Source organism: Carassius carassius, chromosome 21 (assembly GCF_963082965.1).
Source record: "Carassius carassius chromosome 21, fCarCar2.1, whole genome shotgun sequence".
NCBI lineage: Eukaryota > Metazoa > Chordata > Actinopteri > Cypriniformes > Cyprinidae > Carassius > Carassius carassius.
In genome coordinates, this window is record NC_081775.1 from 11,573,947 (window position 1) to 11,634,894 (window position 60,948).

Below are 60,948 nucleotides of genomic sequence, written 5' to 3' on the forward strand. Positions count from 1 at the left end.
ATGTCTTTGCCATTAATTTACAGGAGGGGCGGACTGGGAAAAAAATTCAGACTGGAAAATTCTAACTTATACAAACAAATTCATGGACAAAACTATTTTTTGTATGGACCTGACATAAAAAAGGTTTAAATCTTTAATTTGGGGACATGCAAAATAATTAAAAGTTCTCTCCTGAACTGCACCTTCGCTTCCATTTTTCACTTCAGTCTCTTTATTTTGCCCTGTTATCCATCTCTCTCATGACTTTAATACTCAAGATTGAACAAAACTATACTTTACAATACAATACTCTACAATACTACAATATCTTTATAGAAAAATCCTAATACTGTACACTAGTCATGTTTTTCCCTTACAAAAAATTACCTTGCTTTTATTAGTCTATATAAAAGTAAAATAACCTAGTTTTTTTGCAAATGGATTTGTATTTATTTTTAAATAAATAAATTTGTAAAATAATTTAACATTTTTGGTTATCACAGTTAAACAATAGTAACCATTTTCTCTAGATTTATAGTTAAATATTAAAATGTTAATTTTCGTAAGGGTTGTGTTGTTGTCTGTCGTAGCTCCCCCTAAACCTATAAAAAAATAATCTGAATTTTTTTTTTTCAGCTAAATTCCTACTGTAACATTACAACAGATAATAATGATGTCCTTTATATAGTATTTTGAGTGATGACTGATGAGCAACGTGCTGCTGCTTGATTAAATAAATAAAAAAACAAAGACAAAAAAGCATCTTTACAGATGAAACTGACCTGAAACCCTGAACAGGAGTCCTGCTTCTCTGCTCCAGCTGTCCTCTCTCTCTCTCTCTCTCTCTCTCTCTCTCTCTCTCTCTCTCTCTCTCTCTCTCTCTCTCTCTCTCTCTCTCTCTCTCTCTCTCGCATTGATTACTCTGAGTCTGATCCAAACCGTTTGGCGGAGGCGCGGAGAGCGCGCGAGTCATGACTAACAATTCATGACTTATTAGAGATTTAATTATCAAATGGCGGATTCGCAAATGATCGCTTTAGTACATTCGGCAGGCAATTATACAATAATGATATTAAATAGTGGGGCAAAATCGGCTGCCAGGCCACCGGGAATTGTCCCGGTTCTCCCGGTGTCCAGTCCGCGCCTGATTTCCACACAGACACGCAGAATGTGCAAGTCATATATTGCATTTTTGGGGCTTTATATTCACAGACACTAGTCCATGTCATGTTTTGATTCAAGTGTACTGACCTACTTTTGATTTAGTCATCCAAAATGTGGCATATTCCGTCCTGTTAGGCATTTCGTTTTTATGACTGGATTCTACGAACCAGACTGTATTTCCGCATCCCGGAAATTATTAGGGCGGTATGTCTCAGAATAGTCAGTGCAATTTGGGAAAGAAATCAGTTAAATCTGTATGTGGATGTGTGTAAATATTCAAATGTAATCCCCTTTGTAATCGTCAAAAATTTCATAAGTAACTGTAATTTAATTACTCATTTTTTCTTAGTAACTGTAACTAATTACAGTTACAATAATTTTGTAATTAAATTACGTAACGCCGTTACATGTAACTAGTTACTCCCCAACACTAATAACTTGACTGCGCTCTTACCCACCTCTTCCAACCAAGCCAGGGACTGCTAAACATCTAACATTTAACAAAAACCCACAAATACCCAAAAATCTCAACAAATTAGTATACTTCATAAGACCAATAAAAAAAATTAAAACAAAAACATTTTTAGTGAATTGTTGGCCTTCTGGAAAGTATGATAATTAACTGTACATGTACTCAATATTTGGTAGGGGCTTCTTTTGCTTTAATTACTGCCTCAATTCGGCATGGCATGGAGGTGATCAGGTTTCTTTGACAGTGGCCTTCAGCTCATCTGCATTTGTTTGGTCTCTTGTTTCTTATTTTCCTCTTCCTAATTTTCCTCTTTCAGGTCTGGTGAGTTTGCTGGCCAGTCAAGCACACAAACACCATGGTCATTTAACCAACTTTTGGTGCTTTTGGCAGTGTGGCCAGGTTCCAAAGCCTGCTCGAAAATGAAATCAGAATCTTCAAAAAGCTGGTCAGCAGAAGGAAGCATAAAGTGATCCAAAATTTCTTGGTAAATGGGTGCAGTGACTTTAGTTTTCAAACAACACAATAGTCCTACACCAGCAGATGAAATTGCACCCCAAATCATGACAGACTGTGGGAACTTAACATTAGACTTCAAGCAACTTGGGCTATGAGCTTCTCCACCCTTCCTCTAGACTCTAGGACCTTGGTTTCCAAATGAAATACAAAACTTGCTCTTGTTTAAACTCTTGTATAACAGTCCAGTTCTTCTTCTCCTAGCCCAGGTAAAATGCCTCTGATGTTTTCTGTGGTTCAGGAGGAATACGACAACTGTGGCAAAATTCCTTGACACGTCTGTATGCCTTGACCCCAGCCTCAGTGCATTCCTTGTGAAGTTCACTCAAATTCTTAAATCGATTTTACTTGACAATCCTCATAAGGCTGCGGTTCTCTCGGTTGGTTGTGCATCTTTTTCCTTTTTCCTTTCCCTCAACTCTCTGATAACATGCTTGGATCCAGCACTCTATGATTGTGTAGACTAGAGAAACCTAACTGAGAGACCATATTGAAGGCTCAGGAAACCTTTGTAGGTGTTTTGAGTTGATTAGCTGACTGCCATGTCACCATATTCTAATCTGTTGAGATGATGAATTGGTGGGTTTTTGTTAAATGTGAGCCAAAATCATCACAATTAAAATATCCAAAAACTTAAACTACTTCAGTCTGTGTGCACTGAATTTATTTAAAACACAAGTTTCACAATTTGACTTGAATTACTGAAATAAATTAACTTTTCCACGACATTCTAATTTATTTAGATGCACCTGTATTCTCCTGCATCCCGCCCACACAAGTCTCTACCCGCCCATCAAGTGTTGTCCCGCGCCGCACTCTGCTGCGATGGGTCCCGCGATCGTGCAGGTCTCTAATAGGAAGGTGCCTTTTATAATGTTATGATGGAGGCTCTGGACTCTGAGCATAACTAGTTTTTCTATAATAAACTATAAAATATTTCCTATAAAAACGTTAATGTCTTGGCAGTGACAAATAGCTTGTTCTATATTTAATTTAATTACATTAATGTTATAAGTTGAGATTTAGCCTACAATAAATATTTTAACTGCTACTATGTAAAAGGAACACTGCTGTAAAAGGCACCTTATATGTTTGAAGTGGTTGCAAACCAGATGTTATTAAACTTTTTTCATATAGCAGTAGGCCTACTTTAAAATGAAAAAGGTGCACAATACACTACTTTTGAATGCATTATAATGTTTTTTTTTTTTTGCATAACAGTGTGACTAATTGGGATTAATTGCAGACAATAATGTGATTAACCACAATTAAAATAATTTAATGTTTGCCTAGCTCTTATATATATATACATAGGATGAATAACATCACATGTATGCATGCCCCATCTTCCTCCAGTAATTTACAACAAAATTTGACATTTTAAAATTGGCATTTTACAGTAATATGAGGATGAAGTTAACCAACAACCAAATGTGATTTTCCAGCACACTCACTCATCCTCTGTAATTATGTCTGCTATGACTGATTTTTCATTCGAGGATTGAAAGGTAGGGTAGGTGAAAGGTAGGTCTTTTACACTTACTTAACTGTGGGACATAGTATTTGTTATAACTGTTTAACCCTATGAAGTGTGTAGGGTTTAGGCACCATAAAAGGGATCAGCTAAGTTTAAGATGTTCACCTCAAGTACAATCAAGGAAAATTATTACATAAATAAAAATGTAATTTCAGCGTTAGAACATTATATTTTCCTATGCATAATTCACATACAATTTATATATATAATGCATAATTTAAAATAATTTTAGATTAACCTAGACCTAACCTAGACTGAACACAGTACAAAGATGAGTGCAAAAAGTTCATCTTTCACCCATTCATTCATGTAGGTAGGTTTGTATACATTGATTATGTGTCACTAACAGCACTCATTTTATGTTCATTTTACAAGTGTGTGAAGATCTGTGATTCCATTGTGGCTTCAAGCCACATGGCAAAGCTTGTTTTTCCTCATTCCATCATTCACACTCTGGGAAAGAAATCAGGAATAGAAAAGCAGTTCCTGTTTTGGGGATCTCAATGTTTGTTCTTCAATACAGGTTTGTCAACTTGAATGAAAAAGGCATATGTTTGTTTTCCACAGAAACCTGTTCCAATTGCAATTCATTTTCCACACATGGCTTTTTCCACAACAAAAATGTATTTAATCATATTTGATTCAAAGCAACCATGCTTAGTGTGAGTATACCCTAAAAGTTCTCATAAATAGCAGAAGAAATTATGCTAAGAGTTTCCTCTTAAACCCATTCACAAAGCTGTTCAGGGAACTCAAAGCACTTTACATAGAAGGGGGAATCAGATTGATGAAGCCAATCAGTAGACATTCGGAAGCCATGATGGTCAGAAGTCAATGGCCGAATTTGGCCAGGATGCCAGGGTTACACCCCTACTCTTTTTCGAATGACATTCTGGGATTTTTAATGACCACAGAGAGTCAGGACCTTGGTTTCGTGTCTCATCCAAAAGACAGAATGTACATTATGTGAAAAAAAAATAATAATAATAAAAAAAAAAAAATGTGTATGTGGCAAGGCATACAGACTATCACAGATTACAAACCACCTAACTCTGTGTCCCCCTCCAGCTCTGCTCTGGATCAGTTTTGATCAAAATAATAAGGAGATCTCACTCAAAGCTGAGCATCAACCCAGTGAACTGCCTCTCACACTCTCCACATCAGATGTTTATCGTACTCTGCGTAAGGTGAATGCATGGAAAGCAGCTGTCCCTGATGGAATACCTGGTCGTGTGCTTAAAGCCTGTGTGGAGCAGCTGACTGAGGTCTTCACGGACATTTTCAATCTGTCTCTGGCCAAAACAGCTGTGCCCACTAGATTCAAAACCTCCACCATCATGCCAGTACCGAAGTACTCTACTGCCTCGGTCCCTAATGACTTCCGTCCTGTTGCACTCACCCCCATCATTGCCAAGTGCTTTGAGAAACTGGTTGCATCCCACGTAAAATTCTGTATCCCTACTACATTAGACCCATTCCAATTTGCCTATCGCCGCAATAGGTCAACCGAGGACGCCATCTCAACGGCACTTCACTGTGCCCTCACCCACCTGGACAATCAAAACAGTGTGAGAAGGCTGTTCATTGATTTCAGTTCTGGATTTAATACTGTAATCCCCTCCAAGCTGATCTCCAAGCTCAGCCAGCTTGGAATCAGCCCACCCATCTGCAATTGGTTCTGTACATCTGTACATGGTAAATGTACATCCAAGCTTAGCTGCGAGAATCTGCGAGGGCGATGGACAAGAACATTGGTGTACCCAGGGCAGGCTTAGTAACAATTACCCTTGTGTGGTTGTCTATTTACAATAAACAGTAGTGCTGTCAAAATGAATGATTAATCCAAGTGATTAATCAAAAACTAAAAATGAAAAATAACTCATAATCCTGATACCTTCTTGATTGATAGCTTCCTGTATTCGCTACATACGTCTGCTATGTCCACTGTGTGTGTGTGGGGGGGGGGGGGGGGGGGGGGGGTAACGAGTTACAAAGTTGGTATAGCCTACTTATTACAACATTGTCAATCGCAAATGATAATTTATCAAAACGTCTCGCTACCGAACTACCTACAGTTGTTACGATCCAGATGGGGATCGAACTCGGGTATGTGGTGTGTATAACCTTGGCACTAACCACTGCCCCACTGAAGCAGGTCACACCCAGATGCAGAGGAAATAACCAAGAGGCTCAGAGTCTGACTCCTAAAGTTCTTTACTCAAAACAAAAAAACTCTGTCCTTAAATGTCAGGCAAGAGATAAATCCAAAGCAACACTCAACAGAAGACAGCTAATTTCTCCAACCAAAAATCCTTGGCAGCATCATACTCAAAAAGACTTTAGGACTGAACAAGAACAATAGTCAGTGAGGCATTTAAATAGGGTGGGCAATTAGGAAACATTCAATACAGGTGTGCTACAAGTCTCTAATAAAGAGGTGATCTGGGGTTGAAAGTACGCCATCCAGTGGTGAAACCAGGGAAACTCAGGCAGAACATTACAGAACCCCCTCTTTTAGGAAAGGCTCCTGACGTTCCCAACAGCTGGGGTCGGGTGGAGCCGAATGAAGTCCTTAATAAGACTCTTATCCAGTATGTGGCGAGCAGTGACCCAGGACCGCTCCTCTGGCCCAAATCCCTCCCAGTCCACAGGTATTGACGTCTTCCACGAACCAGCCGAGAGTCCAGTAGCCGCCGGACAGTGTATGCCGGCTGGCCATCGATGATGCGTGGTGCTGGGGGTGGCCTGGTGGCAGGAAACAGAGGGCTGTATTTAACAGGCTTTAAACGTGAAACATGAAAGGTGGGATGAACACGTAAGGACTTGGGTAGCAGAAGACTTTCCTTATAACCTTGAATGGTCCTATGAACCTTGGAGCCAATTTGTATGACTCAACTTTGAGGGGAAGGTCCTTGCTTGAAAGCCAGACTTTCTGCCCTGGACGCAGAGTTGGTGCTGGTCTGTGCCGACGGTTGGCCCGTTGCTGTTGTAGCTGTGAAGTCTTAAGAAGCGCAGCCCTGGCCCTCCTCCATACCCTGCAACACCGTTGAACCAGATGTTGGGCAGCTGGGACTCCCACCTCAGACTCCTGCTCAGAAAACAGAGGAGGTTGAAACCCATATTGACACTCAAAAGGTGACATACCCGTTGAGGAATGGCGAAGAGTATTGTGTGCGAATTCCGCCCAAATTAGGTGTTTACTCCAGGACGTTGGGTTGGATGAGACCAGGCATCTCAAAGTTGTTTCAATCTGTTGATTAGTTCGTTCTGTCTGTCCATTAGACTGGGGATGAAACCCTGATGACAGACTGGCTGTAGCTCCAATCAGCTGGCAGAAGGCTGGGAACTGGGGACCACGGTCTGACACAACATCTTGGGGAAAACCATGCAACCTAAACACATGCTGCAAAACAATCTCAGCAGTTTGTGGAGCTGAAGGAAGTTTTGGGAGTGGTACAAAGTGGCAAGCCTTTGAAAATCTATCCACCACTACCAGGATCACCTTGTTACCTTGTGAAGGAGGTAGGCCCGTTACAAAGTCCATAGAAATATGTGACCATGGCCGAGCAGGAACAGGGAGGGGTAGCAGGAGACCTTGTGGGCGGGATCTGGAATCCTTATGCTGAGCACAAACAGAGCAGGCAGCCACATAGGCTCTGATGTCTTCAGCCATCCTAGGCCACCAGAAACGTCTGCCAATGAATTCTAGGGTCCTACTAGATCCTGGGTGGCATGCAATTGATGAGGAATGTCCCCACTCCAAAACATCAGACCGCACTGCTTTAGGTACAAAGAGACGGCCTGGAAGCCCATTACCTGGGTCAGCCTCCTGCTGCTGTGCCTCTCTGACGATGGACTCTATTCCCCATCTGACTGGTGCAACAATCTCGGTGGGGGGAATGATCCTTACTGGGCTTGAGATCATGTTGGGTGGGTCAAACTGCCTGGAAAGAGCATCAGGCTTCTGATTCTTTGAACCTGGTCGATAGGAGAGAACAAAATCAAAACGTTTAAAGAATAAAGCCCATCGGGCCTGGCGAGAGTTAAGTCTCTTAGCTTCTTGGATATAGGCTAGATTCTTGTGATCTGTCCATACAACAAAGGAGTGTTTAGCTCCCTCCAACCAGTGCCTCCATTCCTCCAATGCTAGTTTGACCGCTAACAACTTCCTGTTACCAATATCATAATTTCTTTCAGCAGATGAGAGCTTGTGTAAAAAGAAAGCACATGGATGTAACCTGTTGTCTCTTATGGCTCGCTGGGAAAGTACAGCTCCTACTCCTACCTCTGAAGCATCCACCTCCACTATGAAGGGTAACTCAGGGTCTGGGATGCTAAGTTTGGGTGCTGAGGTGAATCTGTCTTTCAGTTTGCAGAAAGCCTTTTCGGCCTCATCTGTACACTGGAAACCCTTAACACTCTTCCTAGTAAGAGCCATAAGTGGAGCAGCAAATGCACTGAAATTTCGAATGAACTTTCGATAAAAATTCGAAAAGCCAAGAAAACGTTGTACCTGCTTGGCGGAGGTGGGCTGAGGCCAATCTCTAACTGCTTGGGTCTTTGCAGGGTCCATCTGGATATGACCTTTAGACACAATGAAACCCAAAAAGGAAACCTTTTGAACATGAAACTCACTCTTCTCCAGTTTGACAAAGAGATGGTTTCTCAGGAGTTGCTGGAGGACCAGGCGAACATGCTGCACGTGTTCCTGGGGGTTCTTGGAAAAGATAAGAATGTCATCCAAGTATACAAATACAAATCGGTTTAGCATGTCTCTTAGCACATCATTAATCAAATTCTGAAATACCGCAGGAGCATTTACCAAACCAAAAGGCATAACTTGATACTCATAATGGCCAGTGGGTGTATTAAAAGCAGTCTTCCATTCATCACCAGTACGGATGCGGACCAGATGATATGCGTTGCGAAGGTCCAGTTTAGTAAATATAGTAGCCCCCTGGAGCAACTCAAAGGCAGTAGACATCAATGGAAGAGGATAACGGTTCTTTATGGTAATCTTATTAAGGCCACTGTAATCTATACAAGGTCGGAGCCCACCATCCTTCTTAGAAACAAAAAAGAATCCAGCTCCAGCTGGTGATGTTGAGGAGCGAATAAAGGCAGATGCCAGAGACTCCTGTATGTAATCCTCCATGGCCTTCCTCTCTGGTGCCGAAAGGGAAAACAATCTCCCTGTTGGGGGGCATGTACCAGGCAACAAGTCGATGGAAGAATCATACGGTCTGTGTGGTGGCAAGGACAAAGCCTTCTCTTTACTGAATACCTCTAACAGGTCCGCATAGTCTAGGGGAACACATGAAAAGTCCTGGGTAACTGTAGGGCAGTCATTAACCGGCTGGGGGTAGCCTGAAGTAACTCGGGAGAAACAGAAATTCCAAGAGATGAGGCATAGAGACACTTATCACAGTCAGACCCCCATTTGAGAATGTTACTGGAGGGCCAGTCTATCTGGGGATTATGAAGGACTAGTCAAGGGAACCCCAGGATTAAAGGGAATTCGGGTGACTTGATTACATAAAACTGTATAGTCTCTAGGTGACCCCCAATCCGGAGATATAAAGGAATAGAGCGCAGACTCACCTGTCCAGACCCCAGAGGCCTCCCATCTAGTGCAGTGATAGTCAGGGGGTCATCGAGGTTGGTGAGAGGCATTTTAAGACGTCTGGCGACTTCCAAATCCATAAAGTTACCAGCTGCCCCAGAGTCTATGAAGGCCTTTAGAGGATGTGACTGATCTTTCCATAAAAGATGAGTATTCACGAGAGCTCCAGAAGAAATTGAGTGGGGAGAGGTTGCTTCTCTCGTCACAGTCCTCCCTTCCCTGGACGAGAGTTGGCTTTTCCCGAAAGAATTGGGCAGGAAGCTAGAAAGTGGCCAGACTTACCACAATACAGGCAGCACCTCTCTTTCATCCTGCGGTCCCGCTCGGAACGGGTGAGCCGTGACCGGCCCAGCTGCATGGGTTCCTCAGTGCATGTTACATACGAGGCAGGGAGGTCAGGAGACATGAGGGGTGCCAAGGATTTTTGACTGGTAACATTTCTAGAAGTTTCAGTGCGCTCTCTACGCCTCTCTCTAAGGCGATTGTCAAGTATAATGGCCATATCAATCAGGGATTCTAGGTCTGTCACAGGGTCCCGGGCTGCCAAGTCCTCCTTAATTTCATCAGCCAGTGTCCGAGTGAATGCCACAGTTAGTGCCTCCTGGTTCCAGCCACTCTCCATAGCTAGAGTTCGAAATTCCACAGCTAGTTCAGCAACACTTTGAGAACCCTGGGTCAACTGAAGTAGGCGGCTAGCAGCCTCACGTCCACACACAGGATGATCAAACACTCGCCTCATCTCCTCATTAAAGCGCCTGTAATCTGAACAAACTACTGGTTGTGGAGACTGCTCCCACAAAGCAGTTGCCCAGGCAAGGGCTTTCCCAGATAAAAGAGTAATAATATAAGCCACTTTACTACGTGCTGTTGGGAATCTATTTGACTGCAATTCAAAGTTCAAGGAGCACTGTGTGAGGAAGCCCTTACATCTGCGAGGCCTTCCATCATACCTTTCAGGATGGGGAAGGTGGACATCTGAAACTTGCACTGCAGTGATAGGAGGTGCTGGTGGGACCTGGGGTTGAGACTCAGCCTCCTGCTGTGGGTTTGAAAGAGACTGAAGATGTTGTAGGATTTCTGTGATCGCCTGACCCAGCTTTGAAACCGCCACCTCTTGTTGTGCAAGTACTTGTTCATGTCGTTCCATGGTGGCTGCCTGGCTTGAAACAGCAGCAAGGATGCGCTCTGCATTTGATAAAGGTTGAGCCTCCTCTGCTGGGCTTGTATCCATGGTTCAGTCCTACTGTTACGATCCAGATGGGGATCGAACTCGGGTATGTGGTGTGTATAACCTTGGCACTAACCACTGCTCCACTGAAGCAGGTCAAACCCAGATGCAGAGGAAATAACCAAGAGGCTCAGAGTCTGACTCCTAAAGTTCTTTACTCAAAACAAAAAAACTCTGTCCTTAAATGTCAGGCAAGAGAGAAATCCAAAGCAACACTCAACAGAAGACAGCTAAATTCACTAACCAAAAATCCTTGGCAGCATCATACTCAAAAAGACTTTAGGACTGAACAAGATTATAGTCAGTGAGGCATTTAAATAGGGTGGGCAATTAGGAAACATTCAATACAGGTGTGCTACAAGTCTCTAATAAAGAGGTGATCTGGGGTTGAAAGTACACAATCCAGTGGTGAAACCAGGGAAACTCAGGCAGAACATTACAACAGTAGCTTAATTTGTGGAGGACGAAGAGAAAGCTCCCATTTGGTAAATGAGCCAGTGAGAAATAATAACTTTTAAGTAGATGAGAAACTGACTGCTCCCTTGTGACCTTTTGTAAACTGTATTTATGACAAAGAACTGCATAGATACAGATATTCTAACAATCTATCGCTAAACACACACCTTGTGTCCTCTGTTTGTGTTTAAGTGCGCTTGCGCTGCTCCGCTGTGGTCCGCGAACTGAAGAGCACGCTGAAAGACGGAGAGGAGACCGGTCTGATGCCGGTTTCATATGAAATTTAAGGGGACTGACTCTGAGGTGATCGGATACCGGTTCCATACCCAACCCTACTTTTAAGAAATATATTTTTTGATAAACGAACCCAAAACTGGCTATGTCCTTGCTGGAGTGTGATGTGATTTGTGTCATTTGCAGGTGCGATGGATCACGGTCAAACCAATAGGGGGTCGGAATGGTATATGTTATATGTTCTCATATGTTATGTGTTCTCATCCAACCACAATCAAATTCAGTCCATCCAGATGGCGCGATTGATCTGGATAGGTTTTTTTTTTTTTTGAATGATGACAAGCCAGAATGAAAACAAGCCGAAATGAAATAGCAGTAATGAAGCTATTTTTAAATTTAAGGAGTAGAAAGTACAGATACTTGTGTGACAATGTAAGGAGTAGAAGTAACAAGTCGGATGAATCTGACCAATCACTCCTGCAGTCACTGTGGAGAAACTGCGACAGCTGAGTCAGCCAGCTGTTCTCGAAACGCTCCTGCAGTACTTTAAAGCCACACATGATAGTCATGTGGTGTCAGCTCCATCTCAAGTCGGACAAAATTTCTAACTGGCATGCACTGCTTCAAGTCAGAATGAGATTGGTTTGCGCGGTGCTGCATTAAGTTGAACACACCTAAGAAGTTAGTTGCTAGTCACTGGCAGGTTTAACAATGAACATGGCGAGGAAAAGCAAGGACATCTTTGTGTGGACAGATGATGAGGTGGAATTGTTACTCAAAGTAACTGATGATTACAAGTCGGCCATGGCGACCGGAAATGTTGATTGGGAGTCATGCCAAAACAAATACAGCGACATACTCGATAGAGACATGATACGGTTACACGGTTATAAAGGATACGCAGAGATCCTGTGTGCAGCCACGCCTTTGTTTCCAAAAGTCTCTGTTTTGGACCGTTTAAACAACCCTGGAGTTTCCAAACTAAAACAGGGTCAGCAGCGTTCCCTTTCCATACTACACTTGTACTGTGTCATAAGCCGTTTAGGCTAAGATGCTATGGGGAAAAGTTATAGCTTCTTCTCCCTGCACACCGCTTCAAGCAGCCAGTCGCCCTCTCAGCGCTTCGCTTCAGCTCAATTAACAAGTAACACTCGTTAGTCGGCTGCAGTGTCGATAGTGCTTCAGTGCTTCCACCTGCTTTTGCTGAGGTTTCTAAAAGAGCTAATTTCCTAGAGCAAATTTCCCGGCATTGTTGTAAATGTTGCGCCACAGCTGATGACGGGCACGATGAGTGTGTATGATGCATCGGGAAGTCCCACACTGAAGCCAGACTCATCGACACAACCTATCCACATTGCGTGGATATGAGTCTGGCCTCTCTGCACTCACGGATAACTTTCTTTTCAGGAAATGACTCCTCCCCTCGTGTCCTCTCGTTTCTTTCCTCCCAGGAGCTTGTTAGGAAGAAGCAGCAAGGAAATGGATTCCAGCACTCAGATGAGATTGAGCTCACTTCAGCTCAAGGCGTGCACCGCGTGCATCGGTATCTCCTGAGACAGATGGGAGTCTGCATACCGAATTCCCTCAATGACTGGCTAATTTTGGCCAAGTCAGAGTCGGAGCTGGTGGCTCACAGATCCCTCCTCCTCAACCACATAGAGTGTTTTGGGCTCAGGATCAATTTTTCCAAGAGCTCGTTGTCACCCAGCCTGCGTATCATGTTCCTGGGGACAATTATCGACTTGACCTGTATGAGGGCCATAGTCTTGCCGGAGTACACTCTGGCCATTCAGTAGCTTGCGGAAACCTTTACACCCGGAACGGTTCTGCCACTCAATAGGTTTCAAGAGATGCTAGATCTCATGAGCTCAGCATCGCCACCTCTGCAGCTGGGCCTGCTCTACATGCGGCCACTAGAGTTCTGGCTAAAACCTGGTGGCAAGGACATGATCAAGGTGAGCCAGGCGTGCAGTGCCACCCGGATGAGCCCTGGCTGGTACGAGCAGGGGGCAGCTCTGGGGATAGTTGGCAGGCGGAAAGTCATCTTCAAGATGCTTCCAAGACATCCTGGAGAGCCCTGTGTGAAGGCAATCTGACCTTTTGCATCTGGACGAGTGCAGAAAGCAAGCTCCATATCAAACTCCTGGAAATGCTGGCTGTATGTCAAGCTCTCCACGCTTTCTTACCACTCCTGGCAGGGAACCACATCCTAGTCCAGTCAGACAGCCTAACAGTGGTGTCTTTCATAAATCGCCACGGACGGGCTCTCCTAAAAAAGCCCCTATTCACTTTAGTGAAAAGCGTCTTAGAGTGGGCCCAGCACCACCTGCTCTTGTTGAGGGCAGCGCATTCAAATAAAGGATGATCAGGAGTTGAACTTACTCTGCCCTGTCAGGGCCTTAAGAGCCTACATTAGCCGCATTTCCACTGTGGGGGCCAGTGCGAGCCAGGGCTTAAAGCGGGCCGGGCGGGGCTCACAATCTTAGGCCAGTAGCACCGAGGCCAGAATAGCGCAGGGTTTCCACAGTGGAGCCTGAAGCTCCGCTGCACGTCACTAAAACACGCCCTTTACACACCTCTCAGAACAACGTCATGCAACCTCATCATTTCACCAACAAAGAGAAGTTATCAGAAAACTAAGAAATAAGTCACTGGAACATGCGCGATCACACAGGAACATGATAAAATCGGCCGTTTGTTTGCATGCTTTGTTATATATTCAAATTCAAAAGCATCAATGTTTTAACTATAGAATAAGTGATACATCGATCATATTGATTTAATTTATCAGGACTCAAGATTAATCACACATAAATACACTTATTTCTATTTTATTTATTTATTTTTAACGCTTATGAAAATAGCCTGCTTATTCAGTCGAGTCTGTTTCTGTTTATTGGTAGCCACAGTAGCCATCACATTTAGAAAGAATAATAATGTCTCTATTTTTATAAAAGCTCCCGAACAAAAACATTATTATATTTTTTCATGATAGGCAACGTGGAGCTAAACTCTCGAGACGAGGCCTATGACAGATAATATAAGTTACTAAATAAATTCACGATTGTGATAGAGAATAAGAAGCTGACGTCTGATTTCTTCGAGCGGTCATATTTACCATATTTACTATGGTAATGTTAATGCCCAGCGTGCACAGTCTTTTGCATCGTTTATAAATATTTCTGCCTTGTATGGTGATTATAATCCACATTGGATCAAGTTATTTCAAACACTCGCTGCTGACTGAAAGTGAGTTTTGAGCTTGACTTATTTAAAAAAGTGTTTAATGCTGGGGTTGTAGCTGTTATATTTCTGAAATGATCCGCAGCGCAGACTCTCTATTTTTATAAAAGCTCCCGAACAAAAATCATTATTATATTTTGATGATATGCAACGTGGAGCTAAACTCTTGAAAGGAGACGACAGATAAAATGTTACTTAATAAAAACACAAGTGTGATAGAGAATAAGAAGCTGACGTCTGATTTATCCAAGCGGTCATATTTACCATGTTTACTATGGTAACGTTAATGTTTAGCGTGCATAGTATTTTACATCACTTATAAATATTTCTGCCTTGTTTAGTGATTATATTCCACATCGGATCAAGTTATTTAAAACACTCGCTGCTAACTAAGAGTGAGTTTTGAGCTCAACTTATTTTAAAAAGTCTTTAATACCGGTGTTAAAGCTGTTATCTCTCTGAAATGGTCCACAGCGCTGAGCTCTCTAGACGCGGAGAAACTCCGCCTTTGTTCATAACCCCTCCTCTAGCCCCAGCTGGCCTGCTTTGGCCCAAGGTTTTCGTCGGGCCAAAAAACCCTGGCCGTTGGCCCCGAGGAAGCCCCGGCGAGGCACGATCAAGCCCCGGAAGTGACAGTGGAAAACGCAACTGGCCCTGGCACACACTAGCACGCCCAGTTTAAGCTCGATAGTGGAAACTCGGCTAGTGATCATTCTGCCTCATTTCGACAGTCGTTACAGCTCTTTGTGTGCTTTGGAGGCCGCACCAAAGCTCATTCGGTCTCAAAGCCTAGGCTATCCGAATGGATAGTGGATGCGATAGCTCTCGCCTACTCGTCCTCCAGGCTCCAATGTCTGATAGGGGTTAGAGCACACTCCACAAGGGGCATGGCCTCCTCATGGGCATGGTCTAGTGGCTTGTCTATTGCAGAAATCTGTGCGGCAGCCGGCTGGGCCTCGCTATCCACATTTGTCAGATTCTACAACCTGAATATTCCTGAACTCCAAACGCAGGTCCTGTCAGCATAAGCCCACCGTCATGGTCAGTTTTTGCTTGTCCAGCCTAGGACTCTGACTATGTCCGGGTCCTTGGTGTTTGTTTAAGTCCCCTACACGTTCTCAGGCCCCTTGGCGCCTGAACTGTAGGAGGTCAGCAAGATGACTGATGTAACTACATCCCTGGTTGGTCTGGGATATTTTACGTATTAATTACAAGCCCTTCTCAGTGCTCTGGGCGGATACCCAGTCATCCTTCCTGATAGCACGGCGTGATTGTATTATCCCCATAGCATCTTAACCTAAACGGCTTACGACGCAGTATGAGTGTTGTATCGAAAGGGAACGTACTCGGTTACTAACGTAAATTCGGTTCCCTTAGATAAGGAATGAGGACAGCGTACTTTGTTGTAGTATACGCAAGGACACCTCATGTTGTCACTTCAGTCGAATTTAATCAGTTTGCCTGGGTGAGACAGCCACTTATATAGCCCGATGCCCTGCCCCTTTTGGCATGTATGTTTTCAAAAGTCTCCGTTTTCGAACTTGATAAATGCCGGAGTAGTGTAAACGATAGACATAATTATAGCAAATGTTATGCGTTTTAAATGAAAACGCACTAGTGTAAACGGGGCCATAGGCAACAAAATACAAGAACTATGAACTCAGAAACAATAGAACCAGAACAGAAACCAAACCTGAAACAAGCAGTCAGAATTACGTTGGTGGTACATATCAAAGTAACATTCAAAAGATTGCCATGACACAACAATGCTGCAGCCATCTCTTCTCCAGGTAAATGATGCACCCACCTGCCATTCACAACTTAGAGGCACTGCGTGTTCCGACACTTTTCTATCATGGCAGTAGCTCTTTTTTCTGATGGTACCAGACAGTGGTCTTCACTCCCCACATGCCTCAGTGAGCATGGGACACCCATGACCATAACATTGTTTACATTGTTCTTGCCTGCTGCAGCTCTTTTGATAAGTACTTACCACTGCATACCAGCATGTCCCACAAGACTTGGTGTTTTTGAGATGTTCTGACTCTGTCTAGCCATGAATCATTGACTGCTCATTAATAAGATAATTGTTGGTTTACTCTATTTTCTCTTTATTTTTTTTATTATATGAATGGCTATTTTATGCCTTTATTGGGACAAAAGAGTGGAGAGCTAACAATGAAAGCATTGGGCGGAGAGAGGGGGTGGGAATCAGCAAAGGACCTCAAGACAGTTATTGAACTCAGATTGCTACAAGTGCAGTTGTGCTGTATAAACCCAATGTAAATGTATCATGTTTATTTAGAATCAATTGACTTTTCCTCAGTGCCAACAGGGCTGCTTAATAAGACAGCAATTTTGAAGTAAAAAAAACAATAAAGCATTTTCTATCAGGAGTTAAAACTAATGTATATGATACATTGTTATTTAACAATGATAAACAATTTGTAAACCTAAACCTAGTGTGTAAATAAACTATACTGTATACAGTAATTTTCTAATGCTGCATGAATTGAATGTCTAGAATATTATTCTTTAATTAAATATCTGCTGTCTGAAATCTCTGAAATTTAGCAGAAAAATATTCTGATATTCTGTAAAAAATCTGAAAAATATTATGAAGACAAAGACAACTTTATGTAATAGTATTTATTGATTCTTCATGGTCAAAGAATAATGTCAGTATGAAGAGGTATTCAAATACATGAAACAATCTTTAGTACAACTCATTATAAAGGTCATATTTGCTAATTGCAAACCTATTTATTACAAAGTAACTTACAACCTACAAACTCCAATGACAGCAACCACGATGCACCTCAAAAACTCACTAGGGAACAGAGCAATACAGGGTATTGACCACTCTCTTCAATCCGAAATGTTACTGAACCTGTAACCTTTGCATTAACAGCCCAAATCCTTAATCAGACAATAATAACATACAAAAGCATATGAAGAGATTACAATAGCATAAATATAGTATGCAGTATGTTAATACATACAACAGTATATTTGCATACCAAATTCAATCAAAATGAAACAAAAATACAACTTCATTATTAAATTACAATTCCTCCACAGTTGCAGTGCTTAAAAATGTTTAAAAAACCCAAGCCAATGCCTCTTTTGTCCCCAGCCGTGAAGCAGAGCAGTCTTCTCATACAAAAGAAAATACCAAAAAATACTGTTATTAGCATGCTGTTTTACCTGTACCATGATATTCTTGAAAAACTATCCTAGAAGGAATGATTTTCAGTACCATAGTTTATATCAAAGTACCCTGGTATTACCTTGTGACACCGTTACTGTACTGCAGTATTTTTTCATAAAGGTTTTCTTCTGTACATACCTCTGCTATTGATTATAGCACAAATAAATCTGAGCTTCAAATTATTCTGTTGACAGAAGAAGAATGTGTTTAGACCACAAGGTCCTTTCAGATGAATATCGTCCCCTTGGAATTATAAGGTTCTATCTGCATTCCGAGTAGTTTTGAGATATTGAGCTTCAAAGTTTTTGTGTTCCATTCGACTGTGTAGATAGAACCTTATTGTTTTTTAAATAAAAAGTCCCATAATGTAGACAATATTAAAAAACCTATCACATAATGTAAATACGTTGACACAGAATGAGAATATGTGAATAACACAAAAATGTCAGATAGAACCTTATAATTCCAAGGGGATGATATGATACTTCATTGCAGCCCTTTTGATTTTTATGCAAAGCTATAGAAGAAATGGCCTTTTAAGTGAATACTATATTCACCGTATCCTCATGTGGAAAAATGAGGATATGCCACAAAGGCTGTTTTTTGCGAAATTTGCCCTTTAACATCAATGAGTTTCCGATTGTTGGACCACACCTTGAGTCTGTCCCCAGATTTGAGAGAAAAAATACCCTCAGAGAAAAGAGTTTTCGTCCAGTATTTGAGGTTGACTGTTTCCCAGTGGACGAGCAGTGTCAGGGGTCCATCATATGCCTCAGTACAATGACGAATATCATGTTGCAGAAATATTTCACTTGTGTTTTCGCTGAATTTTTTTTTGTACGTAATCTGAAGAGAAACCTTGTATGTTCCATCGCGAAGGACTTTCAGAGATTCATTATCGTCATCCAGGATGAAGTATCTGCTATTGTTTGGTGTCGGATACTCTGGTGTATCCATCCACGGCACATATCCTTCTTTTTCAGTGAAGTCGACATTGTCTTGAACTACAGAGAAGGGAAATGTGTGAAGACACTTGGCCAAAAAATGTTTTACATTAATAAGTATCTCTGAGAATTAAAATGGCATTGCACTTTTTTTTAAGAGTGTAGACATAAGTTCTCACAACTCATGCTTACAGTTCATCTTACCTTAATGATAATAGTTTTTATTCACTTCTACTTGTGCATTATGTCTTACTGCAATCAGTGTATAGGATATACTTTGTACCTGTCAAACGAGTGAAAGATGTGATTCTTTGTGTCTGGATTGTTTTTTCTCTGCTATGCGATTCAGCACCTTGATACTGCATTCCTATATGGATAAAAAATGCAAGATTTGTATTACTGTGAATTTACTTACCAACATAAAGTAGAATTCAGCTGTATTTGTAAATAATGAACTTACCAAATGTAGGTGTCTCCTTGGTTCCATTTTCCTACAAAAAGAGACCAATTGTTTAATACACACACAATGAATCCTTAACTGATCAAGGTATTGATTTTATAACTGTGCATTTCAGTTGTTTCAGAATTATTAGTAAAATTTTATTTTATTTTATTTTTTATTTTTTTGACAGCACACAAAAACATTACAGCAAAGGAGAGAAAACATATTTAATAAACCACTACCCACCCCATGGCACCCCAGGACCCAGACAAACACAAAAGTAAAACAATATAAAATCAAATAAATATATAAAAATATATAAAAACAGATTAGGTAAAAATATTAACAACAGAATGACAAAATAGATAGAGTAGCAGGTTTTGCGTGATTAGTCCATGCAGATGACCGTTCCAGATATAGTATTTCCAATATGGAATTAATCAATTTAACTTAAATTTTACTTTTAAGTAATCTTCTAGTGAGCAGCATATTTTTCCATTACACTAGTAACTACACTCATAAAAATAAAGGTGCGTAAAAGGTTCTTCACATCGATGCAAATAAAATAAAAGTTTCAATCAAACCATTCAGTCAAAGGTCTTTTATCTGACCTTTGTGTAATCTGAAGAAACTTCTTTCGCCACAAAGAACCTTTTGTGAAACAGACAAAAAGGTTCTTCTACAGTATCGTGAAGCACCTTTATTTTTAAGAGTGTTTGTATTATTACATATCTTAAATGCTAGCACTTATTCCTTTTTTATTAGTGATTATCCAACAAGTCGTTATCATATGCCATTAATACTGGTATAACACTTTAAAAAAATGTGCCATTGGATTCTCTTCATCAGTTCATTCACTTTTGACCAGTGTGCAATTTACTCCTGGCTACTTGTCTTAGTTTTACATGTAACTTATTTATTTCTTCTAGTGACAATGGTTATTAGTATCTATTTCAGGCTCATGAATTATAATTCAATCAACACATTCTCAATAAATAAATCAATCTGTAAAATCAAGTAGTGTCTCATAGGTAAGGTATTGACATCTAATATAAATACTGACTAATGGAAGACAAGAAATAAAAACGTAATGGAAATAAAGACTAGCTCATTTGACACACTTTTTATATTTTACACAATCTGTGTAAAAACGGTTATAACATACTGTACTGTCGTGTTGCCATGTACGAATATTAAATAAAAATAAAGACATTTGCAAAGGTTTCTAAAACACTTTCAAATATTCATTGAGCAGTAACGTGACTATTATGCGTCTTACCTTGCAAGTCGGCGGGAACGCGTGATAAAGGAGCGTGAACACGCAGGAGCTGAAGCAGAAGAGTACACTGATGGACTGGATGAGGCACACCTGTCTCCGCAGAGAGTGGTACTTTGCCCTCAGACGGCTCACGGGCTCGGGCTCCATGAAAACTGCGTGGATCTGACAGGCTGCCTCCTCGCTTGTCATCTCCATAATGGACCGTTTAAAAGCGCCGCTCCATGCCCTCAGACACCTCAATATATATGTATATTTCTCCCACGTGTTTTCTTCAACGCCCAAAATAAACAGCCTACTCGTGGAGTATCGATACTTTGAAAACATTAGGCTCTCAGTCCAGTCGATCCAGTGTCGCTTCCTGCTTTGCTCATGCAAGACCTGCTTGACTCCGAGCCAAAATTCTTCCAGCCTGAGGAAATAAACAATTACATGACGCGTCGTCATAGTACTGTAAGTGTGTTTGAAGCTGTGTAAAACAGTGCTTCTCTGCCCATACAAATCCATCCAGGTCCCTTTTCACCACTCCACCCATTTACATGACTATTCTGAATATTGCTGGTGATGTTTATTCTGGTTTTTTAATAAGAATATAAAATGAATTGCTGCTTTTGATTGCTGAATTTGAGCAAAGTCAGTACAGGTTTTAGTCCAATGCAATAACATTTTTGCAAAACAAAAAAATTGCCTTGAGGTCAAAATGACCAGAACACAAAATGAAACTTAAACCGTGTTTAATGACTCAAATACACATTCAGTTTTTTTGAGATATTAAATCAAAGATTGATTATTAACCTACACATGAGCCCTGTTAATATTATCAATCATTGTGTTTTCTGTGGGGATCCAAGTTCAAAACCTTGCTTAAACTATATGCTTTATACTGATTATAAACACAATTCATGTTTCATAAACAATTTTGCATGGGGTTAATTGTCACAAACTTTACCTATCTGGATAGTTTCTGTATTTGCACATACTATAATCTTGTCCACAGAAAAATAGGGGGCTGTGGACATTTGTACCAGGAGAAAAAAAGTGACCTTTTGACCTTTTGTGACAACATGCGTTAGAATACATCATATATGGGGTAATTTGTCACAGCGGAAATGGAGATGTTAAGAAGAACAAATACAATGTACTGTTGATGTGGACCAACAAATATTATAACAAACAGTATTACTATTTAACTAATATTATTATAACTAATATAAGTTTAAGGTTTTTTCTGAACAGTTTCTAGGAGTACTCTAAGAAATCAAATGAGATTTTTTTTTATCAGTAAGATGCTTTTCCTTGGTTCACTTCATTTTGCCTTGGATTTATTTTTAAACAAGACGCACCTCTTGGCGATGATCCAATACCCTTACTGGATCTGACAGCAATGTCGCAACACACACGTTTGATTAACAGTGTTTTATCATGTGTCACTGTTTTCTCTGTTACAGATCTTTTGATATGTAATGAGTATTCATACGTTTTTAAACCAAAATGACGCATGCTGTCTTTAGAGTACTTCACAACGGTGTCCATCTTCTATTTTAATATGCAGAACTGTCATCCAATCATAGCAATAGGCATTTGCTTCCAAGTATTGAATGCAGCACACCTATAAAAATCAAAAGAAAGCTAAAGAACCAATGATGTAGACGTAGTCATTGATCATTTCCAGAGGTGGTCTTTCCACACACTATGACATCATACTAAGGCGAAATACGAAACAAGGCTGAATTCCAGTTAATTTTTTTATGCCCTTCACTCGCAAAAATTCCCTCCATCTCGTTTACTCGGATGTCCATCATAATTTAACAAAAACAAAAAGTTTTAAGCCCTTGATCACTTAGAATCCACTATGGAGTTGGTTTATTGTTTAAAATTTTCCCCTTACTAATTTGTTTAGTGCAGCATTCTATATTTATTAGAATTATAGGTTATAAATGTAAAAAAATGTCATTGTCGTGTTGCATTGTGGTCTATAGAGCAGCCTGAAATGTGCAAATGAAGTAGACTCGCTCCCTTGGTCAAAATCAAGGGGTTGAGTGTATGTCCACTTCCCTCATCCACTTCATGAAGTGGAACGCACTTCTAAATGGTGGTGAGGATACCCCAGAGGGAAGGCGAGTGGGTGTCCAAAAGTGAACTTGATTCACTTTTGTGTATACCCCAGAGGGAAGGCGAGTGGGTGTCCAAAAGTGAACTTGATTCACTTTTGCCCAAGTCTTGCTTTTTATTAGAAGCTATTTTTATATTAATGAGGAAGTGGTGAGTTCTGAAACTGACAGGATGTTTATACAGTACAGTGACCTCTTACATGTCAAGATTTTACAAGATTTTGATTTCCCAGTTGATGACTTGAAAAGAATACTTTCCATTAAATCACCATGTGAGATGATTCACTTCACAAGCACCACTCAGAATATTAAATAGTTAAAATACTTTCTCAAGACAACATACTTTTAAAAAAACTAGAAAATTTATCGCACAACTTGTAAAACAGTCAAACAACTTCTGCAAAGAGAAAGTTATGTTAAAACGTGTTGATTACATTATCAGAAACTGCTTGTTTGCACGAAGCTCCAAAACTGTTTTGTCAAGTTGTTTATTGTTTGTCAAGGGAAAAAAAGATGTAGAAATGTGAAGAATTTTTGTGAGTAATGGCATTTTCCCCTCCTTTCAGTTGAAGGGTTTAGTGTACTTCAGGAAACCACATTCTCACGTATGTCCAAGTCTACATTAAACATTTCATTTATGAGGCAAGCAAGGCCTGTTATTTTGCTAGATATCTTTTTTATTAAACATTTAAGACCTCATTTGTATTAATTAGGTTGTGGGTCCTCTCATTGGAAGCAAAATATAAAAATGCTTGGTTTTTGCCTAATTTCTTCTTTTTCCGCATTCATTACACATCTCCTGGTTTTCTGTCTTTCACTTTGACTGGGCATGTATCTGTTACAGTGCTTGACACAATCAGCATTTTATCTCGGCCCAGACTTTCCATTTAGGTAATGGGAGCTTAGACCAGCTTGCAAAAAAAATAAGATTGCTGCCTTTCAGCTCTACTTCCATCCTTTTTGTAGTGTTTATTATATTTCTTTATAATTTTTATGATCATTTTTAGACAATAAATATTAAACCGTGAGTGCATGAGATAGGCCATTCATAGCATTCTTTTTGCTATCCGAGTCAGTTCCGAAGGTAATTCATAGTTTCTATGACATACTGATATAACCTGATATAACCTGTCACTTTCAGTCACTTTCAACTTCACCTCATTTGTTACATAATTGTCCAGCTATTCATTGCAGCTCTTATCATGGCAATACATTCAACTCTTAAATTACCCCTTTAATAAATTTAACAGTGTTAGTACAGACAGATACAATAAAAAAGTGTGGCTGTATCACTATTAAGCCTGATTTATTGAAGTGATTCAACACTGTTTATATGTCAAAGATTTCCATAGGATTATAAACCGCAGCCACAACTGACTGCATACTTGGCACATTTTTCTTTCCTTTACTAATCTGCATTTCTGATGCAAATCACTGATTCAGTATGAAACGTATAAGATCACGAATGCAAATGTTGCATTTCTTTTTAGTTTGTGCTAACAATTTTATCAGAAATTTGCTTATTTCATAAACTTGTTAAAAACCTGATGATCACATTGACAGAATGACCATAAAGTATCACAATTTTATTTATTTGGTTAGTGACCTAGAAATAGTGTAGTATGCAGCATTTCTGCATTTACAGGTATAAATTACATTTTGAATCCCAGAGTATGGGTTGGGGCATATAATTTATTGCCACTGGATATATACTGTCAGTTCATAGTATGTTTTTTTTTTAAATAGCCTGTCAAGCTTTGTGCTTTATGCTTTGTGCTTGATATGCCTAAAAAAAAAAAAAAAAACTTTGAATGATTCACATGTACATTTACCCATCAGGAAACAATACACACACAATCAGTCACTATTACTCAGTCATAACAGTATAAAGAGTCCAGACAGATGGCCGTCATCTAACAGCTCTCGCATAAAAGAAAGGTGGGTTCAGAATTACTCTTGGCTGAGCTAGATGGAGCTTACACCCTTGAGGATCAAAAACTTCCAATTGGCTAATTTTATTTAGTTCACTGTAAATTCAGATGCCTTCTGATTAGCAGTTCTACAGTAATTGTTTGTGTACTACTGGGAAAGTACGGTGAAACTGAAACACACAGCTGCAGGTTGATTGGGGTTGCAACATGTTGCAAGTTATTCTGCTAATTTGTTTTAAGAATTATGCAATTAAAAATCAAGTTACTAAAAGGGCTTTTTTTCTCTCTTCCAAATGACAAAATCTTAGATTAAAGGCACGTTCACACAAAGGACAAAGGACTATAATGATAATAATAAAGAGATAGTTTTAACTAGATAGTAAAGACACATTTTAAATTGGCTTGATAAAGCCTAGCCAGAAAGTTTGTAAAAGTTTTAAAAGCTTGAAGATTTTCAGTTTGTAGGAGTTTGAAATACTTAAAATAGTTTTAAAGATTTTTAATGTTTTGAAGGCAATACAATCTATCAGAAGAACCGACATTGAAAAACAGATCGCCAGGGTACCTGGACAGGATTCTAGGGTGGTTTCTAGAGTACATGGAGTAGTTGCTAAAGGGTGTGGGTTCTACACTGTTGCTCTGCAGTTGTTTAGATGCCCGGCTGGTTGCTAGGGTGCTGCTATGTGGTTGCTAAGGTGTTCAGTGTGGTTGTTAGGTTGTTTCATTTAGGGTGGTTCCTAAGAGGTTGCTATGCAGTTGCTAAGTGGTTACTATGTGGTTACTAGGATAAATATCGTTTTAAATATTTTTTTTTAGAATATACAAACACAAAATGATGGTGGAAATTATACTTTTAAACTAAATTAAAAAGCCAGTAGGTGCCAGTAGTGAGTGTTTAATGACTGAGTCGTTCATTCAAATGATTCGATCAAATGGCAGATTCATCAGATGTTTATGCATGGGCTAATGATATTTTTTGTCATATCAATTAGTCCAGAACACGGAATCATTCAGCAATGAATCAGCTGGTTGCTGTGAGATGCGCTCTGGTTCCACCTAAAGTGTAATTGACCTAGTATTATTAGGTCACTTATTGAACCTTGCTTATTGAACTGTTTATTATGCTGATGATACACAGTTGTACCTCCCGCTAAAGCTGGTGATTCCATTAAACCATTGCTGGAATGTATCTCTGATATAAAAAATTGGTTATCTAATAACTTTCTCCAACTCAATGAGAACAAAACAGAAATTATTGTTTTTCGTCCCCCAAAAATAAGAAAGGATATTATTAAGGAGCTGGACAATCACTTCCCCTCCATTTCGTCACAGGTTAGAAACCTGGGGATTATCATAGACTCAGAATTATGTGTGTCCAAACAAATTAATTCTGTCATGAGGAACAGCTTTTCCCTTTCAGTCGGTCACGTTCGACATTACGAATGGGATCTCGCCCGAGAGCCCAATCACCTTTGAGTGGTACAAAACGAGCCAATGGTACACAAAGTACCTTGGTCTGCGGAATTTGCATCACGAGCTCCGCCCCGCAGAGCGGGTATATGAGCAGCATGAGCAACTCGCATTCAAGCTTTCGCTTCAGAGCCGAACACACCGCTTGCTTCTTTCACCGGAGTGCTACAAGCAAGAGTCACTGGTGTTGGTGTGAGAGCGCGATTCAGCGGTTCGTCTGGGTTTCCTGCGACAGCTCCCTCATTCCCCTGAGCACTTCAACACCTCTGAAAGAGCGTATTTCCTTTCACAAAAGAATACGGGCCGATTTGCGTCTTTTTAAAGATGTCATTTCACCCGTGTGTTTCTGGGTGCGGTCGATACATCGCTCCTCGTGACGGGCACTATCGTTGTGTCACGTATCTGGGCTTCCAGCACGCTCTGTCACACCCCATTCTAGCTCCTATTCTCGTAAGGTGGGTGATCCGAGGGTTACGCGGTGGGCTTCCTCGACGAGCCAACCTCCTCGGGCCACACCCCTCTTACATATGCCGCAGCAGGTTGAGTTTCTGGATGAGTTAGCTGGACCCTCTCAGGCTCTTGACATCTTATTCGGGGCTGGCGAAGAGGACCGTATGTTGATCGCCGCATCGCAAGACAGGCTTGAGTCCCAGGGAGATGAGAATTCGGCTGCATTGCCTCCCTCGGAAGTGCCAGCGTTGTCCGAGTCCAAGTCCGATCCCAAGCTGACTGCCGTGCTTTCCCCGGGCAGCGGAGAGCAGCGGGCTTGAGTAGAAATCCTCCGCCCTGTCCCGAGCGCTCGAGGCTGGATGATTGGTTCCTGGGGGCTGCTCATGCAGATAGCCAGCCCCCCCCTCTGGTTCCTTTCTTTCCGGAAGTGCACCAGGAAGTAACCAGTTCATGGAAGGCACCTTTAACTGCCTGAAACCGTTCTGGTACTTCCTCTGCCTTCACTGCCCTCGATGGCGGGGCGGCCAAGGGGTATGCTGGGATTCCCCTGGTGGAGCGTTCTGTTGCGATGCAACTTTGTCCGCAGAGTGCCTCCGCTTGGCGTGGTGGTCTCCAAGGCCTGTAAGTTGTCATCCATGCTTGTGGCCAAGGCTTACAGACCTGCGGGTCAGGCCCTGCATGCCATGGCCTCACTTCAGGTCTATCAGGCCAAGCTGCTCCGGCAGCTGCATAAGGGCAGTGCTGACCCAGGGGTTTTGCAGGAGGCATGCACTGCTGCCGACCTCGCTCTACGGGCGACTAAGGTCACTGCGCGCTCCTTGGGTCAGGTGATGTCCACTTTGGTGGTCCAGGAGTGCCACCTATGGCTGAATCTGGCAGATATGAGGGAGTCTGATCGGGCTCAGCTCCTCAACTCCCCGTTCTCCCAGGATGGCCTCTTCAGCGAAGCGGTAGAGAGCTTTGCCCAGCAGTTCTCTGCTGCCCAGAAGCAGTCTGAGGCCATCAGACACATCTTGCCCCAGCGGCCCACTGCTGCCTCCACCCTTCCGCTGGTGCTACCGCCTCAGCCTGCTCGTCGCCGAGGGCGCCCCCCTGCAGCCTCCTCCACTCCCGCTCGGCCACAGCAGCAGCCTTCAACGCTTTGCCTTCTCATGCCTTCTTTGCTACTTGGAGTCATATGAGTGCCCGCACTCCGCCCCGCTAAGGGACACTATGCATCCCGTGCCAGGGCTGTCTGCTCCACCGCGCTGCCCCACGGTGGGTACGCCTGTAGGCCCCTTGACCCCGCTGGTTCAGTTTCTGGGTGCCTGGCTAGAGCTCCCCAGGCCTTCCCGCTGGCTCATCCAGACACTCAGGCTCGGTTATGCGATTCAGTTCGCCCGGTGTCCCCCCAGGTTTCGGGGTGTCCGCGCGATGATGGTGGGCAAAGATGCCCCTGTCATGCGTGCGGAAGGTCGCAGCCCTATTGGCAAAGGGTGCGATAGAGTCGGTCCCTCCAGCCGACATGAATACTTACTTCATAGTACCCAAGAAGACAGATGGGTTATGGCCAATCCTGGTCTTGCGTGCCCTGAACCGAGCTCTGTACAATCTCCCGTTTAAGATGCTAATGCCCAAGCGCATTTTCGAATGCATTCGTCCGATGGATTGGTTTGCAGCTATCAACCTGAAGGACGCATACTTTCATGTCTCCATTCTTCCTCGACACAGACCGTTTCTTCGGTTTGCTTTTGACGGGCAGGCATTTCAGTACAAGGTTCTCCCATTCGGGTTGGCCCTGTCTCCCCGCATGTTTATGAAGGTCGCGGAGGGAGCCCTGGCTCCTCTCAGGGAACAAGGTGTCCGTATCCTCAACTACCTCGATGACTGGCTGATCCTAGCTCACTCTCGAGAGGGATCTGGTGCTCAGACACCTCAGGTCAACTGGGAAAAGAGTAACCTCTCCCCTGTGCAGAGGATCTCTTTTCTCAGTATGGAAATAGACTCGGTCGCCATGTCCGCGCGGCTTTCGAACGAGCGCGTGCAGTCACTGCTGAATTGCCTGAGACAATTCGAGGGCATGAGAGCGGTTCCACTGAAACTGTTTCAGAGGCTCCTGGGGCATATGGCATGCACGGCGGCGGTCATACCTCTTGAGTTACTCCATATGAGACCGCTTCAGCACTGGCTTCATGACCGAGTCCCGAGATGGGCATGGCAACAGGGCACACTCCGAGTGACCATCACTCCAGCCTGCTGCCGAAACTTCACCCCGTGGTTGGACCCCACGTTTCTACAGGCTGGCATGCCCCTAGAACCGGTGTCCAGACATGTTGTTGTGTCAACAGATGCCTCTGGCATGCTGCATCAGGCTCCTGGACGGGACCCCGACTTCAGTGGCATGTCAATTGCCTCGAGTTGCTAGCAGTTGGGATTGCTCTGCACCACTTCAGGGCCCTGCTGAAGGATAAGCACGTTCTGGTCGGTACGGACAACACTGCGACCATAGCGTACATCAACCGTCAGGGTGGTCTACGCTCCCGCCGCATGTCGCAACTTGCTTGCCATCTCCTCTTGTGGAGTCAGAAGCATCTGAGGTCGCTTCGTGCCATTTACATCCTGGGCAGGATCAATCGTACAGCCGACGAGCTCTATGGCAGCAGTCTCGCCCCGGGTAATGGAGACTCCACCACCAGTCGGTTCAGCTGATTTGGGAACGCTTGTATCCCGTGGTGTATGTGTGTTATCCTGTGGAATTGGAACCATTCCTCCATTTGTTTTGTTTTTGCCCTGTTGGCATTTTTGTTCCAGTTAATTAAAAGATTATTTCTTCCCTGCATTTGGACCCAGACCCTGTTCTTTCCACGGTGCCATCTCTACCGCGCCGTGACACTGACGTCACTGCAACCACAAATTTGTTTCCTCACTGCGAAGAGAAGACTAATGCATGCTGCTCACTAAGGTAGGGATATAATTATGTAAGAATATTAATATCAGTAGTAGAGATATTTAAATTTTGGTGTTGTTTAAAGTTCTTTCCCCACTCTCTGTTACAGATCATTTGACTGTTTTGACTGGGGTGGACAATTCTTACAATTTTAAATTGCTAAAAAAATCAATTCTTTTCATATCGAACCATCATTGTTTTTGTTTCATTATTCTTATTTCTAAAAGCTTTATATTAACCTACTTGTTATTACTCTAAAAATAACTGCACTTTTCATGTTAACATAAATAAGGATTAAAGTGAGTTAACTGTCTGATATTGTTCTGTGTTTATCTTTGTGTGTGTGTGTGTGTGTTGGGGGGGGGGGGGGGTGTCAAAAGGAACGCCCACTGTCTTAGACTTTCAAAACCCCTGGTTTAGATCTTCCGAGTCCGATCGATTGTTTATTTAAATGGAGAGTCATTTCAATTGTCACCAGTAAAATATGGAGTGCCACAAGAATCTGTCCTTAGTCCTCTGCTATTTTCAATTTTCATGTTGCCCTTTGTTTATATTATTAAAAAATACAGGATTAGTTTATATTGTTATGCTGATGATATTCAACTATATATCTCAACAAGACCAGATAAAACTTCTAAATTATCTAAGCTAACAGAGTATGTTAAAAATGTAAAAGATTGGATGACCAGTGATTTTCTAAGATTAAATTAAAAAAAGACAGATATATTACATATTGGAGCAAAAAACAGTACACAGAATATTTTGGATTACAATTGCAACTAGATGGATGTACTGTTACTTCCTCTACATAAATCTAGGTGTTATATTAGACACCAACTTGTCTTTTTAAAATCATATTTCCCATGCTACAAAAACAACATTCTTCCATCTCAGAAACATTGCCAAGCTACAAAGTATGTTACTTGTTTCTGATGCAGAAAAGCTAGTTTATGCATTCATAGCCTCTAGACCTCTATTTTAATGCACTGCTAGGTGGTTGTCACGCATCTTCAATAAACAAGCTACAGGTAGTCAAAAATGCAGTGGCTAGAGTCCTTGCCAGGTCAAGAAAATATGATCATATTACCCCAATTTTACAGTCTCTGCACTGGCTACCTGTTAAGTTCCATATCAGTTACAAAAGATTATTACTTACCTAAAAGGCCCTAAATGGATTAGCAACCTTTTACCTAACTAGTCTTCTACCTCACTACATCACATTTCCTAAGGTCACAAAATTCTGGACTTTTGTTAGTACCTAGGATAGGAAAGTCCACTAAAGGAAGTAGAGCTTTTTCTCATTTGACTCCCAAACTCTGGAATAGCATTCCTGATAATGTTCGGGGGTTCAGACACACTCTCTCTGTTTAAATCTAGATTAAAGACACCTCACCTCTCATCTGTTTGATTATGTATTTTATCGATTTTTCCATACATTTCTGCCATATGTACATTAACTGACAGTCACCACTGATAAGCTACTACTAAATATTGTAGAACATTTTCTGTAAAGTTGCTTTGCAACAATTTGTATCATGAAAAGCGATATACAAAAAAACTTGAATTTAATAGCTAGGGTGTTGCTAGGCTACCTGGGGTGGTTGCTAAAGTATTGCTAGGTGGTTGCTAGGGTGTTACTGCGCGGTTGCTATCTTACATGGGGTGGTTGCTAAGGTGTTGCTATGCGGTTGCTAGGGTACCTGGGTTGGTTGCTTAGGTGTTGCTATCAGTTCCTAGAGTACCCAGAGTGGTTACTAGGGTGTTTATATGTGGTTGCTAGGGTACTCAGGGTGGTTGCCTCTCAGACCAGCATTGACAATTACACCAACTCCTGGAGATGTCCTGGAGCACATCATGAGGTGTGTGGGCAGAGTGACCAAAAAAATATAAAAAATAAAAAATAATTATTTCCCCAATCAGAAGCCCTGGATGAACAGAGAGGTTCGCCTTCAGGTCTCTCAAAGCAAGAGATGCTGCCTTCATGTCTGAGGAAGGGTATCTGCCAGGCCAATCTTACACACAAAAATAGGATTGAAGAACACTTCAATTCTTCAGACCCCCGGCGTATGTGGCAAGGCATACAAACTATCTCAATTGCTCCACATCTGACTGCAAAGAACTCCAGCGGGTAGTGAAAACTGCTCAATGGATCACTGGCACTCAGTTAACAACCATTGAGAACATTTATCATAAGCACTGGCTGACACCAATCTAACCTGCACCTGCTTTTTTAATGCACTGATCACATTACTTTACATACAGGTATTTGCACTACTCATATTTTGCATAGACTACACATTGTTCAAGCTATCACACTGTAAGCTATCTAAGATTGTTGCTGTACATAGCACAATTAACTATTTCTATAAAAATATTATTGTACTACTGATTACTTTGCATAGAATACAACCCGAATTCCGGAAAAGTTGGGACGTTTTTTAAATTTTAATAAAATGAAAACTAAAGGAATTTCAAATCACATGAGCCAATATTTTATTCACAATAGAACATAGATAACGTAGCAAATGTTTAAACTGAGGAATTTTACACTTTTATCCACTTAATTAGCTCATTTAAAATTTAATGCCTGCTACAGGTCTCAAAAAAGTTGGCACAGGGGCAACAAATGGCTAAAAAAGCAAGCAGTTTTGAAAAGATTCAGCTGGGAGAACATCTATTGATTAATTAAGTTAATTGATATCAGGTCTGTAACATGATTAGCTATAAAAGCTTTGTCTTAGAGAAGCAGAGTCTCTCAGAAGTAAAGATGGGCAGAGGCTCTCCAATCTGTGAAAGACTGCGTAAAAAGATTGTGGAAAACTTTAAAAACAATGTTCCTCAACGTCAAATTGCAAAGGCTTTGCAAATCTCATCATCTACAGTGCATAACATCATCAAAAGATTCAGAGAAACTGGAGAAATCTCTGTGCGTAAGGGACAAGGCCGGAGAACTTTATTGGATGCCCGTGGTCTTCGGGCTCTCAGACGACACTGCATCACTCATCGGCATGATTGTGTCAATGACATTACTAAATGGGCCCAGGAATACTTTCAGAAACCACTGTCGGTAAACACAATCCGCCGTGCCATCAGCAGATGCCAACTAAAGCTCTATCATGCAAAAAGGAAGCCATATGTGAACATGGTCCAGAAGCGCCGTCGTGTCCTGTGGGCCAAGGTTCATTTAAAATGGACTATTTCAAAGTGGAATAGTGTTTTATGGTCAGACGAGTCCAAATTTGACATTCTTGTTGGAAATCACGGACGCCGTGTCCTCCGGGCTAAAGAGGAGGGAGACCTTCCAGCATGTTATCAGCGTTCAGTTCAAAAGCCAGCATCTCTGATGGTATGGGGGTGCATAAGTGCATACGGTATGGGCAGCTTGCATGTTTTGGAAGGCTCTGTGAATGCTGAAAGGTATATAAAGGTTTTAGAGCAACATATGCTTCCCTCCAAACAACGTCTATTTCAGGGAAGGCCTTGTTTATTTCAGCAGGACAATGGAAAACCACATACTGCAGCTATAACAACAGCATGGCTTCGTCGTAGAAGAGTCCGGGTGCTTACCTGGCCTGCCTGCAGTCCAGATCTTTCACCTATAGAGAACATTTGGCGCATCATTAAACGAAAAATACGTCAAAGACGACCACGAACTCTTCAGCAGCTGGAGATCTATATAAGGCAAGAATGGGACCAAATTCCAACAGCAAAACTCCAGCAACTCATAGCCTCAATGCCCAGACGTCTTCAAACTGTTTTGAAAAGAAAAGGAGATGCTATACCATGGTAAACATGCCCCGTCCCAACTATTTTGAGACCTGTAGCAGAAATAAAAATTGAAATGAGCTCATTTTGTGCATAAAATTGTAAACTTTCTCAGTTTAAACATTTGCTATGTTATCTATGTTCTATTGTGAATAAAATATTGGCTCATGTGATTTGAAAGTCTTTTAGTTTTCATTTTATTAAAATTTAAAAAACGTCCCAACTTTTCCGGAATTCGGGTTGTACATTGATTAACAATACTATTGCAAACTCATCCAACTGTATTTATTACCATTGTACGTTGCTGCTGTTCATAATGACAATACAGTTGAATCTAATAACAAGTTACTAGCATGTTGTTAGCAAGTTTCTAGCATGTTGTTAGCATAAATAGCAAGTTACAAGCATGATGTTAACATGATTAGCATGTTTCTCACCTTATCTAACATGATTAGCATGTTACTAGCATGATTCTAAAAAGTGCCCAAAACCACTTTAAAACCATCTTGGGAGACCAGCTAATAAATTTAGGTTGGTTTTAGTGGGTTTTTAGTTTTTCAGCAGGGAGTTGTTAAGCTTTGCTATGGAAGTAGATAGCTTAAATACATCATATGTCTTATTGTATAAAAGTTTTCACCCCTCAATGAAAGTTCGTGATTTTAGGTGGTTTATGAAAACCTTAAGCAGGATTAGTTAGAAACCTGAGTCAGAACTATCTGAAGGTCTGACCCGAGTTTGGTGGTCATAGCTTTAAAAGTTTCGTAGGAGATACACTATGAAATTTGGTCTCAGAGGATAACGATAATGCCACTGAATGGCATAGTTGGAATTTCTTTCACAGCGATTTTTTTTTCATCTACTGAATGGGAAAAACACTGACAGCCAATCATAATCCATCCTGCTTTAAAGAGCTGAAGCATTTAAAGCAGTAGATGAAAAAACTGTAGCATGTTACAATAAACAAAACTTTATCATGCATTGTTATGGATGCCAACATAGTTATCATTCTTGCAGTGAAAAGAACTTTAAACGTAAAATGTTAAATGATTTATACACATGGCCTCCACAGTCACCGGACCAGAACCCAATCGAGATGGTTTAGGGGTGAGCTGGACAGCAGACTGAAGGCAAAAGGGCCAACAAGTGCTAAGCATCTCTCGGGGAACTCCTTCAAGACTGTTGGAAGACCATTTCAGGTGACTACCTCTTGAAGCTCATCAAGAGAATGCCAAGAGTGTGCAAAGCAGTAATCAAAGCAAAAGGTGGCTACTTTGAAGAACCTAGAATATGACATATTTTCAGTTGTTTCAAACTTTTTTGTTATGTATATAATTCCATAGATAATTCCACATCTGTTCATTCATAGTTTTGATGCCTTCAGTGTGAATCTACAATTTTCATATTCATATATATATATATATATATATATATATATATATATATAGGAATGAGAAAATACAGTATTTTCCACCAACATCCCGTTGTATACTGTGTTATTGATGCGTAACTTGACTAAATAAATTAGAAAGAAAATAAGAAGAGAAAATAAGACTTCCGAAACATCTTTTGAGGTTGTGCTCACAACTTGGTCTACAAAGTTTGCATTCGGTATGGTACACTGTACAATGCAGCATGAAGATGGAAAGACATCAATAAAATAAGACCACAAAGACAAATAAAAATTATAAATAGGAATTAACAAGACAAATTTGAATAAAAAACAAACAAACAACACACAATAGTTCAAACTGTTTGTTTGTCCAAATCATCAAAATGATCCTGACTCACATTTAAAAGGGTCCTTGCAGATAAATGGAGGACAAAAACACACCGTGTCCACCGTCGTACATTTTAGGTTCCCAAAAACAGCCTTTCCACTTCACAAAGTCCTCTGAACATGCTCCTCTTGGGTCATATTATGCTTACATGGCTTTCATATCTACAATATTGTGTCAAACGTTTTATCAGTTTTTGTGAAACTTTGCAGAAGAATCAGTCTTTTTGTACATTCCTGTGTAGAATCCAGCTCTACACAGTTAGATCTGAAACTGTTCCCACACACAACACCGGCTCTCTCTCTCTCGCTCTCCCATGCATGCAAATACACATCCACCCACTCACACATAAATACAATAAGGCTGAAACAGGTGCTAGTGGTACAGGTATGACTGTTATGTTGCACGTTCAGTTTGATACCAATCTGTGACAGGAATCATGTAAAGAGGAAATCGAAGTGAGACTGCATTCCAAAGAAATCCAAAGTGCCGCCATTGTATGAAATAGTATCTGTCAAAGACACACGCACACACGTGGGACTTGAAACTAGCAGTCTTTGTTTCCTTTACAAAAGCCGATTGAATGAACTTCTGATTTCCATTGAAATGTTCAAAGCAAAAGTGAATTTCTCAGGTGGTGCAATAGGGACAGACTGAAACCTTGGAGGTTTTCTATATTAAAAGCAGTTTTAGGTAAAATTATCTTGGCATGTAGGTCCAAAGATCTTTCAGTTGCATCTGAAATAGGGAAATCCCCTTTCATGTAGCTATTAACTGAAGTTAAGCATCCTTGAACTTAGTTGCACACAGTTCAGAAGCTCATTTAAGAGGCAATCCATTCGCATTTTATCATTTTTGTGTCTAACGAGTAACATGTTAATGGCTTGTCTTGTATTTCCATGAGTCCTCTCTGAATTGTTACAGGAAATATTGTATGTGAAAACACTTTGCATTAGGACATCACATGAGAAGCAATTGGGAGCTAAATACTGTGTAGAATCAAATAAAGTTTTGGCTCCCAGGCTACCTTCTTTTAATACTCATCAAACTTAACAGGATTGTTCACATGAAAATTCAAATTTAGTTCTTTACTCACCCTTACAGGGTTAGCTCACACTAAAATTTAAATTCTGTCATCAATTACTCACCCTCGTGTCATTCCAAACCCATAAGACTTTTGTTCATCTTCAGAACACAAATTAAGATAATTTTGTTGAAATCCGAGAGTTTCTGACAGCAACACAACTACCACGTTCAGTGCCCAGAAAGATAGTAAGGGCATCTTTAAAACAGTCCATATGACATCAGTGATTCAAAATTTATTTTATTAAGCTAAAAGAATATTTTGGTGCGCAAAGAAAACCAAAATACAGACTTTTTTCAACAGTCTCTTCTCGATGCACATTCACAAGAGCCACTGTGCCTCGTTTACAAGCAGAGGAAGATGCATGCTGTACATAAAACAGTCTTCGTAAACATGTCTGAATATTTCATCAGCAGATGACTTGCATTTTTTTGCCCAGCCTCACTTATTCGACCCAGAATACACAGGCTTGATGGCTATGAGAGATGATCAGAATGCTGTGAACGCGCCTCAAAGACTGACACGAAAGAGAAGAAATTGATGAAGAAAGTAATTATTTTTGTTTCTTTCTGCACAAAAATTACTCTCTTAGCTTTATAAAATTACGGTTGAACCACTGATGTCACATGGACTATTTTAACAATGTCCTTCCTACCTTTCTAGGCCTTGAACGTGGTAGTTACATTGCTGTCTATACAGGGTCAGAAAACTCTTGAATTTCACCATGAATAACTTAATTTGTATTCCAAAGATAAACAAAGGTCTTATATGTTTGGAACGACATGAGGGTGAGAAGTTAATATAAGAATTTAAATTTTTGGGTAAACTATCCCTTTAATATCTCCCCAAACGTGTATGACTTTGTTTCTTCAGTGGAATGCTAAAAAGGTAATTGGAATTGGTCAAATTTAGTCTCGGACTCTCAAAATATTTTCTTTTACATTCCAATTAAAAAAAAAGTCAGGTTTGGAACTACATGAGAATGAGAAAATGATAACAGAATGTCCATTTTTGGCTGGACTATCCCTTTAAGAAAAGATACAATCATAATGACGACTTCACGCTTTGTACATGTTGGCGGCAGTGGCGAGTGCTAACTGCCCATTGGCCGCGACCACACAAGGCTCCTCCTCCAATAGTCCGTTGGGGTCAGCGTGCGGGATGCTGTCGTGGTAGCTGCTGAAGCTGATGTTGTCTTCCTTCAGCTCAATGGTCCAAAACGGGGCATTCAGTTTCCGATTGCGGTACTCACGATACGTAAACACACCTCCCACGAAGCCCATGAGAAGAACGACAACCACGATGATGACGGCCAGGATGATGATGTTAAACTGCGTCCAGGACACTACTGTCAGGGCAGAGGCCGTGCTGTTGTGTCCTGAGGAGTCTCCCATGCCGGACTGAAGGGTCGGTAGGCTTGGGTGGGTGATAGGGGAAGAGGAGGAAGTGAGGAGGCGGGAAGCAGGTGTAGAAGCAATAGAACTTGTGGATTTGGGGATTTCCGCAGTGGAGGTCTTGATGTCTTGAGTCGGGAGGATTCTCACAGCTGAGGGAGAAAGACTGAATTGGTTACTGTGTCTAAACAGATGATAAAGGTATCTGTAAAGGTAATATGTATTCAAGATGAATCGCAAATCAGCCAAATAAACCAAACAAATCAGGATTAGGACTTCAACAATAAATTCCTTAATTATGAAACAAGCAGCTTTACAGAATAGAATAATAGTGCTGGTATTGTTGAATGCTCCCATTAAAATCAACGTAAATGGGAAATGTATTCTCCAGAACACTGTCATGGCAGCTTGCTATAGTTTGCACAGATGTCACAATTTTATGGCATATATAATTAATTAAAAATGTTAATAATTGTGTATATACAGTATATATACTGTAAATTGGCCAAATTAATTAGAACACTAGTATTTTCACCAGCTTGACAATGTTTGTAAGTAAGCTGTTTCTATATTTTGCTGTAGTGTCAGTAGGAAATATCAGTTAACATTTTCAAACATTCATTTTGCCATTAATTGTAATAATCCAGTGAGATGTATTTTTTCCACAACAGACAGTGATCCACATAGAGATCTGATCTCATCATCATCCCGTCTGTATATGGATGTGTGATGAAGTTATGTGAATAAAACAATGTTGACACGACATTATTTAATATGTAGATACATTTTTTTCTTGTACATTTTCATCCTTTATACAGTAAAGAATGCAGGTGTTGACCATAAACAAAAAAATTCAGTAAACTTAAAAACACAAAGCAAAGAAAAAAAAAAAGGAAACTGCTCTGTGGTGTGTTTGTATGATGAAAATCTGAAAAAAGTGAAAATAGGATCTATTTCAAGAGAGTTCTTTAGATTCTTCTAAAAGTGGATTTCCTATTCTGTAATCAATTATTGCATCGTGTGACTCACAAAATCCATTTCAAAATAAGCTAAATTTTTCTTTTAATAAGCACCCCAAACGCAGATAAGACACACCAAGCTTGTCAAGTTTATTAATCACATTTGTAAAATTTTATGTGGAGCTACTTTGAACGTGACCTTTATTCATATTTTCTGTACTGTGGTCTGATGCCTCCATCTGACGGAAAACATGAATGCATTAACAAACATTAAAGATGTTAAAACTTAACTGATTTGTGTGGATTCAGCATATGGGTGTCTAACTGTTAAAATCTGTAGTAGAAAAGTGCAAATATGTATTTATCTTCTAACCTTGTCATCTGTATGTCCATCTCCATGTGTCATCTACCCTAAAGTTAATCTAATATAATCTAACTAGTGTTATAATACTTTAAATAAGGCATTGTCAAAAGCATAGAGTGCCCAGGAAGTCTACACTGAACATAAACAACCGCCTCAACCAGGATCCTTGTTAAGTTAAGGTAAAAGTGGGATAGGTATAATAAAATCATAAAAAATTATCTCGACTACATCAACGCTTGCATTCTTTATTCATGAATCATAACTCATTTGATGGTATCCCAGCAACCATAAAGCTCATTCTGATTTCATATACAAATGCACCTGTATATATCTGACGTGATAACATTATGAGTTACTGTTCAAAAATGCAGTGACACATGCCTTTTCATCAGTGGGATGACACAATTCCATTATTAGTCATTATCAGTATCCAATGACCATCTGAGAAATATTGCACACAAAACAGCGAGCACTTGCTACAATCATCCATTCGGACGAATCAGCATATTAGAATGATTTCAAAGGATCATGCAGTGTATGTTTCCACAGTACCTCTCAGGGTGCAGTTGTGGTAGCGGGCGTCCCCCGTGTATCCACGAGTGCAGATCTCACAGTGTGCTCCCGCTGTGTGGTTGATGCAGCGGTGGCAGTGGCCAGTCTCAGGGTGGCAGATTTGTGGCATGGAGCGAGGGTCGGCGTTCCCATTACAGTCGCAGGGCACACACACGCCTGCGGATTTAAATAAACCGTCCGTGCACATGCTGCATGTCGGGCCGGAGAAGCGAGGCTTACATTGGTCACATACAGGTCGTCCACTGGAATCTGTAAATGCAGTTGAACAGATCTGATCAAAAACTAGAGTTACATTATGACACAAATGTGCAGACAAGGGATTTGTAGTTTATTTATGAATCATTATACCGTAATATTTTCGTCTCCTCATGCACCATCTTCAGAGCCCTTTCTAATCCTGGATTCATGTTTATGTACAGTGAGCCAAAAAGTATTTGAATAGTTGTGCCATACTTGAAAATGTATGAATGCCATTACATAATGCATCAAAACATATTTTGTAAGACACCTGTGTGAAGTTGAAGGGAATTTACTTTATCCAATCTATACATAGGGTCTTATTTGTCATGTCATATTCATTAATGTATTCCATGAAAACAACATTCTAATTGACAACTTTAGTTGTAGAAGAACATGTTGAACTATAACCACATTTAAGTAAACATGAACATAGCAAGTATTAGATAACAACCATATTTTTTCTAGATTTTTTTTCTAAATACACTAGTGTATTACTAATATATTGTTTTTCCTTTGCCTTTATTTAACCAGGAGAGAACCTCACTGAGAATAACAATCTCTTTTACAGGAGTGTCCTGGACAAGATAGGCGGCCCAGTTATATAAAAACACATATGACAAACAACAATACAACACAACAGTAAGATATCAATAAAATATAGTATATATATATATATATATAAAAAGTGAAGATAAGTGCTCTTACAAGTGTTTTTATATATATATATATATATATAAATATATATATAGTCCCGGAAAATAATAATAATAATAATAATAATTCATTACATTTATATAGCGCTTTTCTAGGCACTCAAAGCGCTTTACATAGACAGGGGGTATCTCCTCATCCACCACTAGTGTGCAGCATCCACCTGGATGATGCGACGACAGCCATAGTGCGCCAGAACGCCCACCACACACCAGCTTACTACTGGTGGAGAGGAGACATAGTGATGAAGCCGATCAGTAGACATGGGGATTGTTAGGAGGCCATGATGGTCAGAGGGCAATAGGCGAATTTAGCCAAGATGCCGAGGTCACACCTCTACTCTTTTCAAAAGACATCCTGGGATTTTTAATGACCACAGAGAGTCAGGTCCTCGGTTTAACGTCTCATCCGAAGGACGGTGAAGATAAGTGCTCTTACAAGTGTTTTTTAGGTAGCCAGTTAGGGACAACTTGTAGTTTCAATTCCAACAACTAGGTGGCGCCACAGCACCAAAGTTCAAGCCTGACAGCATTTTCTACAGAAGTGCAGAATAAAATGACATGAAGTGGTATATATATATATATATATATATATATATATATATATATATATATATATATATATATATATATATATACATATATATATATACATATATATATACATATATATATATATATATATATATATATATATATATATATATATATATTCAAAGCCAAAATGGCACAGTGATGGTATTTGATGGAAATAGATGGAAACACTATGGTACCTCAATGTTTTTATGGTATTTAATAATTGCAATACTCATGGTATTTACATGGTACTTAAAGATACTTAAAAATGCCAAGGTATTATCATGGTGCCAATCCCAGAAACCATAGCATTGGCATGATGTGTGAAATAAGGAGTAAGTGTGTTCAACAGCCCCACTATACATCCAATACATCAATGAAATATTCATGATTGGAAAGCTAGTGTTAGTTAGCAGGATGTGTGAATGACTGTGCTGGATTAACATCTTGACCTGCCTGACTGCTGCAGCACACACTGACTGAGCTACAACCGCCTGTTAGCAGAAACATCATGCAGGAATGCAAACTGCTGCAGTTTCAGATATTACTGACACCGCTGATCCATTTTCTCAATGGCCGCTGTTGCCAGGGCAACCCCTCCCTGAAGCAGACTGACCCCCTCGCTGCCACGGCCTGTGACACGAGATGGAGACACACAGCCGGCCAGTGACAGAAGAAAGCAACCAGAAGGCAGAGGAATTTCTTTTCAGCACTCCTCCCGTTCCTGCCATGAGATCTCGTGGACCGTGCTTCTGCCAGACTCATGCTCCAGCTAAAGACAGTGTGATGCCAACAGACGAGGCTTCTCCACCTCCAGAGTTCTATCTATCTATCTATCTATCTATCTATCTATCTATCTATCTATCTATCTATCTATCTATCTATCTATCTATCATTTTTCAAAGTGTTCATATCTTACTACATCAGATTTTCTAATCAGTAAAAATTACTGTTAAATGTATAAACCTGAAGAGATACATGAAACAGTTTATTATTATTATTATTATTATCATGATTTTCAACCTCTTTAAAAAGGCAATTTAAACAGTACTGATGTCAAATTCTATATTTTAGCTCATTTTATTATTTTGTATTATTTTATTTTTTGTTTTTATTTTATCACTTTTATTTATTTGTCAGTATTATGTTAATCAATTATTTTATTTATAAATATTATAATAAATTATGTTCAAATTATTAAATTATTTATTAGTATTTTATCTGGTTATTTATTTATTATAAATATTCTATTAATTATTGATTTTTTTTTAAATTAGTTATAAACATGTATTGTTTAATAATTGTATTTACATTGTATTTATTATTTATTTATTTAAATGTAAATATTTATTAAATTGTTTAATAAAAAACATTTTGCACAATTTTTCTCTGAACTCTTTGGTAGATACTCAGCCTAATAGGTAGTTACTTAGCAGGTCGATGGAAATTTACATAAGTACACTTAAAAGAGTAGCCTGGGTTCAGTCATCTAGCTCAAGAGCACAATGGTTGATCGGTGAATCTCGCAGGATTTAAATCTACAGCCTCTCAGTCATTAGCCCAAATCTTTAACTATTGCACAACATGAAAACATAAAATTAACCATCTTTTGTGGACAGTGAAAGACAGCAGTTGATATACTGATGACTTCTGTACTGCTTCAGCTACCTCATCTTCCATTGTCTAGCCTTTTCCATCTCTCTCATTTCTAAGACAATAAAATAATTTAAACTCAAATAAGCAACATTTCATGTCCACATACATATTTATTTGTTGGTTTGTTATGTAGTAATATCAATCATGATGTACAATCTGACGATCGTTATCAGTACAAATATAATTATCAGTTGACTCTACATTATGCATCACATATTTGGCCTATAAATATATAAATATTACTGAGTACACTTATATAAGAGTTCTGAACTTTCAGTGCCCTTTCTCTCTCTCTTCCTCATGCTGGCTCATTGACTTTCCTCCTCAGGCTCCAGTGACCGTAAATGTAAAGTGACAACCCAAAGCCACATCACCATAGCTGTTGCTGTGCAACTGCATCCAATGGAAAGGCAGCTGAGATGGAAACAAAGCCTCTGATTGGATCTTTAGTACCATACAAAATGTTAGCTGTGACAAAGATTCAATACCAGGATTTGTATAAATGACAAAAACATCAAAAGATCATAATTATTCCAGACTTTTGTCCGGAAACGTAAATGTCCTGGTCCTCTTGTACATGCTCCATCAGTGCATGTTATACAGAAAGGAAAAGTGTTTATGACATCTCACATCAAACTTCCTGTGCCTACTATTGTTCTGCCCTGCTGAATAATTCCCAGTCCCTTTCAGGACATCGTGTGCCGAGCACAGAAGCTGCCCTGACCCCTGTCAGCATGTCACAGAGACACAGACTCACCGAGATGGCAGCTGCCGCTGGAGCTCTCCGAGGAGCAGGGACAAGGCAGACAGGTGTCCGAGGACCCCTCACCATGATGCCGGTAGAAGTTGGGCAGACACTCCTCACAGTTGTGGCCCTGAGTGTTATCCTGACAGTCCAAACAAATACCTGACCAAGAGAAAGAGAATATTAGCAATAGTACAGACTGAACACCAGACTTCCTGAGAATCTTCGGGCTAGTTTAGCACAGTGAGCCTTGAAAAGCTCTTTCTAAAACAAAGAAATCTGCTTTTTCAGAGAAGAACCAGATTAAAACTTATGTTTAAAGTGCTCTCGGTCTTAAATGGCACTAGGACATTTCTTGATGATTTAGGCCTTAAACTATGAAATGCTGTGCTTGAGATCTAGTTAACGTTCAAGATCAGGGTTTTCAAGTGGAGAGACATAAAACAAAGGTCTCTCTGTCAGTGCTGATAATGTCAACAAAAACTATTCATTTTATTTTTGTAAAAACTGAAATTAAGATGAACTAAAATAAAATATAAATATGCATTTATATTCAGTCGAAGTACTAAAATGTAAAGTAAAATAATACATCTTAATAGCAATATTTAAAAAAATTATAAAACAAAGAATTAACTAAAATTAAAATAAAAACTTAAAATCTAAAAATAAATGCTAATTTAAAGTACCAATAAATATAGTGATAGTGGTATTTAACACATAAATTTAGATAAATCAGTTGCAACTAGTTAATTAGTCATAATTGTTTAAAACTATGTTAAATATTCCACTATTTCATTAGAATCTCTCTATACACACACACACACACACACACACACACACACACTCACTCACACACACACACAAAAATGTAGCTAATCTGTTAACAGGTAAGCAGTTTATTTTTTAGATTAAAAAATAAATTAAAAATTATATTATATTATAGTATCATGTAATTTCAAGTATATTCATTGAAATTAACAGAAAATTAAAATTAAGTATTATGGACTTAATATTATAATAATGTTTATTCATGTTAATGAAAGCCTAAAATTATTACAGAAAAGTGTTCATATTAGTACCTTAATGGTACTGTATATATTTGTACGTGTTTTTGTACGTGTATGATACCTATTGTGGTTAATGAAAATATGCAATCTTCGTGTTGGTATAGGGCTGCACGATGTGTCGTTTAAGCATCGATATCACGATGTACGAATCCACGATAGTCACATCGCAGGATGTGCGATGTAGGCTGTCGTAGTTGATCTGTTATTCATTAACTGTACGGGCCAGCTGCTCCCCGAGCCGTCTTCAAACAACAGGAGCGCTGTCTTGCTCTCTCTCCCTCCCGCATATTAATCAATTGACGCGATGGTGTCGATGTTTAAATCATTTAAAATGAGAATGTAAGTGTGCTCACCCCATTTTTGTTTGTAAGAAAAAATATCGCAATATATATCGCAGAAAAATAAAATATCGCAATGTCATTTTTTCCCAATATCGTGCAGCCCTATGTTGGTATATCTTTGTTATGTTGGAGAGATTTTGCCAATGGTTTAATTATGTTCATTCTTAATTTCAGAGTTTATATTTTTCTTCGTTGTTCTTTGTTACAGTTACATGAAAGCACTATATTTGGTTTGTGTTTTATCAAATTCCAAGCAGCACGTTGCAGTTTTCCAGTGGGAGTTTTGTGTGGACACTGACAACACAATCTATCTGGCCAAAGACCAAAAGCCTTTGTGTACTTTGCACACTATTGTTTTGGCTCTGTGAGTTACTGCGTGTCTCTCTCGCATGTGTGTGTGTGTGTGTGTGTGTGTGTGGTATTATGCTACAGGGCAGCTGTGAGTCTATGAACTGTAAGCAGTCTCTGGAGATGCTGATTGGGTTTTATGACTGAGGAGGGCTGTAAATCTGACTGTGGTTCTCTGCATTGAGGAAAGGTTACCAGCTACCATCTGCACACACACATCGCAGAAAGAGAAAGACAGAGACAGATGGGTTCCTAGAAACACACACGCACACATGCACTTGAACAAGCAGTTGACAAACACGTCTGTGACTTTAGTAGACTGAGGCCCGGGTGAAATGATTTAAGACAAACACGCCTACACTTCTCAGATGTCAGCAGGTTTGCTTAACAAATTAACACACACACACACACACACAGACCAGCATGAGCATTCTGTTGATAGGGTTTTTTGGTCCTGATTCAAATTGAGGTTAATTAAGTCCAGGTTGCCTAGGATACAGGGAAGAAGAGAGAAAAGGAGAGGGAAGTATGGAGGATGTTGTGTTGAATCGCTCTAGGTGAGTCAATCTCAGATCTGCTATCGTTTTAAAGGAACAGTTCACCCAAAAACATACATTTTGCATTTATTCATGTCATTCCAAGACAAAAGTATCATAATATTCTTGTATGAATTCTATATGAATTTGTAAAAATATATTCAAATAAATAAATAAAATACAAATAAACATTTTAAATTAAAAATATATTTCTAAGATACTAATATTTTAATATTTCTATTCTATTCTATTCTATTATATTATATTATATTATATTATATTATATTATATTATATTATATTATTAAGTCACATGCAATTTTACAAGTAAATGTAAATACATGTAAATGAACAGCATTAAATATGATTTAATGTGTTTTTATTTTTAAAATTGTAATGATACCTTCAAATTGAGAATATCCAGGAGATTGTTATGTTTTGGGAGTAGGCCTTTCTTTCCTTTTCTTTTTTTCTTTCTTTCTTGTTTGTTCATATTATGCTTTATGGTGAGTCTGCTTGTATCTTTGTTATTCCCAGTCTTTTAAAGAGAAAGTATAATCTAGACCATCTTCACCTGCAGAGAATTGAACACAAGATCCAGATCAGTTCAATTCTTTGTCAAGGTGGATGATCTTATGGAAATAATTCATGCTTTTGAAGTTGTAGTTGAGACATTAAACTACATTTTCCAAGATATTAACAGAGATTTTTTATTTATCTATTTTTATTTTTGCACAGTGTTAGCAGACAATGTTAGATTCACTTTAATTGTAGGAGAAACTAGTTAATATGGAGTGTCACTGTGACAGATGCCTCAAACTGAGATCATGAACGATGTGTGAGAAATACATGGATCATCAGTGATAGTTTGTTTTCACTTTATAAGAGTACTGAGTGTAAATTCATCATATATACCATGATCCATCCAAACCACAAGTGTCTTTAAAACTTCTTGAGTGTTTTTCTTTGGAATGACATAAGGGGTTAGTAATTCATGAATTTTTTTTTCACTTTTTTAAGTTATGAAACTTTCAGGATTTATTAAGCATACAAATTTCTCAGGTCATGACCCTTTAAATGATGCTGAACGTGTGCGGGACTGACCTGACTGAGGGTGGCAGTAGGTAGAGTGGTTGTTGCATTGGCACGGTTGGCATCCTGTGCTGCTGAAGTGAAAGAATCCAGGGTGGCAGTCGTCACACTTGGGCCCGTATACACCCGTCTTACACTTACACAGCCCTGAGCTGCAAGAGAGAAACATGCATGAAAAACACTACATCACTGCTTGACAACATTTATGACACTGGCAGCCTGGACATTTTGTGTCCTCTTTGTGCATCCAGTTCCTGTGGTATCTGATTACACACACATGGCTTTGCCCTAGATAGCTAACAATCCTGGTTTAAAATGCAGTAATGCACATTTAAAGCAGTCTAGACCTTTCATTTTTAATTCCACCATCTCTACATGTGGGTACACATGAGGGACCTGTGGCCTGGACCACATTTGAAAACCATCTGCTGCTTCAGACCGGATTCCAGGAACCCCTCTGCATCTCTCTCTCTCTCTCTCTCTCACACACACACACACACACTGTTTAATCTCAATGTGCCTGTGTTGTCAACCCATAATAACAGCAGTTTGACTACTGAAACTACAGAAGCTGTTGGAAGTGTTACATATGAAGGACATCACAGAGCCAACCAACAGCAGAAACCCACAGAGGATGATGGCTAGGTACCAGCCTAAACCAGCTGCCATGCTTCAAAACATACCTAACCAGCATGCTGGTTTTGTCAACAGGGATCAGAAACCCATGATAAAAAAAGACTGACAGAGAATGATCCACTTACAGTTCATCTATTTATGTAGAATCAAAATCACACAACCACTAATTATACAGTGTTTTTACATTTTCTTAAGTGTCACGTGGTAATTGCGGCTCAAGTTATTGGCCAGAACTAAGCATCCATTAGCAAAAGATGGCAGATTTTAAACTGTTTTTCCAGCAGCTCCTGTGACCACAGAGAAACTACCATTGAGATAAAATCAAAAACACTATGTTTAAGCAATAGCAATAGTTACAGTATGCTTGCCTACGCAGGTCCACTAATGACCCCTTATGCTTATCACTCTTGATTTAGTGATTTTGCTGATTATGATGTCATTTAATGGATGCTTTAGTCCTCACTCTCGTAAAACAATCATTAGTCTATTCCCCAAACACATAGACACGCCTCCATATCCCCCAATCACACACACACTCTCACACCCCAGGGCTGTTGCGTCAGGTCTGGGGTGAAGGTTAAGGTGAGGTGGGGTTTCCAGGGGTTGTGTGATTGGTTCTTGTGTGTGTGTAGAGCGAGTGATAGATGAGAGAGGGGCGTATGATGACACCCGTGGGACTAGTTTAAGGTGCTCAGCCATGCTGACAGGAGCTCAATGCTGGGGACCCCAGAAAAACAATAACAGCAGTGATAAAAGAGCCCACGGATGGAGCACAAAAGAAAGAGGAGATCTGAAAGGAAGTAAGAAGATTTCGAAAGGGGGAGAAAGAAACAAAGCATCATGGGGGTTTGTTTTTTTTTCAATGGGAAGTTAGTTTGATGCCTCAAGAAATATAAAGAAAATACAAACAGACATTAATAATTCATTTATTAAAGTTTTTTTATAATATTGTAATGAGCTTTAAAGGGAAGATTGTCAAAATGATGGCAATGAATGGCCCTTAAAATAGGGACATCAATGTTATCGTCATCATCATCCAACCACATGTAAAGCCGAGTTGTCAATATAACATATGGAAATTGTGACACTTAAGTTTCGCACAGATGCTTCCTGTAATGCACTGAAGAATCCCACCTGCTCTGCACCCTCATAGACTCACACAGTCCGTAATCTGAATGAGTAAATACAGACACACATCTTAAATTATACATTACTAGCCTAGAGGAAGCAGGGGAGTGAAAGAGAGACAGAGAAAAAAAGACAAAGAGTGCTACACCCTATTTTGACTAGATCTTAGTCAGAGAAGATACATGTTTAATATGATGCAAGTGAAAATGAGCTATAAACAGATGTACAGTGTGTGCAATATGTTGTAATGCATTTTTCAATGTGTAAAAAATAGTCACAATGTAAAAAAAATGTTTCAAATAATTGTACTCTTTATATACACACTATATAAATGATACAATAAAATAAATAAATATAAGGCATATACATATACTTTTACAACACAGGTATATTCACATGTATATATATATTTTTTTAATCGACATTGTAATCTAACACACATCCTTTTAACATTAGTGGGGTGTTAGTAGATATATTTGCACTTGCTGTGGCAGAGCGTGTGTGTGGGAGCATGTATACTGTATGTGGATGTGCACGGGCCAATAGACAGGTTGCCATGGCGACGTTTCGGTTCCCAGAGCATTCTGAGGAATGAGAATGAGGCGTGACATATAAGACCTATCAATCACAATCTCCAGAGAAAGAGAAAAAGAGATCCAGAAACAGAGAAAAAGGCAGCCTGTTATCACTTTAATGCAACCAGAAAAAAAATGTTTCTTGTGGCAGATGCAACCATCTGCCCTTCCTAAAAACACCATGGACTCAATAGATGAGTCAGTGAGAGCATATAAAGATGCCTGTTTCCCAAACACACCCACACACAATCAGAGTGATTATCAAGGTCAGATAATTATCAATCACACCCTGTCTGATGGCCTTCCCTTGCATTGACATTCATTAGCAGACAGAGCCGTCATCTGTGTGTCTCTAAAGCCAGCTGTTGAGCAGAACCGTTCATTAGGGCGGCACATTTAGAATTTGTGTTAACACCAAACAGGGCGCCGTTTTGTAGCTTTTAGCTTGAAGATGCTTATCTAAATGCATCCACCCCCATTTCAGAGCAGTAAATGTAGGCTTACTAAAAAAGCCAAGCGTATGGATAGAAACACAGCACTCTGTATTAGGAAAAGCTGGTAAATGCGGCTTAAAACACATTTTTATATGATTCTTTTAAAGCATGCTTTAAATCCAGGCTGGCAAAAGATATAGGTTATTTGTTGTCATAATATATGTGAAAATACCTGTAATACCAGAAATAAACCTGTCTAGTAATAAGCACCTTCTCAGCATGGTATGATGGTATCGACTGGTTTATGCATTTGGCAGACGCTTTTATCCAAAGCAACTTACATTGCATTCAGGCTAACAATTTTCTCCTAACATGTGTTCCCTGGGATTTGAACCCCAACCTTGCGCTTGCTAAAGCAACGCTCTACCACTTGAGCTACAGGAACACTGATCATTTGTGAAATGATACTCTGTCACTTAAGACTCATGGCACATTTCACAATAAACATTTCCAAGCATTGAAATTAAATTAAATTAAATTATAAATATTAACATATTAAAATATCAGCTATAATAATAATAAAAATAAAAATAAAATACTACTGCATGTGAAATAAACTAAGGTCCATGGTAAAATTATTCAAGCGCTATGAATTATGCGTATTCCCACAGCCTCAATCTTTCTATTCATTAAACAATGCTGAGGAAGAGAAAAGTAGCAGATCTGTTTTCAACACTGATAACAGTAATAAATATTTATTGAGCAGCATATTAGAATCATTTCTGAAAGATCATGTGACACTGAAGACTGGAACAATGATTCTGAAAATTCAGCTTTGCATCACAGAAATAAATTAAATTATACAATATATTAATATAGAAAAGAGTCATTTTAAATTGTAATAATAATTCACAATATTACATTCATTTCTGTATTTTTGATTAAATAAATGAACATTGGTAAGCATATTTTAAAGTTACTTCTTCCAAAAAACATTAAAAAAAAATTTACTGACCCCAAAAGCTTATTTAAGTTAAAACACTCATTTAATACTTATTTCATTATAATATACATGGAATTTAAAGTAATGTTTAATTACAATCGCATTGTGAATTAATGAAAAATTGGAGATTGAGGAATTAATATAAAACTGAATTAATTAAACGTATTTAATTACTCATGAGTGACTGTGCTTGTTTCATGTGTAACCCCTATGATCCACACACTAAAATGTCGTTTGATCAAATAAAAGCAAAAATGGACCAGCATCAGGCAGCACAGCCAGTTTTTAGCACTCCAACACTGCCAGCTTGACACTTAATATATCCTAATACCATCACCAGGGGCTTCCTTAATCATTTGGATTGGTTGTGTATGTGTGTGTACGAGAGACGAACTGTATTGAGCAGGCAGCAGTAGCAGAAAGCTCATTAATGTTTCAGAGACCCTGGGGCAGATCAGCTGCATATTAACTAGGTCAGTGTTACACAACGACTGGAGCCCCTTCCCTCGCTCTCTCTCTGCTGCCCTGGAGATGCCAGCATCATTCTCCTGCCTGCATCCTTCACATCCATGACAACCGTGGAACTGGGCAGCTCTAAACCTCGCCTGGTGCTTTCAAAGTGAAATACTTAGATGTTTTCCTAAAGGGTGAAGAATGCATGAAAGATCCAGTTTCTTAGCAACTGATACTGTGCAGATACTAAAACCTTCACTTGCATCACACTTTACTGACTTAAATCACAACTTAAACAACACTCTATATTTTTGGTATGCAATGAATGCTAATAGATGACTGATTTTGAGTTTTTATAGAACAGTATATTCCAGTCCTTTAATCTGATTGGCTGAGCAGCGCTACTGGAGTGAGACTTTGTACTGTTTGTGTAATTGTCCATTCCAGATTTAAGTTTGCTTTTTGAAAGAATGTCAAATTAAAAGTTTTACTTAAAGAACATATGAAATCATAATGTTTAACAGTCTTTTGTTTTGTTTTGTTTTGTTACTTAAACACGTAAACTTATGTTGACTAATATACTAAAGCACATGTGAAGTACTTGATTATAATATTATAACCGTAACGTGTTATTCAGTATTAAATTTAAAGTGAATATTTTAAATGTAGAAAATTGCAAAATTCATCATTACAAAAGTGTAATTACATTTGAATAAATTAGATTTTAATACATGACACAAGTTTCAATAGTACTGACATTAATGTATATTTTAGTTTACCATAAAAGTTTGTCAGTATATTCAACAATACACTTTAACCATACTTCAACAGAAGTAATTATGCAATTATATATTCAGTCGTACTTGGTTTAGAAAAATATTATTATTAAGGGTTTATTTTTATTTTACAAAGAACACTGAATAACATATGATTTTTTTTAAGTAGAATGACTGAAATAATCTTTGTTCAATTTATAACTTCAAAAAATATGACTGTGTACTTAATTGTGTCAAAAAACACTGAAGTACAGCTAACTGCATTTAATATAAGCTACATTTGAAAATAAATAACTAATAAATGTTATAGCTACATGAAGCATATAATACATGTAGTTAGTTTATATAATATTTTTTTATAATAATATTATTATAATATGATTTAGTTCACTCTAAAATATATTATTTCCATAATAACTTTTATGTTATAATTTTTTTTAAGTATGTAATAGTAAGCTAATCTCTACTGAAGAACAAAAAAGCATTGTGTGTTCAGTTTTGATACGGCCATTAGGATATGCTAATATAAGAATTCATAATACGCACTGGATTCATATTGGCTGTTATAAGTTCCCTGAGGAGCTCTAAGATACCAGCCTTCTCAGACCAGTGATTCCACACACAAAACTCAAACCAAGGACAGTAAAATGGAAATTATTATTAAGAAGCTTCATTTCAAAGATCACACAACATCAAAGCTGTATTACTATTTAAAATATGGTGGTTCACTGAATAGCTAGACATCAACTATTTCTCCAGGTTGAAAATATATGAGAGCGAATGCTTGGGTGCTTTTTGAGAAGGTTTAACACAGATCATAAAATATGACCTTCATACTGTGAGGCTGAAGTCTCTGATATGCTGCAGTTCACATTTTGCTTCATTTTCTCAGCTGTAGCGAATAAAACTGTACATTCATCCTAAAAGAGATGTTAAAATTCAGGCTTAATCCTGATTTTGTTTATGGTTCTGCACTCTTAAAACAAAGCAAGGATAACAACAGTCTGCTCCCTGCAGGGAATGCAATTTAATTAGGCTCAAACTGGCAATCCTCAGCATGCCTTACTGTAAACCTACTAAACAATTAAAGCACAGGAGAAATATGCCAACAGGAAACTGATACGTCCTCAAGGTTTTGAGTGAGAGAAACAATACAGGGTTGAGCTATAATCTGCCTGATTATTATATACATCAGGGATAAAATTAGTTAAAGTGACTAAAATCTTCCTCTGGGGAGAACATTCTCAAAGCTAAAAATGATTGATAAATAAAGCAAATGTTATGTTGAATCTAAATTTTTTTTGAAAGATTGAGATACAGTTAGTGTGCAATAATTTGATTTATTATGTTAAAGGTTTTTTGTCCATGTTTCTGTTTTAAAAAGGCATAAATGAGAAATTGTTAAAGAAATCTGTTATAGTAAAAACTGATTCAGAATTTAAGGCTTAAAAAGTATTATTTCAGAGCTGCTGGAAGAAATGAAAGTTGGATGAAATTTTTTTAAGAAAATACCAGCCCAAAACTGTAATTTCATACATATTTGTAAATGGCTGAGCAGATACCCAAGTACCTTTTTTGTAAAATATAAATTATACACAAGAAAGAAGTACATCCATTAAACAAGGATGCATTAAATTGATCAAAAGGGACAGTAGATACATTTAAAATATTACAGAAGATTTCTAATTCTGTACTTTCGATGTTTCAATTTATGAAAAAAAATATATATATATCCTAAAAATAACAATAAGACATGTTTCTGTAGTTTTTGTCTACTTTTGTAAATCTGCAAACTATCCAAACAACTCCTACAGCAAGACACATAAGAATGCCTTTTTCCCGCAGTGCCTCTCACCTGTCACAGCTGGAGCCGTCGGCACCGAAGGAGTCACATGCGCAGGGCAGGCAGCCGATGGAGCCGTTGGTGAAGTGATCTTCCTCACACTCTTCACACTGCAGCCCGGTGTAACCCGGCATACAGTCACAGTGACCCGTGTCACGGTCACACTCGTCAGGGTCCGACACTCCTTCACCACTGCAGTTACACACCGGCTCTTCAGAGGAAACACACACAAAGGATTTCAAAAGAATGTTTGACAAGTAAAGAGAGCCAATAAGATCATCAAATATTGATATAAAGCACCAACAAAGTCTTCCTGTAGGCATCTGCTCTCCAAAATATCTTAATGTTTAAGACAGTGTTTCCTAGCCATTATTGTTGGTATATTTATTTGTCTTACAAAACCCCACAGGCTATTTACGGTAGTATGACAAAATACAATAGAACCAATTATGCTGTCTACAGTGTATGCGGAGCGCACGGCTGACAAATTTTTTTTCATTTTTGTCTTCTCTTCCAGATGAACTGAATCATGACGTTCACTCATAGGTGATTCCTATTCAAGGGCGAATGAGAACCGTTTTGTGACGAATGTCAGGTGTTCAAAAAAAAAAAAAAACGAAATAAAAAAATAGGGATATTTGAATCTCAAAATTGAAAATCGAATGCCAACCCACCGAAAGAATATTCGAATATTCTGGTTCAGCCCTACTAAGAATAAGAGAATAAGAATAAACATCAAATGCAGAGTGTCCACAAGGAATTCTGGGAATGTAAATTAACTTTTTTTACAGTATTATTGATAAACTGACTTAATACTGTCATTTTTACTGTAAATATGAAGTGAACTTATCATTAAACAATTAATGTTTTTTTTTCATAGTGTTTTACAGTCTTTACAGTTTTTTTACAGTTGCTGATAATTTCTACAGTTTCTCATTGGGTCAGATTGGTTTTATACAGTGGAAGAAAAAATGAACTTAATTTAAACCTAAAATTTAATGTCAAAAATAGTTTTAATTATCTGTGAACCAACCTAATTATATTACGTTACAACAACAAAACTAAATTTAAGAGTTGAAATAGCTCTGTATGGCAACAACTGCTACTGCTATTTTTTTAATGTGAGTTTAACAAAACAAAAACTTTCCAAGTGGCCCTTTGGCCGCATACCGCATACTAATGGAGAAATCCCTGAGAAACTGTCACCCGTGCAGCGTTCAAACATAAAGTCTTGTTAATGCAGCACTGCTGCTCTGTAGTAAATTTCTTCCTCAAGTTCAAGTCCGCTACACATCACACTACTCCATCTTGCTGATCTCTGCCGGCGGTAATAAATGACTCCCTTCAGTCTGATTCTGATAGTTCATTAAGCTGATATTAGACTGCAGATCTTTAGTATGCAGGAGAGGATGTAGGTCCATGGAGAAAAAACACAAACTCTGAAGGCAAATCAGGCAAATTCCTGCTGAAGCTTGTTTAATTCCAAATCTATATCAACTGATGTTAAATCAAAGACAATTTTCCAGTTGTTGCATTTTTAAAAAATCGATCTGAATTATTTGACCAGCAACATCTGGATATGGACACTAGCTGCAATTAGATCTAGAATGGAATATAGTTGGTTGTATGTTCTTTTCTTTTATCTATTTACATAAAACTGATAGAGACAGTAGAAAGAGCCAGATTTGAATCTGCCTTTTCCACGTGAACACCACAACATGTGTTAACTGCTAGGCCACAGCTCCTCTATGTTTGCTCATGATCAAATGCGTTTCATCTCAAAAAGCAAAGTGGGCTATATTTATAAAAATGTAAATCTGAAAGAGTGCATTTGAATCCATCTTTAATGTAATACATGATTTTATTCACCAGCCTTTGTTCATGCACATGTCCCAGAAGCAACCTCTTATCCCTAAGAGAGGACAGCTTTTTCCCTTTGGTGGGTCATTTAGTTCAAGGGAGATAAATCAAAGTCATGCAAAGTGTTGAAGGAACAGTTAATCCAAAAATGTAAATTCAGTCATCATTTATTCACCGTCGTGTTGTTCCAAAGCCTGACTTCATTCAAAGCCTGAATTTTAGTCAATCTTTTATATACAATTAGTTCCCATGGATACAAAAGCTTCAAAAATGAAGAAAAGACAGCATAAAAAGGTATTCATACAACTCGTATTCATACAACTCGTATAATATTTTAAGTCTTCTGAAGATATCTGACAGGCTTTTTGTGAGGAACAGACTGAAATTAAAGATGTTTAGTTGTTTGATGATAATCCAGTGAGCTATAACCGGATCACTGAACGAACCCAAGTGAACCTGAAAATCAGATCAGACTGATGAGCAAATCATTCAGACTGATTCTGTGAAATGGATCCAGTGATTCACTGAAACGATCCAAATCAAAAAGAGCCATCTGTTCTTTAAAAAACACATACTGATTCTCATATACATGATCCCAAGAAGAAAGAAATGGGTCTGGAATGAGATGAGGGTGAGTAAATGTTGACAGAATTTTCTTTTATTTTGGATCATTAAATGTTCGAATCATTATGCAATTCACTTACATTGTCCTCCCTGCAATATATTTACCTAACGCTTTTATCCAAAGCGTCTTACAATTGCTATATATGTCAGAGGTCACACACCTCTGGAGCAACTAGGGGTTAAGTGTCTTGCTCAGGGACACATTGGTGTCTCACAGTGGATTTGAACCTGGGTCTCTCACACCAAAGGCATGTGTTTTATCCACTGCGCCAACACCACCCCATATATACAACTGTTCAGAGGTTTGGCGTCAGTATGTTTTTTAGGAAATTAATTATTCTGTCCTTTTCAATGTTCTATTCATCAAAGAATCCTAAAACCAAAAATGTAGCATGTTTTTTTATTTTCTTTTTTTACAAAAATATTAAACAGCACAACTGTTCTGGGTCTTTTTTTGAAAAGAAATGAATGCTTACATTAATGCAAGAATGTATTGAAATGTTCAAAATAATAATAAAAACACAATTTTACAAAATATGTCTATTGCGTTGAGTGAGAACGAGATAACACTGATAGTGTTAGTGCATATATAACAACTGAAAAATCAGTGCACTCAATCACCTCTATTAACAAACACAGCCAATCTAATGTTACCAAGAACATTAACAATGGCATGTTCAACGTGCAGTTTAATGCATATGACTGAAGATTCAGATCAATAAACTCCATCATGAGCGTCAGACGTCTAACGTGTGAATCTCTAATGCCTTCATCCCCAAGAACCCATTTCATCAGATTTACTGCACTAGGTCACCAGAGGGGTACCTGCCGAAAGGGAAAAACATAATCTGTATGCCGGGACAGAAACACCCTCCACCACACGGAGCTGTGGAGTGTGTTCGTAAACCCCTTCTGCTCCTGAGGGGGGCTGTGGGGGGGCGCAGATAAGAAGCTTACACATCCCAGTCTGACAGATTATACATACATCCATGTAAATGAGGCTGCCGACCAGACTCATCGCTATAGGACAATATTATGAAAATATCAAGTATGACAGAGTGATTACAACTGAACCAGATGAGAGGATGAACCTTTGATTTGATGTGGCTTCATTGACCTCAGGCTTGATGTGGTAATGAACTGTCAGAAAATAAACAGGAACTAAATGATTTGTTTATTTTGAAGTAGGGTGCCACTGTATATTTAGGGGTTGTTCAGTGTTGGATGTGAAGCTAAAAGACAAGGCGATAAAGGTGTCTCGTGTGAAAGAGTGAGAGACATTTTTCAGGCAAAAATATTCTTCTTTCCATTAGCTCCAGTGGAAACGGCACTCATCCCACTCCAACATACAGACTTGAGGTCAGGGGGGTAAAGAGAGTTCACTGGGACATCTAATGCACAGCTGTTATGATCTAGGTCAAAGTCGCTCACCTTTAAAATCATACAGGATTTATCTTTTTCCATTACAATATTTGAGACGTGCACTGAGATGCCCTTCTAGATAAAGTGTTATTCATAAGAGGAAAGCTCTGACTACTGGAAATGCATCTGAATTAGTAAAAAAAAAAAAAACATGTAAACAGATGTCGTCTCTAGAGTTGTGCAACATTCATAATTGAATTGCCTTTTTAGGAATGCCTTTTAAAATTCCACATTAATTCTTGAATTTGAATATGTATCAAACTGAATTGTAATTTTAAGAAAGTCAAATTCATATGGAATAAAATAAAATGTATAATTAAACAAAAAAACTGAAAAGTAAATAAAATAAATAATTAATAATTATTTCATTTTTTCTGCAAGAACTACCCATGTTATCATACACAAAACATATATATTCTGACATTCAAAATTGCACAATACTAACACCAACAAAATGTTATCTAATTCAAATTCCAGTGCAACATTCAGTTTGCAAATGGATGTGGCCAATTCTTTTTAAAACTCTTTAAAAAACACTTTAAAATGAATGTAAAGAGAGGCAATTCTTAAATTCTGAATTTTCCCAACCCTGGTCTCTTCATAATAAAAAATGCCTTCTGGATATAACAGACACTTTTTATAACAAGGTACCTGTATTATACTGAACAATATCAATCTAAATGGAAGCGTATTTCCATATAGTTGATATTCTTGATTTCTAGCCCACTTTCTCTGGCCCCTAGGCTGTCATCTAAAGGGCCCCCTAACACTTCCTGTGTCCTAATAAGGCAAGCTTAGACATAGTCCATGCTTTTCTGAACATTGTCACCCGATTATAACCTCAGCATCAGGAACAATGGCTGTGGAATGTCCAATCACAGTGGCAGGGCAAAGAAAGGCAAAGAAGGGCTAAACATCTGTACAATGCTGTTTCTTTTTTACAAATATGTTTGGTGTTATATATATATATATATATATATATATATATATTTTTTTTTTTTTTTTTTTTTTTAAAGATAAACAAGTGCAAACATCTAAACCTATTAATGCAGAATCACTGGGGTCAGTGACCCATATGTCAGTGCACTGGTGATAACTGTTTTGTTATCTTGGGGATTTAGCCTTATTATAGAAAAGTAGGCCAAGTCTATAGATACTTCCATATGAACAATTGGTGCACCCAAACAACCATTTCATGTAAATGCAAGATTTATGTCGACCTCACTCTCATTAACAGTGTGACCTGGTTCTTTGACTCATACACACAAAGGATAATCTCTGGACTTTATTTCCTACCAGCAACACACTAAAGAAACCATTCTAACAGAAATGCAAAAAAATATCAGCTGGATATATCAGGAAAAAATACTGGCTGATGATGTCCTTTAACTGACACAGCCTACATGTCGTGAATCTTTTTGTAGTGATCGGGTAATGTTAGGAGTCAGGACAGACAGACAACTAGGACAAATACCCTGCAGCTCAATCAATGAAGGACCTGTATGGGCACATTAAAATACTTACCATATTATATCAATGAATAGGCACTTACTCAGCATTAGACATCAGCTTGTTGTATAATAGTTTTATGTAAATAAAATAAAGGTCAAGCTGTTTTAAATCAATGCGTGGGTGGATGGATGAAAGGATATATTTGATAAGATTTAAGGCCTGTTCAGACAGACAGACAGACAGACAGACAGAGAGAGAGACAGACAGAGAGACAGACAGACAGATAGATAGATAGATAGATAGATAGATAGATAGATAGATAGATAGATAGATAGATAGATAGATAGAGGGTATATGTGGTATTGATCATACCTCATCAATATATCATGTTGATGACTATGACTGATAATGAAGTGATTGCTGAGAGTCAAACGGTGGACTGCAGGAATGATGTTTTTGGTACAATACGAGATTAAAATGACAAGATCATGAAGCACAAAGCAGCAAAGGCCTGATAATCATACATAAGGCTAATTGATTCGATATTCTCAACAGCAACAGCATTCAGATTTAAAATGGCATGTCTGTTGCCAGAAATGTGATTTCTGAATTTCAGTATTCCGCTATTTCCCATTTAACTCACCTTGAGAACTGTCAGAGGTTGTGCTTAATTTGGGCACGACGCCCGATCTGTCCGCTTCATTATCAGACATCTGCGCTTCTTTCATCTGGGTTTCAACAGAGCTGAGCTTCCTCCGAGCAGATGCGGCCATGTAGCTGGGATTAGATAGAGATGGGGTGGTGGGCTCCGTTGTTGGTGGTTTAATGGTGGCTGCTGGTGCGGCGACATTTATCGGTTTTCTAGCGGACGCGATCGAGGGCGCTGGTGTTAATGCGACAATACCGAGCCGGTCCCCTGGAAACCCGCTCGCGCTCGTGTTTGGATGATCTTCAGCGATTGAACGAGATTTCCTTATTACTAAAGGCAGCGCATCGTAGGAATGAGCCGCCTCGGATAACCCCATGCACACAAAAAAGATGAATGGGAAAGCCGGAGATGTAAACATCATTAAGGCAAGCCACTCCATAATAATAATCTCAACGCTCCATGAAAACCTCCTCGAGGCGTACTTCACAAGGCCCCCGTCCTCCAATTTCCATCGGGTTATTCCAAACCAGGTGGTTTCCAATGCGCCCCGATGTAGCCTACTCCACCATATCCGACAGAGATCCCCTTTTTCTCAATGGCTTTGAACCGACTGCAAGGTGTTTGATCCGCACCGACCTGTAGTAGTAGCGAAGCGCAATGGAGTGGCACACTCACTGGCCAATCAGAATGCAGGACGAGACAACCGCTGTGGTTGGATGTGTGTTTTTTCTCAACGCTTGACAGACAGTGAAGCGTCTGATTGGTTAAAATCAGGTGCAGCGAAACCTCGCTGGCTGGTTCATGCAGTCAGGCGATCATTACACTATTTTCATTTTGTAGCCTATTGTTGAATCAACAGTGTATAAAAAAAATAAGAGAACACGTCATACAAAGCTACTTCATTCTGCTTCTTCGTGAGCAATTATTCATGTATTATTCCCATAAACGACGATTAGTTTAATTATTTTATTGTATTGTTATTTTTATATAAATAATTTGAATCCATATTTTGGTGTTCATCATATATATATGTGTGTGTGTGTGTGTGTGTGTGTGTGTGTGTTTATTTATTTGTTTGTTTATTTATTTATTGTTGTTTGTGGTGGTATTTGGAGCACTGGGTTGATTTTCTGCGGCATAAATTGCTGAGCACTGTCAGTATAGGTTATTATCAGCAGCAGCACCATCTTCTGGTGTAGCAACAAAAAATGTGAAAAAATGAGTAACAACTTTGCAGATTTCCTGTGGTGGGATTGTGATGCTATCCTGAGCCATCAATGTTAGCAAGACTGTAAAAATTGCTTTCATTAACAGAAACCAATTAAATTACAGTAATAATTGCAATTTAATTGTTTTTTTTTTCTTTTGCATATCTCAATTTAGCATTTGTGTATAAATCATGAAAATGTTTTGCGCATATTTCTAAATAATAAATAATACTTTCTTTTAAATGTTGTAACAAAGAGAAAAACAATGACCAAACAAAGGAGGCAGGTGGATACAGTACAGACAATGTAAATATTTATAAAAAAAATTGTTTTTGTAGGCTCATCTATTTACATTGATGCTTTTCTCCTTTTAAATTGTAGAACAGTGCATGTATGAATGTTTAGCACTGACTATAAGGTAGCCATTTTAATATGTCTTTGAAATGATTCT

General features: G+C 39.0%; 2 protein-coding genes across 2 annotated transcripts; both read right to left on the minus strand.

The window, feature by feature from the left end:
• Positions 1-18,142: 18,142 nt before the first annotated feature.
• On the minus strand, positions 18,143-20,719 carry LOC132097123 (uncharacterized). The gene is made up of 4 exons (XM_059502748.1): positions 20,326-20,719; positions 19,065-19,095; positions 18,888-18,971; positions 18,143-18,664 (listed from the first exon to the last, which is right to left on the minus strand). Exons 1-4 carry the CDS (start codon positions 20,647-20,649, stop codon positions 18,225-18,227), a joined length of 879 nt encoding a protein of 292 aa, XP_059358731.1. The 5' UTR covers positions 20,650-20,719; the 3' UTR covers positions 18,143-18,224.
• A 15,683-nt stretch (positions 20,720-36,402) lies between these two features.
• Positions 36,403-59,890, minus strand: LOC132097534 (multiple epidermal growth factor-like domains protein 9). Its single transcript, XM_059503316.1, has 6 exons — positions 59,284-59,890; positions 53,295-53,493; positions 46,447-46,586; positions 43,064-43,213; positions 39,104-39,373; positions 36,403-37,380 (listed from the first exon to the last, which is right to left on the minus strand). The coding sequence occupies exons 1-6, from the start codon at positions 59,726-59,728 to the stop codon at positions 36,893-36,895; spliced, it is 1,692 nt and encodes a 563-aa protein (XP_059359299.1). The 5' UTR covers positions 59,729-59,890; the 3' UTR covers positions 36,403-36,892.
• Between the last annotated feature and the right edge of the window lie 1,058 nt (positions 59,891-60,948).

Excerpts from the sequence above, each read along its gene's own strand:
- LOC132097123 (XM_059502748.1), bottom strand. The coding sequence starts at position 20,649 with ATGTTTTCAAAGTATCGATACTCCACGAGTAGGCTGTTTATTTTGGGC. Across the intron at positions 18,972-19,064 it reads CAAGGAGACACCTACATTTG|GAATGCAGTATCAAGGTGCT; the intron begins GTAAGTTCATTA and ends TTATCCATATAG. Across the intron at positions 18,665-18,887 it reads ATCTTTCACTCGTTTGACAG|TTCAAGACAATGTCGACTTC; the intron begins GTACAAAGTATA and ends CCTTCTCTGTAG.
- LOC132097534 (XM_059503316.1), bottom strand. The coding sequence starts at position 59,728 with ATGGAGTGGCTTGCCTTAATGATGTTTACATCTCCGGCTTTCCCATTC. Across the intron at positions 43,214-46,446 it reads CTACTGCCACCCTCAGTCAG|GTATTTGTTTGGACTGTCAG; the intron begins GTCAGTCCCGCA and ends TCTCTTGGTCAG. Across the intron at positions 39,374-43,063 it reads CAGCGGCAGCTGCCATCTCG|ATTCCAGTGGACGACCTGTA; the intron begins GTGAGTCTGTGT and ends CTGCATTTACAG.